At 33.5% G+C, this 72,089-nt stretch overlaps 1 long non-coding RNA gene across 1 annotated transcript; it reads right to left on the bottom strand.

Moving 5' to 3' along the window:
• Nucleotides 1-37,858: 37,858 nt before the first annotated feature.
• On the bottom strand, nucleotides 37,859-66,105 carry LOC116658364. The gene is made up of 2 exons (XR_004313749.1): nucleotides 65,993-66,105; nucleotides 37,859-38,136 (listed from the first exon to the last, which is right to left on the bottom strand). It is a non-coding gene; the product is annotated as an uncharacterized LOC116658364 (long non-coding RNA).
• Nucleotides 66,106-72,089: the final 5,984 nt, after the last annotated feature.

Genomic DNA, 72,089 nt, shown 5'->3' with positions numbered 1-72,089 from the left:
AAGTTAAATATTATAGGTTCAATTACTGATTCCACCACATCCTACCTGTGTAACCTAGGGCAAGTTCCTTAACCTCTCTGTACCCTAATTTCTTTGTTTATAAAATTGGGAAGCTTTATATAAATACTGTAAAAATTTAATCAGTCAATATATGGAAAGTATTGGCAGTGGGATCTTACACATAAGAAGTGCTATAAAATGTTTGCTGTTATAAAATTCCTAGTAAAATATTAAATATCTTAGGAAATTACTCTAACCATTTTGAAGTTTAATAGGTCTCTCTTCTTTCGTAACTTCGCTACAACCCATTGTTTAGCAGACCTTTCAAAACTAAAACTCTAGTAACTACTGATCACTACCTCTATCCTGCCCACCCAGAGCAGAACTGGTTAAAACTTCCTATTTCTTCCCATTACACTTTGAATAAAAAAATTAAATTCCTAACTGTGATGTACAGAATCCCATGTGATCAGAACTCTACCTTCTCAAACTCATCTCTTCTTGGTCTTTAGCTCAACAGTTTCCAACAGTTCTCTTGTATTCGTTAACCACTTAAAGGCCTTTCAAGTTTCTGAGCCCATGCACTGACTATTCCCTCCACTCTTCCCTGGATTTACACTTTGTTTAATCTCTCACAGTCTTAAGGACTTAGATCCAATGCTACATCTTCAGAAAGTCTTCCACTGTCAGCGTATTTAGAGTTTCCCCCGCCCCTCACCCCTATCTTGTGAGGTACCCTCAATGGTTTACAAATGGTTTGCTAATATAAATATGCTTCAGTAAGCACAATATTTGTCGATTCCAACTTACAGCTATATTTATGTATTTACTTACAGATAAATATTCAGACCCAGAAGACACTACCTAAAAATTGCACTCAACATTTTGCGATCCAAATTGAAAAGATCAGCTGATATGCCTGAATGCTACTTCAACAGGCCCAGCAGTGAATGAAGTCTGTATATATATTTTAAAACAGAAATAGTAGTACCTGAAACATACTATCTCACTCACTGCATAACTGCTTTGGCAAGATTTAATATCTCCCTCAACACACTTACAGAGAGCTGACTAATTAAAAAGAAAAATAATGAAACAAAATCTTTCCATCTTAACAGTCTCCTTAAAAGATTTATAAAAAAATATTGACGATATTTTCCATACATTATTTAATACCCTTTATTTAAGGACTTACCAGATTTATTATTGACTTAAACATACAAAACTATTTTTTTTCCTGCAGTTAATTATAAATGGTCATTCTTACTTATAAAAATAAAGAAGGGGGGTTATTTATTTTCTCACCATAACACTATTAGGAAAAATAAAGTCATTTAAGTCTGGAGGATTTGGTAAAGTTATCATCCTATCTCAGACATACAAGAACAAATAGTTTTATTTTCTTTAAATAGATTACATGTGTTTAAATACTATATTTTGTGAATTAAATTATAAATTATGTAGAAACTGAAGCTCAATGGCTATAAATTTTACTCAAAAATATAAGGTCATAAAGAATAAGCTAAGAGCATGAACTGGGGTTATCATGGAGAACTTATTCTGAGGAGACACTTGAAATGATCAAGGAAAGAAAATGCAGGATTATAATGGGTGATGGGAACTAAAAACTTGCCTCATTTCCTAGGAATTGTTTAAGGTAGAAATAATCAAGACATGTTGGTATGGTAATGGTGAGGAGAACAGTGTTTACTACAGAAAATGCTGAGTTAAATTAAGTTGATAGGCAGTGTACAGTTCTATTTCTTACTATGTCTGAAGTTATGATACTCTACAGTCAAGCTAACATTCACAGTGATAACTTGGACATTGTAAAATTCTCAGTCATCAAAGAAAGACTGAATTATATTTACTGATTTACATGTACAAAGTACACCATTAAACTTTGTATAAGTTTTCCACTATAAAGCTTTTATTATGGGCTTTAATTTAAATTTTAAACGTTTTAAACATAATTTTAATAAAATATTTTTTAAATTTATTTGAGGAGACTGTTCAATTAATTCCATTTGGGAGCAATTAACAATTTTTGTTTAACTGCATTTTTATTCAACTGTGACATCAACAGTTAAGGAGTTCAAAATCTAAAATTTTTAAATGCATATGCCTCAGGGTCCATTCAAGTTACCAAAAACTTGCACCTGTATTTTAAAAATAAAAATAAATTTTCACCTTTATAAATTTTTTTGTTTTCTTTTGGATCCTGAGTAAAGGCATTTCCTTGAATTGTATATATCTTCTTAAGAGAGATTAAAGAACAAATGACAAACAGATCTCACAGTCACTGTTATTTAAATATTAATTCCTTAAATGTAATCATGTTAGAGACAATCCAGAATTCTCAGAATAATTTTTTTGTCATCAATAAGCTCAATAAAAAAAAAAGCTGGAAAGTTCAAACAAGTAGAAGGAAGCACAACACCTAAGAATCCAATGCTCAGAAACAGTCACACTTACTCTTTTTTATAGTGTACTTCCTTCTCAACTTTTGGCTCTGTGCATTTTCTGTAATAATTATGAGTATATTGTATATACATAGATGCATAATCAGATTTTTTTCAAAGTAATTTCCAGTTTTTATTTTTACTGAAGTAATACATAACACTGAAAAATACTGAAAATAAAAAGGTGAAAACTATCATGAATATGTTCACTTCTTAGAAAGTTTGGCATTTTTATTATGTTGGTTGTGTATTATTGATGTTTTTATATCCCTATATCTTTCATAATTGAAAATACACACTTTATATTTATTTTGAGAGTATTTTTACACGAAAATATGAAATCCTAGATAAAAGGTTATAAAATACTGTTGTCATGGGTAATTCATTAAACATTTCTAATTTTAAAGTTGGTAAATGATCAAAACATATTTTTGGATGTAGAAACATTTTCTTAATCTCAAAGTCAATGACTTTAGCTTATGTTATCATTTTTCTGACTTTATTGAAAATTTCATTAGCAAATTATCACACATATTCTTGGAAGGCACTTAATTTTTAAATAGATTTACCTACAGAATTGGTTGAAATACTAAAAATAAGTGAAAAAGATGCATGCTCACTCTATCTGTTCCTTTTCTGTTTTTAGTTTTTTTTTTTTTTTTTTGGTTTTGTTTTTGTTGTTTCACTGTAACTGTTTCTGACATAGAAATAGTCATAATAAAATTTCATCAAGATTAAAGTTTTTTAAAATGTAGATAGCTGTGCCTATTTGGCACTGGGAGTATCTTTGGGTCTCTATACATTCACATTCCTTGAAATCTACGGTAGGCACAGTCAGAAAATGTATCTTTTAAACACCTGGAGAACTTCTATGTGAACCTTTACATCAGGGAGACAGGTTGCTTTTAAACTGTTGTTGTCACATATTAGGTCAAACTTGCAAAATTTCCATACATTTTAATTTTACATTTAACAGATTCCAACAGCACAACAAATAAGTAACAGTCACTAGGTCATTTTTCAGCTTGATTTGCAGCATTTGATTTTTCTGTAATTATTTAGTTCAGACAAATATTTATTTTCTTCAAAAATTGTTTTTATTCTTATATCCATAAGAAATTTCACATATTTATATAACATTATGACATGGTGAGATAAGTCATGCTTTAGCTATCTGAACTAAATGTAAATTTTAATAGTAAATTTCATATTTTGCTTAGAATGTTTTTATAACAAGCATATAAATAAAGACTTGTCAAAGAAATAAGGTCCAGATTATACTCTGTATGTACCCTGATGAATTTATATTCCCCAAGGGCCCATCATTTTACTCATACTTGACTATGTAATATGATATGGAATTATCCTAGAATTTCAAATGGGATGCTTGGGAAATTGGCAACCACGTAGCTCAGATTCCATAGTTTCTGAGCTATATTTTAAAGACTATTAATACCCCGTTACTTGGGTTTATGGTATATTAAGTTTTAATTTACTTAAAAGTAAAACAACAAGGAAGTGAAACATTAATTACAAAAGAGCTAAATTGTATTTGTATTCATTTTCTATCACTTTAAGGCCAAAAGAATCTTTTAGGGGGAAAATACTCAAATTACCATAAGCTTACATATTTTGTTTATAGCTATAAATTAAATATCAACTACAAGCAAACTGCATTTTAAACATTAATTAAAAATTGCAGACTTACAGTGGATGGCAGAAAGGGCTTCAAGTTAATTTAGCTGTTTTAATTCAATCTGACTGACTTAATTATACAGCCATACTTGGTTGAAAGAGAAATACTTTTTCTTTCTTTTGATGAATTTAAAATATATGAAACTTCACTATTCTTTCCAGAAATAATGGCACAACTCACAGTAGATTTTAAACATTACTGACATGTATGTAAAGGTGCAGAATGATGACCTAATTTTTTGCTAAATTCCACCATGTATTCATTTCACTTTTATTTATAAGCAATTTTCTGCAGGCTATAAATGAAGAACTATTTGTGGCCCAGAGAAAGTTTGTTGTGCTAAGGCATAATCAGTAAATAGCAATGTTTGTATCCCTATATATTTTTTCAAATTTGTACAAAATTTTGTTCATGTTCATTTCTGTTCTATCTGTTGGCCACGCTGAGAGGCTCTAGGCAAAAACCTATTTAATCTTAGGCTGGACTCTCTCCATAGAATGACCAAGCATTTTAGGTTGCTTATTCCCATCTTTCCTTACTTTTCCAAAAGCCAAGTTTCATTACTCTGCCCACCAATGATACTTTTTTATAACTTGTCTCAGAGACAAAAGTATCCAAGATAGCCTAGGCTGGCCCATGCTTACTTGTTAATTATGTGTTTCACCAAGGGATTATTTTATTATGTTCATTATTATTGATAATTTTTCTGGTTCAGAGCAGAGGTCAGTGGGAAAATACCTGAAATTTGGTAGTGTTAATCTACACTCCAAACTCCACCACAGACAGCTGTTTAGGCTCTCCAATTTAGCCAGCCACACTGGAATCAGATCAATTTTAGCTTTTAATGAATATCACATCTTCATGACACCTGACAAGGCACTCCACACTTGTAATCAAGACTTGCATGCAGTGAACTTTGGTCACCTGGATCACCATCTATTAGAGTAACTAGGTTTATAGAGCCTTAAAGATGGAAGAAAGTTTGAAAATTTCTTCTCATAGGGGAAAACTTAAAGACTCCTAAATTTTACCATAGTGAATGTTCTTAAGTCATGTAGCTTGTTAGTGGCAGACAGGAATAAAAACTTTGCTTAGTTGACACTGAGGCCAAGGAACCAAGGACGTCAGCAATTTTAAAAAATTATACTCATATATAAGGATTTAATAACAGTTAATCACAGAGGTTGATTCCGTCTTTCTTACATGAATGTCTCTAATCAAATGACTTTAACTACATTCTCCTTCCTCAGCTTTGACATATCCGTAAGTTATTCATCAGATAAACCCTGCCATGAATCCAATGAGAAGTGCCATTAAAGCACCATTAACTCATACTACACATCCCTCTCTCTTTCACACCCATTGTCATTATCCTCTTACAACATTTATACTAATTCTAATTGATGGATTCCATCAGCAAATTAAAAAACAGTACTCTCTAGACTTCAGTGATGAAAAACATACAGAGTAAAACAATATGTTCTTTGGAAATGCAGCACTTTGTTATCTTTATGGTGCAGAGTGAAAGACAAATTAAGGGAAGAATGCTGTGCAAGCCTTTTTTATTGCTTTTATGATAATAAGATAGTCTTTATTTGTTTTGATTGGGTGATGCAAATACATTGTTCTACTATAATTTATTGATTTGGTTAAAAATCAGTGGATGCCTGACTGAAAACTTACAGGTGTTTCCTTCTGATAGTTTACATTAGCAATTTAAATTGCATTTATAAGCTTAAATGGTTCATGAACAACTACTTGGTTCACTTCTCTAAAGAATACCCTACATTTCATGGCGTAATTTTTTATTAGCACTAAGTTGTAATTCATACAATAATCTTTTTTTGATAAGGAAGTAGGTGACATTTATTGTGGAGAAAGTTAGAATGAGAAACTGAGTGCAAGGTAATATTTATCAGAGGCAAGGGAGAAATTACAACAATATTTTTATATGCTCTTGAAGTCTGAAATTAAAATCAAATCTTTCCATTGTGACAATTAGAGTGTAACTAAAAGCACTCTCCATTTTTATATGTGGTGCCTCTTTGTCTAAAATTCAGATCTGAGGTGTAAATTCAGCAGAACTACTCAAGAAACCCATGTATAAAAATGATTCATTGCAAAAAGAAAAAGATATCCAAGTGCTCCCAAATATTCAGTGTCAGAAGCCTGAGGTAATATTGGATTGTAAAGCAACTTCCACTCTTCCTGAACCAAACTGCCACAGTGATTTTTTACTGAAACCATCCTTAATCTGTCTCTATAATCCTTCACTAACACTGGAGATAATCCTACCCCATGCTGCAAAGTGTGTCTCATGCTTGTTTCAAATCCTGGTATTGGCTGGAAAGCACCACTGTAAGACTAAAAGACGTATTTTAAAACTTTATGTTGTTATCCTGAGTTCAGTATACATGAGTTATCACTAATAATCTTCTCATTAATTGTGGAGAATAATGATGCATAAACAATGTTGAGAAAATAACCTCATTTAAAGAAATCTGTATCTTTCTTTTGAGTTGATTTAACCAATAATAGTAGAAATTTTCTTCCCAAGACAATTTAAAATAGTCCTCATCCCTTTACTCCCTAGTTATTTTTTTGACAGTATATTTGCCTCATTTGGATTGAGTTTGTTTCTTGATTGAACCCTGCATCCTCTTTCTAGCCATAGATTTTCTGCTTGAAAAAATAAGTTGAGGGTATTAAATAGTAATCCTCAAATTTTTCTCCATTTTTATGTAAGATATATAAGTACATTTTTACTTGAATGGCAAGATTCCGCAGCTACTGATAAAACCTGTAAATATGAATTGGAGTGGGCAAGGAGTAGAAAAGTGTTCTAAATTTTTGCCTATCTTTGCTTATATAGAGAAGTATGAATAATCACTATAGGTGAGTTTATAATTTATTTATGGATGGAAAATGGTAATATTTCTTAGTCTTGATTCTTGTCAAATTTCTCAGTTTTCATCTGCCATATTCATTATGGGGCTTTGAGAACAGAAGCATTCCTCTCTTACTTAATATGTCACCACCAAATCTCACTTCATGATGTATGTTTCTGGGAAACATTTCACAGTAAAAAAAATCAACCTGAACATTACATTCCATTAAAGGTCTAGATTAAAAGAGATTTTTCAGACAGTTTCAGGTTCACATTCAAAGGAATGGCAGAATATGATAATGATATATGAAAATGATATTTTTCTGGATTCTAGATCATCAGAAAACATTCACTGACACTATCTTTCTTGATTATCTTCATTTAGATTATTTACATCTCAATTGAGACTTTATTTCTCTTATCTTTCTTCTTATCCTTCTTGAAGGTCTAGTATATTAAAAATCACTAATTTATTGGCAGTACTTTTACAAAGGAAAAAAGATAGCCTGAGGGGATGAAAACTCCTGGCAACAAAATATGGAGGTCTGTAGTTTTAATTTCTAAGCCTATGACTAATTGTTTATAATTTATACTCACAGGGTACAGATCTGGTGTTTATTTCTCTAAATAAGTTCCCATGAAGTGTCATGTCATAGCAGAACAGAGTGACATAAAACTTCAAACTATTTTGAAGAAAGTTAAAGCAAAAATGCAAACAAGACAAAACAAAGAGCACATGTCTTCATTCCTGATTTAGCCCAGCATTGCAAATAGTAGAGCAGTTCTTGTCTTTTTTGTTTCTAAATGATTTTTTTAGTGGTCACAAATAGCCTAGAATAAAAAGTTAGGTGGGTTACAATCCAATAAACTGGGAAACAGAACTGATGTAGCTTTAACTATCAACTTCCATCAATCAGTGACTTAAACCTCCTCATAAGGAAAAGAGTGCTTTCAGTTTCAACAGTATTATGGACCTGGGACTCTCAAGCTTTATGTAATACATGCTAAACTTACAACTAGGTAGTCTTTGTTCCAAGTTGGTTGCAATATAGAAAACTAATTTTTTTTTTTAAATCAAGGAGATTTAAAAAATAGTCAAAGGCTACCGTTAACAACCTAAGTCTGAACCAGTTTATAATTGAGAGGATTACCAGCAGCCATTCAAGAAATTTTAGAGAAAGCCAATGGATTGCTAATTCAGAGCACAGAAGTGATTTTTTGATAAAATATATCACAAGGTCATAGGGGGCTTTAAAGCTTCCAGTCACCCTGCAAGGAGCCACAGGCAATGAAACTGCAGCTGGAGTGTATCAAAGGGTAAAACAGCAGAACTCAGAGGTCTAGGAGGGAGATAAGTTAGTAGTTTCAGGTTACAAGAGAGATTAAGAACTACAAAAGTTCCATTTAATTTTAGTAATATATTAATATTTTATGAAGGATCTTTGGGACTTTTTTTCCCTTTTTTTAAAGAGCCCAACAAGTAATGGCCTTTCCCTACCTCTTTCATCTTGGAATTTCATGATCATTCGTGATCACCATGACACCAAGCACCTTTTTTTCTTGGAATTATGCAGCAGGTCAGACAAATTTTCAGGCAGAAATCTGTCTCTTCTCAGCTCCCTTTCTGAGATAAGCCCAACAGTAAGATATGAACGTAGCCTTACACCCCATCCCCATCAGTCAACCTAAGGGAAGCATCACTAAGAGACATAACAAAGGCCATGGCACCAGGCTTTTTCAATGCCCTTCCACTGGTCCATTCCCAACGTACATTCAGGGCATCATTTATATTTAAACAAAACCATGTAAGGAATAATAAAAGAAGGATTCCAAAGCATACATTAAGTATTAAATCTTTTGAAACACATTCTTAATATAATTGGAGGTCTTTAGACATTATTTTTTTAAATGATGGGATGTTTAAACTGGATGCTATACATACGAACATAATTTGTGGCTGGCTAATTGTTTCTGTATTTTAGTTAATTATTACTTATATAAACAGAGTGATTCAAAAGTATACCGAATTTCTCTGGATCCTTAGGTAAATGTCTTAATTCTTATAGATTTTTTTGAGAAGTTACTGTGTGCTCGGTGCATTTTTGTGAATATTGAAACACTACAGAGCTCATTCCTTGGCTCCTCTCTCTCTACAATTTCTTCCTGTCTTTTATTATATTTGGCTCTTATTTATCATGCCTTCTTCTATGTCCTTGACATTTGTGCATTTGGAACACGCTGTCACCAGATATTGGCTGACTCCTTCTTGCCATTCAGCTCTTGATTCAACTGTGATCTAATGAATATGAGTCACAGTGATTGGAGCCGATAATAAAATGGTGGATGAAAGATAACCTCTGTTCTCAGGAAGCATATAATCTATATGGTTGACTTCTGAAATAGAGAAGTGTCCAGGCTACTAAATGTATTTCAAATTTTGAACAAAAGACTATTTAAACAATTGAATAAATATTATATCTCACTAAGGAAAATTATTTTTAAGATGTTTTATTTCACAGCTCCATATCACTAGTGAATCAGAGAGAGAGAGAAAGAGAATGGTTTGGTGTTTTTATTTCTACTAAAAATGACCATAAGCTGCACTTCTGTTGTCTCTCTGAAAATTTGAAGATGCTTTGGAACACATGCTGTTCCTGAAAACATACTCTGTTCCTGAAAACATACAAAGATAAGCAGGAGCTATTCAGAGTCAGGAAAAAAAAAAAAAATCCAAGAGGGATGGAGCTGACAGTTAATTAGCTCTTAAATCATCAGTGAAAATTGTCATTCTAATTTAAACACTTTCCAGCTTTAGCAAATAAGAAACTACTACTAGAACACTCATTTCTATCTGGATTGTGTTATTATGTGTATTGTGTGTATGTACTTATAGAGAAAAGTGTTGGTGGGTAGGTGGGTAAGGTAAAGGATATGAACTATACATGTACATATAACATGTATATCTCAAGGCAGTAAGACCACATTTATCTTATATACTACTGATATCCAATTAATTACAAAGCTTCTTGTCCAAATGGATGTTAATAAATAGTTGTTAAATATGTAAATAATAACTGAGAAATTCAAATTTATATATAGCATTTGGTTTACACATATTCCAAAATGAACTGGTTTTACATTAGCTTCATATACAAAGCAAAGGTTTATTAAAGAAGTCACATATAAAATAAATTAGAGTTAGAGGTCTCATTTGTCCTATATAGGTCAGGGGGAAGATATTTAGTACAAATACTAGTGATAAGGTATTGATATGAGCTTAATATAGACATAAGAATGAATAAGTATGGCAGTTTAGAAATAAAAATAGAAAGAAAACTTTGTTTAAAAAAAACACTGCATACAGCATTTATATCAACTTTACTTGCAATAGACAAAACTTGAAATAATCCATGTCTTTCAGTGGATGAATAACTGTCGTAGATCCATACCAAGGAGTAATAGTAATACTAGGAGGAGGAGGAGAAGAAGAAGAAGAAGAAACAACTACTGATACAGTCAGCAACCTGGTTGAATTTCCAGAGAATTATGCCAAGTGAAAAAGTTAAAGCTAACCGTTACATACTATGTGATTAAATTTATACAACATTCTTAAAATGACAAAATTTTAAAAACAGGAATCAGGTTAGTCACTGCCAGAAGTTTTAGGAGGTATGGTGGAGAGAAGGAAGTAGATGTGGTTTAAAATTACAACATGAGGGATCCCTGTTCCAACAGAAATAGTATTTACCTTCAGTGTCAATATAATGGCTGTGATATTACACTGTAGCTTTGCAATATGTAACCACTGGGGGAAACTGGGTAAAGACCAGTTTCTTTGCATAAAATCTCTGGGATTTTTCTGTATTACTTCTTTACTGCAAGTGAATTTACAGTCATCTCAAAATAGAAAGCTTAATCAAAAACAATTTTTTAAATTGTGATAGTTAATTTTATGTGTCAACTTGACTGGGCCTCAGAGTGTTCAGACATTTAACCAAACATTATTCTGGGTGTGTCTTTGAGGCTGTTGCTGGATAAGATTAGTATCTGAATTCATAGGCTGAATAAAGCAGATTTCACAACCTAAATAGATGAGCCTCATCCAAACAACTGAACACCTGAATAGAACAAAAAGACTGAGCAGGAGGAAATTCCTCCTGCTTGAGGGTTGAGCTGGACATTGGTCTTTTCTGGCTTGGACTAGAACTATGTCGCTGGCACTCCTGGTTCTCAGGCCTTTGGATAGACTGGAAATACACATTGACTCTTAGGTCTCCAGTTCACTGACTGCAGGCCTTGGGACTTCTCAGCCCCCATAATTGTGTGAGCTAATCTCTTATTATATATAATAGTGGTTCCATTTCTCTGGATAACCCTGACTAGACTAATATAAAAAATATTAGGGGATTATTTCAAATAATAATTCAGATGTGGAAAGGAATTTTGCATATCACTTTTTTTTTTAACATTGACGTAGAAGAAAGAGAAATTAAAACATTCTCTTCAGTTTATCATCACTGTGCATACATGTGTGTGTGTGTGTGTGTGTGTGTGTGTGTGTGTGTGTGTGTGTGTGTGTTTGTGTAAAGCCCAGTAACAGATGCTGGTGTGTGGAAGAAGAGGCAGATAACAAGAAGTGGATTTCAATTAATAAAACACATACCCAAAGAAACTTAAAATACAAAGAGGACAGTTGATCCTTCTTAAGTGAATGCCTGTGTTAATTACCTATTCGAATCAGCATGTGGTAATTTTTATTTGTCAGTGGAAATCAATCAACTTCCTCCACTTAAAAAAGGTAGATTATTTTGGGTCATCAGTATAATTCAAGTGGTATTCTATTTTAGAAAAGTCATTTCTTTTTAAAGATGTTTTTAATATTCATGATTTGAACATTTTAATTATGGTTGATATTAAATAAAAAGAATGAGAGCACATTTTGACTTGAAAAGTTTGTAGTTCACTAAGAATTCATTAGGTCATACTAAATATTTTGGAAGTCAATCTTCAGTTCCCTTAAATTTAAGAAAAGCCTATTTAACTATACATAAACTTAATTATAGAACTTTTTGAAATTTTTTTAATAAGTCAAAACTGTAGACTACAGCTCTATCAAATCATAAGTTACCAAACTCAGGTTTTCTTGAAATATACTACTTGAAGGTAAAAGGAGTTTCAATGCCAGGGAGATTCTGATTCAAATCATGTACTCCTACCTACTATGGTCACTATAATGACAGCAACATAAAATAACTAGTATTCACTTTGAATGTCTATTGGATGCCAGATAATTGATATATAGTATCTTATTTTATCCTTGTAACAGTTAAGAGATAAAGATATAGCTGGTTGCATTTTATAGATATAGGATCAGGCTCAAACTTGTTGTAAGGCCTTGGACAATTACCTAAATTTTCTTAGTTTTAGTCTTCTCATTAATGAAACCAGGAAAATTATACCTATGTCACTGTGTTATGAATTTTAAGCAAGGTAATACATGTAATACATCAAACTCAAAGCTGTGAATCTAAGAGTCACTAAATAATGTGGTTGCCCTTCAGTTTTAATTAAAATAATGTTCAGGTTCACTTCATATATAGAAATGTCAGGATCACCAGGATAAAAGTCAGAGTATCCAAGATGTGGCTAATCAGGGTAGAGTGTTAGATACAGATTATAGGCTGAGTATCAGATTACTTAAGTCAGTCAACTTCAGATGCACCAATATGTCCTCTTTAAAGAAAAGAAAAGATGTATGAAGAAATAAGCTGTCCATTCAGGACTTTGTTTTTCAAGCACAGAAAGTTTGTTTCTTATGTTACACCATCTGTAAGAAGTGGTTGACAAGAAATGGCATGATGCCTTGCACATTTATCATATTAAAAACAAAGTTAAAGTCTTGGATTCTTATTAAGATAAAACAAAAATGGTAAGCCTCCCAAGATTCAAATCAAAAGACTTTTCATGCTTTAACATTCAGAGCAGCACTAAATGACTCCCCCGGGCTCACTGCTAATTTTAAAGCTATTAGACAAAAGGGCTGGATTTCAAGGGAGGTATAGTACTGAATTCATTCTTTTTCCTTTCCAGAGGGAAACCCATGAGGCTTCAAGATTTGAAGTCAGTCAGCTCCACAGACCATGACAAGACTTGAATCTTCCTGATAAATACAAAAAACACATTAAGAAGCTGTCTGATGGGGCTACGTAGGGAATGGCTTTGAGTGAATCTTTGATCATCTAAGACATCTAATTCCTAAACAAACAAACAAAATCTCTTATTTATCTCAATGTTTTGAAATATTTTAATTTAAAAAGATAGCTTAGGAACATTGTGAAAGATATTTTCAAATTCATTAGCTGGATCGCTAATCACGGATATTCTACATGGCACTATACATTATTGTCTAGTGATAATATGCAATTTTTATACCATTATTTTTCAATAGATTGGACAGTGTGTAACTTTTTTATCTTAACACACAACTTAAAGGACTCTTCTATCTGTAATCTTATATATTATCGCTTACATAATCACACATGATGCATTATAGGTGAAGTGACACTCATTCCACACTTGGCTTTAAATTATTGATACTATAGAAGTCACTGTAATTTGAAATGTAAATTAGTATCAGGGGGATTTTCTATCTGAAAATAATCAATGAGGGTTTTTATTACTTATAATAATTAATTTTGTATGTTTTTCGAAGTACAATTATTTCAACTAAAATAAAATGGCAAAAAAAAGTGGTTTTAATCATATAATGAAATAAAGAACTGAGTCTGTGATTTTAGTAATGTACGCTAATAAAAATCAAAATTATTTTGTGATACCCACTGTGGCTTGCCTCCCTAGAGATTTCAGGTAATAGTGTTTTTCCATTAAATTTGTATTGGAGATTTTCACAGTGGCAAGATATAAGTTAATGTGAATTACTGTCTTTGTCACTGAAGATTCTATTTGCTTCTAAAATATGTAGGCATACCGAATAGATTGATCATGACAAATGTGGCTGAGCAATGGCCAAAAAACAGTAGTAAAAAAAACACCCTTGCACACAGAAACAAAACCAAAATAGAACCGAAGCAAAACTAAAAAAGAAAGAAACATTAGCTTTAGGATAATTACTGGGCACTTCCTCCTGGGTAGCCATTGCCTTTATAAGGCCATCACCGTGTTACTGGCTCCATTATCTTTAACTTCCCATAGCAGTGATTCATTCATACTCCCTGTTTCATTCTGAGATGGGTGGCATGCATCAGAGAGATGCCTTGAAGTGTGATTAGAAAGCCTATGCCCATGAACATAATTACAAGTTCCTTGAGGGACTGAACTCATGTCCTTAGTCTCCCTAATATTAGGCTCCAAAGAACCTTGATAACTGGCCAAATATTACCATCCTACAGAGTTAATTAAGCTATTATTTCCTATAAGATCCTACAAAGACTCTGCAGCTTCATATGCCCTCAAAGCCCTCCGAATTTAACAAATTTTAAGAATATTACATGCACTAAAATTCTCCTTTAATTCTGACAAGTGATAAACTTTATTCTAGACTTTGGCCAGGTAAAAGGCAGTCAGATCACCATCAGAATTTTTTTTAAGACAAAAATACTTCTTATGCTAGGCAAACTTTCCTTAGTGCACTTTATTTACTTTACTTCAAAATAAGAAATTTAGAAGTTATTATTTCCTAATAACTTTGGTAATATTCTCTTTCATTTTCTTTTCTTCTTTGTCCTTCAGCAGATACTTCTGGACCACCCTAACTACTGTAAATGCTAAAAGCTATAAATGTGTTTGTGATCTCCAAGTACTATTTCTTTATTTTATTATTTTTTTATCCTACTTTTTTCCTATTTGTTTCCCTCTTCCTCCTGCTTCTTCCACTTCTTTTAAGGAACAACATGATTTTACCATGGAAAGTAACCTCATGCTTTTTTTCTTATAAAATTTCTACATGTTTATTTCATTACTGCATTTATACCTGTAGTCCAAGCAAGAAATTCAGACTAAGGTTTTATTTTCAACTGTCCTTTTGCTAGACAAGATTTGTCTTTATCATCTCAAAAGATTTTAAATCTTTACTCATCCTCTAACTCTTTCCTTTTATAGCAGAGGTAACATTCATATCTTATATTTATATGGTAGATCTTAACCCTTTAACTGAATTAATTATTGTCTCAGCTTCTTTTAAATCTCAGTCAAATATTTTTATCTCTACTGCTGACATTTTTTTCCACCTGTATTTTTAAGCTACATTAACATCAGGGTCTTGGTCCAACTCTGATTTTCTCAAAGGTAGTTTCTTCTGTCTCAAATGGAAAGTTTCTAACTGCCTTACCTAGTCCCTATATAGTTCTATTGTAGGATTCTAGTTGTAGGCAGGAAGTCTTCAACAAATCCCCCATAAAATATCAAAGTACAAGATTATTTTGGATTAACATGCCCAGCTCATCCATGTGGAAAATCTTAGGTCTTCTCTATACTTTGATCAAGACCCCTGTCATTAGCCAAAATGGGAGGTACTAATAATTTCTGACCTTACCTTGTATTTTAATGGATAGGTGCTTTATCTCTCTGGGGTGGTCGATGGCGACTAAAATTAAAGAAAGATCTTAGGGTATTTTCTACTAATCTATTCTCCTAAATAAAATAAAAATCTTGGTATTACTATAAGAGGATTTTATATTTACATTTGTTCACATTTTTTTCTGATGCATGGACATTTCAAAACAATATCATCATCATCAACATCTATAAATTTTAAATTGCCTCGAGATAAAAAGCTGAATAAACAAGGATGCTGACACTTTTCAAGAAACTATCTGATTAAATTAAGACACAATCAAAACTAGTTTTCAGGTTCATTTTGTCAAACAATAATCAGTATCAAGGCTGCAAAAAACTGGGGGTCTTAGGAACTGCCATTTGGGAGATACAAATTCATGTAAAACTGACGAAGTGTTTTGGGGAAAAGATCAGGGGGTTATAAAAGCAAATTCACAAGGTTCTTAAAGTTGTCTGGCAAGAATTATGATTGCAAGAAAGGAAATATTTGTCCTTAAGGGACTGGCGGTCACAAATTATTTTAGAGTAAGGATATAATAAGTAATTTGAGTTTCTAGAACACTGGGCACGTGTTCTGGGTGCCTGAGGTTAGACAATAAGTGGTCAAAGGGTCAAATTCCATCTAGGCTGATAAATGTTTAAATCCCACTTTCTCCGTGGCCTCTCAGCTCCGTTTCAGAGAGCTCTCTTAGCAATATCAACTTCATTTTTATTTTTCTTCCATAATTTTTAATAAATTGTTTCAGCCTCTGAACTAATGAGAATATCTGTCTTGGGTGACAGATATTCCTAGTCTAAACCATTATGATGAAGCAGCCATAGCAAGGACTGATGAAACAGAGGCTATTAGTCTTTAAGTCTTCCTAAGGAAAAAGTATTTCTTCTTTATTTTTGGATCCTCAACACTTAACACAATCTGTAAGTATATTTAAAGGCAAAACTCAAAGTTTTCCCATTCCTCATGCCTACTTCACAAGTCTTTCTATATTCTGCTTTGTCCCAGATAGAATGTTAAATTGAGAAATTAATCAAAGACCCAATCTAAAATCAACTCAAAACCTTTAATACATTTGCTAATCACACTTTCTTTGGACTATCAAAGATAATGAGGTAATTGAGCTTGTAATAGAACTTACTTATTTCTAAGAGAATGGAAAGTTTCAGAATCACTAGACCAAATCCTTCATTTTCCAAACAATGAAATTGAGACACAGAAAGCTCAGGTTATACTTTTAAATTTGGCGAAGTCAATATTATAGACCATTTTCTTTTACTTCTAGGTTTTTATACTTTTACCTAAATTACAACCCTTCTACAACACAATATATTTTATTGGGAAAACTAAAGACTTTGTAACTTACTTTTTATTCAACTAGGAGCCTGATTATTTCCTGAAATAGAATACTAGTCCACAGTTTTATAACTCTGTTAAAGTTAATAATTAAAATTTCTTAAAAGCAAAATTAAATATTTGCCAAATCAAGTTCTGATTATGTTAATTTAAATTATGAATGCATCTTTTAGTGTGATGATGTATTTTGAAGACCTTTGGATAGTTATAGTATAAGGATTTGGAGAAAAGATAAGCACACTTCAAATGGTAATGCATTTTACATTTTATTGCAATCCTTTAACCCAATACATTAATCTTTATAATCATTATCTTTTAAAAAAAAATAAGCCTGATGTGTTAATAATAAGGTATTTTAACTGTTTATAAAATTGTATGTTTTAAAATTGGACTTTCCCATATTTCAAAAGCATTTCTTTCATGTCTCCTATTATTAAGAAAATGGAAAGCACCTAAATTAATCTACATTCTAAGAACATTAAATTGAATGAATTGTACATCTAGATTATATGTGACCTTTGAAAAAATTCACAGTGAAGCAAAGTGATTAAGAAGAAGGGCTGTCCTTCGGCCTGATGCAATTCTCAAGGTTGTGGAATACTTTTAACATATGAATAATTTACTAAAATGAAAATTGGCGTTCTTTTTTCTATAATTTTGAGTCCTTTAGTTACAATTATACATAGCCTTGGCCTCTCAATCTGCCAGTTAAGAAAAATTCAGTCCTTGCCTGATAGTTCCTGACACTTTATGTGGCAGAATCTAAGTTGGAGAGTTGGGAAGTTACCTGGCAAGCTCAATGAGAGACAAAGAACGAAAGAGAGAGAGGTTGGATAGAGGTGAGGACAAGGATTTACAGAAAAGGAAAAAATATAGTTTCAAAAATGGAAAAATAGGAATAAGGAAAGAGAGAAAAGACTGAGTTCATATTGGACTGACAGCAGCATGTGAAACAGTATTAGTGAAAAATATTTATAGAGTTTATTAGCCTTAGTTCTAAGTACTTTCAATGCTGGAAGTCATTTAATTTTTAGAATAATCCTAAAATACAGGTACATTTATTCCTATTTTTTACATAACAAATTGGATGCATAGAGAAGTTACATAAAGTGCCCAAGTTCACAACTACTTACCTTGGTGGAATACAGAATTCTTGGTGGAGAAATTAGGACTCAAATTTAGAATTCTTTAGATGTAACTGACATATAGCACTATATTAGCTTCAGGTATACAACATAATGATTTGATATTAATATATACTGCAAAATATCACCACAATAAGCAAATCTAGCCATATGACTCCAGAATTCACACTTTTAACCAAGAAACGAAGAAAGAGAAGATTTTAGGGAAAAAAATTGTGTGGTATTAGAAGAATAATTTCTCTTTGCCACTTTGAGAAATTAGAAAAACATTAAAGTTAATTTTAAAAGACTTTTTGATAGGGTGGGGTTTAACACGACAGCATGCCAATACTGTGTTGCATGGTAGTTCATCTTTGTAAGAACTACATATAAGCATACTAGTTCATGCAATTTATTTACTCAATTGTAACAATACACACCTCCATCCATTAGTTGCGCTTGTTATTCTGGTAGGAAAATCTTTATAAGAAGAAATTAGACACTTAATATTAGAGTAGAAATTATTAATTATATCAACCAATCTATCTCACACACACACAAATAATAAAGAGTGACCCAACTGGGACTGATTGTCTTAAAGGCTGCGTGAGAATGGTTTTAACGTTTTCTTTGCTAATGCATAAATTTTATCTATTACATCTACTATATCTGTTTTGTTGTATCATTTCTTAGGGACTAATTTATTGTCTCTAGTCCTATAATTACAAAAGCAACCGTTTATAAAAGAGCACAGTTAATGGGTCAATTGAACACATTAGAACACAATGCTTTTTATTTCTAATTGTGAAAGAAATAAGTTCTACATTACTATTCATAGAAATAAATACAGTAAAAATTATAAAGCATTTTAGTAGGCTTAACTGTAATTGACTTGATTAATTTCACTGACATATAAAATACTCTGGATAAACTACAAACACATTGACTTGTTAAAATAAGAAAAGACACCTTTGTGCGCACCTATATGTATGTGTGTCATATATGAGTACATATATATATAGATAGATAGATACACACACACACAAATGTATTTTATCAGCTTGTGTTATTAATTCAGACTGAATTTTAAAATATGTGAAGGGTGTTTTCACAATGTCCAATATTCAGTTGAAGATCGATATTTGAAGAGTTTAGTTTTCCCATCACAGTATGTTTTGTAACAGGAAAACAAAACAAAATACAGTCCTTGGTGTTTCTTTTTCTGTTAAATTTTTCTATGCATATTTTGCTTTCAGTGTTTTTTCCTTTCATTTTATGTTAATCCCCTTTACTTGACGAAAATTTTATTTGTATCAGATAGTCATGTAAGTCTATGAAGGCTTGTTCTTGATTATCTCTTACAGAGATTATAGTGTTAATTTTAGCATTTGTTTTATTTTGTTTTGTTTTTCATCTTGAGATGGTATACAAGGAATCTTGTAGGGAACAAGACCGTTACATGGGGCTCCCAGCATCCTGACCAATCTTTTCCTCTCTCTGCTTATTTAATTTTATAGCAAGGAAAGAAAGGGTTAGGCTGCCTTCCCAGGCTATGATGAAGTATAAGAAATGTAAACGTGGGTAGACTCAGAGCTTCCCAAAGAGTGAACTGAACTTCACTGTTATTTCAGTAAGTCTATTGACTAAGCATACAGTGGGAAAATGTTTTCTGAAAAGAAAGAAATGATCCTTATTTCCTGTTTTCACACCAATTTCTCAACTATATAAAATCAAAGTGGATGAGTGGGCACATTCATGAAACAATTAGTTAATATCAATCAGAAATTTAAATATTAAGTACTTAAGTATTTCACATTTCTTGGATAAAGAAGTGAGAGAAGTTACTTCACTACTTAATTATTGGAGTTTCTTCCCCTAAATTAAAGAAATTCTCAACTCTCAAACTCAGCTCCTACACTTACACATATACATATATGCACGTACAAATCTTCACCCACATGCACAAATAAAACATATGTCATTAATAGTGAGTAATTTTATTCACTTATCCCATCGAACCCATGAGAACGCAAAAACACTTGCTCTGAAGATATCCCTGAAGCTTAGCAGGAACAGGCTGCTAATTTATCAGTCTACATTTGAAGACATCCAACCACCATCTAACTGCTTCATTTTACAACCACAGTTTAGGTTCATTTCTTAAAGATACTGACATTATAAGAATTTCAACAAGAAATAATGCCTTGTCATAACTCCTGAGTTACCTCTATTTTGCTAGAATTGCTAAATTAATGCCTCAGCTATATTACACTATTATGAAAATGACCCCAAAATGTCCCAGTGCTCTTATTTCAATAGTTTCTCATTTATTCAATTTAGTTTTTTGATTCTATGGACATAATTTAAAAGTATTTTTATCCGTTTGTGTAGTACAGTCTATCATTACATAGATACAGTATTTATGTAAATAAAATGCAGTCTATGAATAACAGGTCAATTCTCCTATTCTGCTTTGAAAAAAAAATCTTTAACCATGCTAATATGAAGAGAGCAATCCATTAGTAGGCCTGAGGTATCAATGGTTTCTGGAAAACTGAAAGTAAGTAGGATTATAATGACAGATAAAGGAAGCAGAAAAAAGGGACACAGGAGAAAACTGCCAAGAAGGTTGGTGCCAAATGTCCAGGAACACAATCAAAATATTGGAACATCAAGAAAACAGTTGGAGAGTTCAAAATGTGTAGCAATTGCCTAAAACATATTCCAGTAGGAACTGGGAGAAATATTGTAAACTGATTAGAGTTCAATTAAAAAAATATGTGTGTGTGTGTGTGTGTGTGTGTGTGTGGAGCACCAGAGAGCTTTCTCGCCCCTTCTGTCATGTGAGGACACAGGGAGAAGGCAGCTGTTTATGAACCAGAAAGTGAGTCCTCACCAGATACTGAATCTGACAGCACCTTTATTTAGCCTTCCCAGCCTCCAGAACTGTAAGAAAAAAATGTTTCTTGTTGGAGCTACTCAGTCTGTGGTAGTTTGTTACAGCAATCTGAACGGATTAAGACAGCTATCAAACCTATCCTTCAGTTATTAGTATTAGATATGGGGTGCTACAGTTATAAAAGTTTAGTATTTTTAGTCTTTAAGATTGGCAAATGTTCAATCACGACTTTTAAAGAATACATTTAGCACAGTCATTGTAGAGTCTGTGTTCTATAATGCCATTATCTGGACTGTCTTTGAAACAGTTTTTATTTTCTCTTAGTTCTTCTATCATGTTGACTTATGACCTGGTATGCCTGATTATTTTACACTGAAAGACAGAAATTAAATATAAAATAATTTAGAAGGAATTTTGAGACATTTGATGATCAGTTTATCTTTCTCCAGACAAAAATTTTTGCACTTGTCAAAGTTCCAGATATGTTAGCAATTCAGGATCACCTTTCACCAAATATATATATTTGAACCTAGGCTTGGCCTCATACTCTAACTCTTAAGGATAACAGCTTTGGAGTTTTAAGACATCTTCCACTCCTAGGAAGGTCCTGAATTCCAATTCCAATTTTCCTGTTTTATTAAGGATGACTAAAGATTTGCTAAGGTTTCCGGCTTCTTGGCTATCTTCTCTAAATACTTTCAGGAAAAGAGTGGAACCAAATATTGAGCTCCTATTCTGTATTTTCTTTCCCTCTTAGATTTTAACCTCATAATTTTTCATTGCTCTGTTTAGTTTTCACATGTCTTCAAGCCTATTTTTAAACAAATATGTTGTCCAAATATTCTAGTGTTCTCAGTGGAAGGGGTTCTTTAATATCCAATTTTCCATTAGGAGGAGCAAAAGTTCTGACTTTTAATTTTCTCTAAAATATTTATTCTTCTGAAGTTATTTATAATGTGTCCATTTATTTTGTTTATTGCTTAATGTCTATATTTCCCATTATGATGAAATATATTCCCACAGCAGACTCTTTATCTTTTTTGTTTACTGATATATCTCTGTTAAAATAATGTCTGACATATAGTCATGGTTGTTGACTAATTATTAGTCCAATAAATAAAATCCAATGCAAAAAAATGGAAAAGTTGCTTTACACAGTAATCTTGTTTTTTCATTTGTTTAGTGTGCTAGAAGTGTTCTGGAAAAAAAATTACAAGAAAGAATAGATAAAATAAAATATCCTTCAACACAGTACCTAACACACAATAGACAATCAATAATGTTGTTGAATAAAGGAAAAGCAGGTTTAGAGTAGAGAAAAATCCTTATTTAGACAATGCATCATTCTACTTAGAAAAATATTGAGTTTTTTGCTTCTTCTCCCCTGGGATTCTCAGACAGACATCACAAAGAACTAATAAGCTCTGTACTGGACACATTGTAAATGCTTGATAAGTACTTGTTGACATTGATATTGGCACTTGACCAATGTGTAAAAACATTTCTACATATATAAATGCCTTACAAAATAGAATACTACTTTATTAAATGTATTCTTAAACAGAAGAAGACATATAAATGCATCCATTATGTAGAATTGATTAATCAATGTAATTACTTACATCATTGAAAAAATAGTTAATTGGGGCTATAAATTAGCTTTCATTTATTCATGCATTCAAAAACTATTTAATGATTTCAAATACTTATCAAGGTATCTAAGTTCTAAATATGGAATGAATGGCAAAATATAAAGCAAAAGACCATGGCCTCAAAGTGCTTACAATCTAAAGAGATTACAAGAAATATCAGGCATCTAAAAGGGAAATATTATATATTTAGGAGATCCAAAAAGTTATATAAACAATGCCATACTACTTTAGATCAATGTATTATTTTTCAAATTTGAGTTGAAATTAAGATCTAAAGAAAGTTTTAAAAGGAAATTAAGCAGCAGTTTATATTTGATTACCAGATGACTACATATCATAGTCTCCTTGCATTTCTTTCTTTCACTGTTACCATGTCTAAAAATGTTCAAAGCACACAAATCAGAGATTTCTTTTCTGACATTAATATAATGGAAAATCTGTCAAAATAAAAAGCCACTCTTTAAAACACATTTCTCTCAATTACTTTTATGTCAACTGAAGAGTAAGGAGAAGGTTAAATGTAAATTCAGAAAAAGTCATGAGCACATAAAACCAAAATATATTACAAAGCTCAATAATACAAAACTGATATCCAATCACTTTTGCCAATAACTCTTGTCATCTAAAAAACAAGACAACTTGACAAAGTCCCTGTAACATAATAACTGAGAACAGTAAGTTCTCTTTCAAAGGAGGAATTACTGTGTATTCAACTATGATTTATTTGTGCCTCTGTAAATGGGATTTTGTCAGGCTGCTCCTATGTAACTACCATTCTACTCATTTACCTTTGAATTGTTCATGTGTTTAAAATTAATTTCCAATCAAAGGAATAAAAATATAGTATTATTTCATAATTATTTTATAATTGAATAATTATTATAAAATACATGACTTCCCAATGCTGACACAGTAGATATGGAGAGAGTAATTTTGCAGCCATTTGATAATCATCCAGTAAGTAATTTTCTTATTTTACCCTGTCATAAACCATCTGTGAAAAATTATTAGAGATAATATGACCTACAACTTCAAACTTAAAAGTATCATTTGTTTATTGTCACAACTTGGTTTTGTTTATGAAAAGACATAAACTAACTTATTCAGTTTAGAAACCTTGGGTGATTTTAAATATATTCTAATAACTCTCCCTTGAGCAAAAGACTTTATAACTTTTTTTTATTGTATTTTCCTTAAAAGGCAATTGCCTTTAGAAACTGAGAATTTAATCAGTTTTACATCTTGTAATACCCCAATTTCCACAAATTCAAGAATACTAAACAACGAAAAACTTTTCAACTAGATTTCTTAAATTCTAATTTGATACAGCCTATAGTTTTCAACTCTGTCAAATTCCAAGAAAATATGGCCAAAGTTTGAGAAAATCTGCATCATAAGCAAAATTAGTTCAGATCTGCCAAAAAGCACTCTAAAACCAAAAGGGGTGCCTGAACATGGAGAAATTAATGTCAAGAATTAACTTTATATAAACAAACAAGTAATGAACTGAATGTGAGCATAAGTCCAATCTAAGGTGCCTTTTCCACATGTAAGAGGAAGAAGAAAAACATACCTATCACTTAATATTCAATAAATATTTTTCATCTGACTACTATAACCAGATACTATTTATGACGCTAGGTACTTATAAGGAACCAACACCAATCAAACAAAGTAAATCCCTAAGTTCCTAAATTTTGCATTCTAGTTTGGGGTGGGAAGTGATGGCAGAAGAGAGATAAAATTTATACATTAGTAAATTATATAGACTAATAAATGGTGATGAGTACCAAGGGGGCGGGGAACACACTGGCATAGAGATAGGATATGGTGATGAAGAGCTGACAATTTTAAAGAGTCTACATTGAAGTCTTTATGAAGAAGTTGCTGCCAAAGGAAAGGAAGTATCTGATGAGGTATGTGAGCAAGATCATGTAGATTTAATTGTTGCAGACAATGAGACCAGATTTGAAGCCACTGAAGGATTTTTGGCAGAGTAGTAACATAATTAAGCTACATCAGTACAGAATCAAGAATGACAAATTGTGTGTGGACAAAAGATGGGTAAGGGAACAAATAGAAAGATACTGCAAAACTTCAGGTGAGAGAGAATTGTGGCTTCAGGGCGGTGTAGGTGGAGATGGTAAGAAGGTTTCTCAGTCTGGGTATTTTTTAAACTTATGGTGAAGAGAATCCGATGTCATGTATAAGAGACAAAGTAGAGTCAAGTAAGAGTCTCAGAACCAAAGCCTAAATAACTAGAAGAATCCAGTGACCAGTAACAGAAATTGGTAAAACTTGTGAGAGGAAGTTTTTATGAAAAATGAGAGCTCAGTTTGGGGTAAAGTTAAGTTTTAATACCTCTATTCACCATCCCAGTGAAGATTTTGAGTCAGCCATTGGGTATATGAGACCAGAAACCAGAGAAGTCTGGAGACAGACATACATTTAGGAGTTATTAGCACATAAAGAACTTACAGGGTGTAAAGCCATGAGATTTGAAGACATCATGCAAGGATTTACTGTAATATAAAGTCACAGGGATACACTGGTTTAGACACTGAAGCAATATAAAGTTAAGAGGTCTGGGATATGAGGAAGAAACAGAACAATGGACTGAGAGGGAGCTATTAACTAAGTGGAAAGGGAAGAGACTGAGGTATCCTAGGAGTGAAGAAAGTATCCAAAGAAAATGGAGATAATCAACCATTTAGTGCTGCTGCTCAGTCACATAAAATAAACAGGGAGAAATAACCACAGGTGACCTTGACAAAAGAAGTTTCCCTGGAGTCATGGCTATGACAGTTTGCCTGGTATGGGTTCCTGTGAAAATGAGAAGACAGAAAATTGAGACAGCAGTACAGCAACACTTTTAAAGGATTCTTCTACAAAGGCAAGGGAAAAAAGTGATGCAATATCTGAAAAGGAAAGCAGGATTGAGAGATTTTAATTCTCCCCCGAGATGAAAGCACACTGGTATATACATGAAGTTCTAACAGTAAACAAACGAACATCACTGAGGCAGAAAAAGAGGAAAGAAAAGAGAGATTTTGACTTGACTTGAATCATATCTCTCTGTAGGTGGAAGAAAAAGGGATATGACAAAAATTGAATGGCAGATATGTCATTCATATCAACAGAAGAAAAGGCGTATTTATATAAAAACTTATGCAGTTAGGTGGGGAGATTTACTGTGGAATCTGTGGAAGTTCTCTTCTAATAACTTTTAATTTTTCAGTAAAACAAGGAACAAGGTCATCAGTGAAAAATAAAAAGGATAGGGGAAGATATGGAGATGTGGGGAGAAAGGAGAAGGCGAGAAATAGTCACGGGGAGAGGAAAATTATTGGCTTGAGGAATAGAATACGATTTCCACGTAGCATTAAGGAGCCAACTAAGACTATTGGTCACAGTTTTAATCTACCAGCATTACTGTATGTTTTTTCTAGTACCATTTAGCTGGAAAATCATATCCATGGAATAGACAGAAATGTGGATTTGCCAATAGCGCTCAGTTAGCTAAGTAACCCAGAACTTTAAAGGTCTCGCCTCTCTTCTATAATTTCTTTTCTCACCTAGTTTGAAAAAAAAAAAAAGTATCTAGTTTAAACAGTAGGGAGCTTGACATTTGACCAAAGATCTTTCAAACTTACTGTTTATGCCCTGAGTTATCTCTAGGCCTAGGCTTAAAGGTAAAAAATTACACTTTTGTTTTTAAAAAAAATTCCTTATTTTAGAAGAGTTTCAGATTTACTAAAAAGTTGTGAACATAGTATAGAGAATTCCTACATACTTCACATACACAAATAAAAAACCAATACTTACATACCAACTAAACACCATAATTTATTCCAGTTTCTTTAGTTTTTACCAAAAGTATTTTTTTTCTAGTCCAGAATTCCATCTAAGAAAGTACACTGTATTTAATCCTCACATTTCCTAAGGCTTCTCTTGGTTGTGACTGCTTTAGATTTTCCTTGTTTTGCTGACCTTTTCTGTTGTAAGGCGTACTGGGCAGGTATTCTGTAGAATGCCCCTCAACTGGAACTTGTCTGATTTGTTTTTTTCCTCATGATTAAGCTAGGGTTATGGGTTTGGGGGGAGAATACAGAGGTAAAATGTCATCCACATCACGTCATATCAAGGGTACACACTATCACAAGGGTTATCGCTGTGGATGCTCAGTCTTGCTCACCTGGGAGAGTAGTATGTTTTAGGTTTCTTCATTGAAAGGTTTCTTTTTCCTCTTTCTCTCCACATTGCAATCTTTGGAAGGAAGTCACTATGCCCAGCTCTCACTTGAGGAGTAGGGAATTATGCTCACTCTCCTTTAGGTCAGAGCTTCTATATAATTTTTTTTTGCATATATTTACCTATTCACTCCATTTACTTACTTATTCAACCATTTATTTATATTAGTATGAACTCAGATATTTACTAGTTTTGGATGTAATAGATTACTGTATCACTCATTTTGTCGCTCAGATCATTCCAGCTTTGGACACTGGGAGCACTCTCAGTTGGTTCCCGTGTCCCTCTGACATACACCCATCACTGTGGGATTTTTTTAAATTTTGTTACATTTTTCCTTTTTTAGCATGTTCTTACTTTCTGGCACTACAAAGTGCTCCAGGCTCTGGGTGAATATCCAGACATTTTAAGTTCAAAAAGATTTTAAAACATCTTCTGTCCTAATACTCTTCTCTAAGCCAGTGAATGGAAATAAAACATATAGATTATAGTATTAAAAAGTATAATCTCAACACTTACAGTAAGGAAAATACTAGGAAAAGCTTCAGTTTATATAGACCCTCATAAGACATTATTTTAAGTGCCTGACAATTATTAACTTATTTAATTCTGACAGCCCTATAGGTAGTGTGATAGGTCCTCTGTTAAATGTGTTAACTCATTTAATGCTTACACCAGAACTCTATAAGGTAGTTAATTATTCTTGTCCCCATTTGGCAGATAAAGAAACTGAATCCAAAGCTCACATGTACAGTAATCCCAATATACAATTCCTAGATTTGAATCCAGGTTTGTCAGATTCTCAAATATAAATTCTTAATTACTACAGAGATTGTCTCCTTGGTTATATTGGTGCTGGGGAAAAATCAAATCCTCTTCATTATTTCTACCTCAAAATATAATTAAATGTTAATACTAAAGGTTCTTCTAAATTGAAAATTGTGTAGTTTAGTGATTTCCTCTATTTCCTTATATGTTAGATGCTTTTGTCTTCGTATTTCTTATGCATCTTGTATATATGTCTAGTAAAGGATTTATCACATAGAACCAAATTATTTCTTTACATTTCTCTCTCTACATGTTTTATTTACCTATACAACCAAGCCCAGTTTCTTCTATTATAGAGAAGGTACAGATTTTATGTTAATGATTAAATATATGAGTGAGACATCAATGGTAGTATTAGAGGTTTTCATAGGCAAGTCATCCACCAGGTCATTTTAAAAGTATTAAAGAGAATTAAATATAATTATTTGTAATGGTTCTCAGATTATGACAAAATCTATATTGTTAGTCTTAAAACTAGACATTTTAACAAGCTAAAATATCATAAAAGAGACAGAAACTTTTAAGAAAGTAAAAGACAACAGGTATTTCCCTAATTTTATTTATCTTATAGATATACAAAAATATATAGATATATAAAAATATATATATATAAATATATATAAATATGTATTTTATATAGATATCTAAAAATCTCTATAAGAGACAATACTAAGGGAGGAAAAGAATGTTACTTTCTAAGCAATAGAAATTTACATAGAGTAACTATTTGAATTTCAATCCAATTTTACTAACATATATTTTCAGTATAATTTATGACTGTTTCATTTTGAAATGCTTAATGTATTTTTAAAGGTAGATTGGTAAAGATCAGTCCAATTCTCTGCTTAACTTATCTAATGCCTTAGCTTTAATTGAGTTTATCCATCAAAGTCACATTTCATTTGGAGAATGGATGTCAGACTAGAGCAGTTAGCAATGATGAGGAAAGAACTTTAAATTAACTAACAATAGTATTTTAGAACAAAAATTAAAGTCTATGGTCAGCTTAGAACTCAAAATAAAAAAAAAAAACAGTTGAATTCTATGTGATGCTCAAATATCAGTTAAAAATAGTATCACTATAAATTCCTAGCATGCCATTTGTAAGACCGTGTCAATAAGCAGATAAAAATTTTAAGTCAGGAGCTTGACAAATGGCTTATGTAAAATTCAATATGTTTTGTTTGCATATTTAACATACTCATTAATATTGTTATACCTCTTAATAATCAGGACATAAAATTCTTTCCTTTGATAGTTTAAAGTAGCTTAGAGAATGGAAGAACAGAAGGAAAGAAAATGTATACATTATCTGTATTTTCTGGGTAATTATTATTGTCCATGGTTGGTGTGTTTTATTTCCTAAAATTTAGGACCCTTAGTTGAAAGAGACAAATTTAACAAACGGAAGAATTCCTACAGTAGTCAGATGACCCATGGTATAAGGACTGTTATGGCAGGAAAGGCCAAGTGAAAGCCTTTATTTATCAAAATAGTAAACTAAAAGTAATGTTGCATCCCTAGATGGTTATCAGAGATCTGTGCCATCAGCTAGGGCTTGACACATGCAAGGGTGTTGATTACCACCATATGGCCATCCACTTGCCTATTTGGCTTGTGCAGAAGACAGAACAATTTGGAGAAGGGCAGTAGATTATCAGAACTTAACAATATGATTGTGTGCTGTTGTTCCGGTTGTGGGCACTGAACATTCTGGGTATATGTATGTATGTATGTGTGTGCGTGTGCATAATCTGGTACACTGCTCTTGATCTGGTCAAGCCATTTTCTTCTATATTTATTTAAAAAAGACCCTCTGAAAATTGTTTTCTTTCAACCAGCATGGCCAACAATATATCTTCACAGTCTTACTTCAAGGCCATCTTTAACTCCCCACCTCCACGCCATAACCTAGGCTGCAAGGAGTTGATCACCTTTCCCTTCCACAAGACATCACACTGCTCTGTTATCTTGATCTTTTTATGCAATTATATCTGGTGAGCAGGAAGAAGCAACTACTTTAGACACTTTGGTGATATGTATGTGAGCCAAATGGTAGAAAACAAATCCCATAAAAATTCAGGTGTCTACCACTTCAGTAAAACTTCTAGAGGTTCAGTGATCTGAGATCTGTCAATATAATCTAAGGTAAAGGAAAAATAGCTGCATCTGGCCCTTCTTAGAACTATGAAAGAAGCATAATGACTAGTAGTCTTTTTTTTTTTTTGGAATTTGGAAACAATATATTCCTCATCTAGATGTACTACTCTTACTCAGTTACTGAGTAATGTAAGGGTACAGTTTTTCATGGAGCCTAAAACAAGAGAAAGGTTTTCAACAAATTCGTAATGCCATAAAAGCTGACCTTCCTTTGAGTTTTATAATCATAATATCTCATGGTGCTCTAAATGTTGATAGAAGATAGGAATGTGTATGGCAGACCCTCATAGGTAAATTAAAGCACAGACCTATACAATTTGGACTGGAACCATGCTAGCCCCAGATAATTATTCTCCTTCTGAAAAATAGCTTTGGGGTTCCTATTAAGCTCTAACACAGACCACGAGCACTGAGCCACCAAATAGCCATAACGGAATTTACAGTTAAGCCATTCATTTGTCCTACACAACTGCACTTCATCTTTAAATGGAATATGAGAGCAGACTCAAGCAGGTCCTGAATATACAAATATGTTTAATGAGTAGGTGGCCCAGAAGCCAATGAATCCTATTTTCTGTTCCATTGCCTTCTCTCTCAGACAACCCATATGGTCTCCTGGGCAATTCTCTATTACCAGTTGTTTGAGAAAAAAAACGTTCATATATGATTTGCAAATGGTTCTGCCAGATATGCTTTCACCACTTGAGTGGATAGGTATAAAGTTATGGCCCCACTCTGTGACAACTGTAGTGGCCTGAAAGACAGTAGTGAAGTGAAATCTTGTCAATGGACAGAACTTCAAGCAATGTAACTGAGTGCCCATTTTCCCTTCAAAATGGAGAGAGCTGGAGCTGTAGACCTGATTCATGAACTGTCATTAATGTTTTGGCAGGATGATCAGGGACTTGGAAGGCACACAGTTGGGATAATTGGATAATTGGAGACAAGTTAGTCTAGGGAATAGGTATGCAAATAGACCTCAACAAATGAGGCCAGAATGTGAAAATATTTGTCTTCCGTATAAATGCTTATTAAAGAGTGACCTTAGCAAATGATGATCTTAAAAAGCAGATGGATTAGATAGATTGTGAGGTGGATTTCAGTCAGCCTCTCTCTCCAGCCACCTCAGTCTTTAGTTAATAAATTCATGGACAAAGTAACCATGACAGAAGGGATAGAGGCTTTGCAAGGGTTAAGCAAAATGGACTGTTATCCACAAGGATGAATTGCTGCTTACTGCCCAAATCGCCAACTGCAAAACCACACTGAACACTCAATATGGCACCACTCCCTTGAGGGATCTGCCGACCACCTGGTAGCATGTTGATTTTCTTGGACCTCTTCCATTATGGAAGGGGTAATACCTTTTCTTATTGGAATAGACAATTTCTGTGGTTATGAATTTGTCTTTCCTGCCTGCAGTGCTTCTGTCAAAAAAACACAGTATGTAAATATCTTACTCATCTCCATGTTATTTCACACAGCATTGCTTTCCACCAAAGATTCATTTTGTGACAAATTAAATGTGCCTATGACCCATGCTCATAGAATTCACCATGTTTCCTGTCACTTTTAAGCAGATGGGTTGATAGAAATATAGAATGGCCTTTTAATAACACAGTTACAATTCCATTTGGGCAGCAATAACTTGTAGTGTTGATTAATGTCTTTCAAAATGTGGTAACTATCTATGTTGGTGACTTATACATGGTGACCTGTTTGTCCCAAAGCCAAGTGTGTGAGTATAGGAATCAGGGATGGAAATAATGACTTGCTTCTCTCACTACTACCATTTGTGATCTACTAGTGAATTTTTGTTTCTAGTTCCTACAATTTGAAATTCTGATCATCTAGAGTTCTTAGTTCCCAAAGAATGAATATTTCCATTAGGCAAAATAAAAGTAGTTCCATTAAACTGGAAGTTGAGACTGCCACTTGGAAACAATGAAATTCTCATGTCAGTGAATCAGCAAGCCAGGAAGAGGGTCTGGCTCCTACTATCAAGGCTGGAGGGAATTGATCCCATTTATCAAGGGAAAACTGGGTGTTGTCAACTCACAACGGATATAAACAGGATGGACTGCAAGAGAACCCCTGGAGAACTTCTTTGTACCCCGTGTTCTATGATAAAGCCAATAGAAAGTATAATAAATGTAATATAGGCAGAACTACAAATAGCCCAGGTGATGGTTGTCAGATTTAGCAAATAGCAAGATTCCTAATTAAAATTTAATTTCAGATAAATAATTTTTTTTAAAGTTTATGTATGTCTCATGCAGTATCTTCTAAATATTTATAATAAAAATCTAATTACTAAACCGAAATTCAAATTTAACTGGGTATCCTGTATTATATCTGAGAATCTTAGCCCAGATCCTTCAGGTCCCTCCACAGGCAAGGAAACACAGACAGCCTGGTGTTTGCTGAGTTCAATGGGAAAATGGAATGGCTAGTAGAAGAAGGAAGTTATGTACTGAAGGGATAGCAACTCTTCATAGTGGATTTGCCATATGACCACCTGCAGAAATGACTTGATAGACTGCAGAAACTAAGATTGTAATCATTATGAATAGTTTGTCCTTGTTTTGATGTGAATATATTTAAGTATATATTAATCAAATGTTTCCATTTTTCCCTTTCCATTAGCAATTTACCTACCAGAAACCTAAGATAGTTAACTTTGAATTTCCATATTAATGCTACAGCATACCAAGTTGAATGTGATTAGGCTAGAAGAGAAATAAACAACCAAAGATGGATTAAGGGATATTGTATGTTCTTTCACTGGAGGTTGGCATGCTTTTGTCTATACATGGGTAATTTCTATCACGTAAGGTGAAACTTGCCATTCTCTTTATTTGAAAGTTAACTATGATTAAAATTTTTAAAAAACAGATGTGTATGTATGAACTATAGTTGTTTTATTCTGTGTCAATTTAGCTAAGCTGCAAGTATTTTTTGAAAAATTACCTTCCTGGTATTGTTCCAAGTTAGAGAAGCTCACAAGAGAAACTTGCATGAGATTGGAAAGGTAGAAATGAAGGAGTAGTCATTTTTATGTCCCGAAGTTGGGTGTAGGGTGGGCACTGCCGCAGCTCACACACTTGTCTCTGGTCTGCTCGCTTACCTGGGTAAGTCGGGTGGTGGCCCAGCCCAGAGTTCCTCTAGTTCCCCACACAACTTGTCTTCAACTTCTCCAAATCCTCCCCTGCCCTCTGCCCATGCTCTCTTTTCTACATAAACATGCTCAAATGTCATCAAGTCAACTATGGGTCATTCACTTAATGTATTTTTATCATTTTCTCTTATCCTATCATTAAACTTTGAATAACAGATGTAATTTGCAGTTAATGTAAACATTTTAAACTCTTATACTTAATATTTGATTGTTACTACTCACCTATCACAGTCTATTTTTATTTTGCCATTCCTAAAATACTGATTTTCAGGAACTTCCTCAAGAAGAACGAATAAATATTACCTGACCTCTGTATATCTGAGAGTGACTTTGAATTAGCTTGCAATGGAAGTTCCATGTGCTCATTCTAGATATCTTGAGCCCCAAGTTCTTCTCTCCATACTCTGTTGCTACTGTTCTGTTGTGCCTTGATATTTAATACTGTAGAAAACTTTTGATTCTTTTGTAAATTAAAACTGTATATTTAAATGTTGTTAGGGTTCTTTATTGTTAAAATTAAGTATATTTCTCAGATTGCATTTTAACATAAGGTAAATTTTTTGTATAATTGTTTTGCTTTTCTTTAAATTTTGCTATTTGGTTGTGTGCATATTAAATTAATATTTCAATTATATGTAATTCATTACATATTATAGATTATAGATACATGCATATACATACATAATTTCTAGTTTAGAAAATTTTTGTCTATATCTTGATTTGCTATTTATGTTCTATTACTGTGATTTTCTGTTAATAGCTATTTCTATTACTTCTACCTTTTGTTTATTCACAACTCTAACCCTTTACTGGATATCTGTTCTTTGACCTTGTCTTTAGTGATCATTCTTCATTTTATTTTCACTCTCTTGTATCCTGAATTATTTTCAAGTTTGTTCTCCAAGGCACTAATTATTTTGAAAGGGTTGACTCTGCTTGATATTATTTCAGAATCAATTTTAATTATGAATTTAAATTTTGGGTTTCCTTTGGTCTCATTTCACCATAGTTACCTAGCTTTTTAAGTTCATCTCAGTATATTATTTCCTTATGTCTTTATTTTCTTTATCTATAGAAGTTATAATATTTTGCCTATTTTTAATATTCAACTTACCTCTTTAAATTTCCTTAACTGCCTTACTAAAGCAGCATATTCAAAATTTGAAGTGAGTACATGTTTTTTCTTAAAACATACTAAATGTGACAGCCGAAGGTAAATCTTATCAACAATTTGGTAGACCACCTGTTCCTCCCGAAAGTATTCCTCTCTGTCACCACCTTCTTCACCGACTATTCCTCAAAGCACACCAAGAAAAATAGAGGGGAGTGGCTATTCATGACATTCAGGTCCGTACTCCCCAATTCCCATGATTACTACAACGTTACATGTCAATCAGCTTTATACTTTCTGCAGATCTGGGTAGCTGTTACTCCAAATTGTTCCTTATCATTCCCTCTTCCATTTTTAAAGCATTTCTTAATATTTCACTGCCAAGTGAAATCAAACATCTTAGAACTAATGTCTTCGATGGCACGATTTTTATTTTCCTTTTTGAATAACAAGAGCATGTTCCATGACACACATTTGGCAAGACATGATGCCTGAAGTGTAACAACCCTTCTCCCTGCCCACATAAATGTCACCTTTATCTTCCCAGATCTACTTCAGTTGAGCAGGTTGATATGTACAACCCATTGTTCACTTATGATGTTTGGTTATCAATCATACTTGATTGACATGCAAGGCTCTTTCAAGTATCTCCTGCTTTAACTATATGGTTAGCCTGCTAACCTAGAAAGATTAATTATAATTTTCAAATAAAATATTGTTGCACACAAAAGATTACCAGTCCCACTGTTCACTGCCTCTCATGCTATTCTGTATTCATCATTCCTTAGTAAATAGCTCATCACTGAATAACCCTGAATGTTCTGGAATTTCAAGGATGTGGCTATAATCTTGCTTTTTTTAGATGATGGTAGCAAGAACTATATTGTTGGGCTTCTATAAAAGGAAGGGTGAATAAATTAATGTGCAAATTTGGTCCTACCTGGTTCAGGAGATAGTATCCTTTTTTAAAATGCAACTTAACAACTGAAGCCAAATTGAGTACAATATTCCTACATTTTTTTGGTGTAATATAAGAATGTTTTAAAATTGTCCTTTTCATCATCTTTTAATTTTCTCAATTAATTCTTGAAGTTTATTTTTAAATGGGATGCATTATGTAGGTTAAAAAGAAAAAAAAAAAAAAAAAGACCTTGAAGCAAAGACGTCTGTGCTGCTTTCTTCTTACAGATGAGCCTGTAGCAGTCCTTTCAGATTTCAATATAGATGCTCCATGGCATCTATAGGAACGTGGTAGTATCATATTTTAAATAAAATATACAAGTGTCTTCTTGGAATTTTATTTCTTATCTTAGTCTTCTCCGTCCCCTACTCATAAAATTTACTCAAGCAACTGGTATTTCTTGGCTAACTGCCCAAAAGAAAGAATTTAGCAATTGCAAAAGCAAATAGCCTGTAAATATCATCCTGGTTTTTGTGTTTAAAATGTCTTGCTCTCAGGAAAATGATTAATTTATTAATTAAGACGTAAGTTCACTGCATGTAATAGAGACTCAACTTAAAAAGAGATCAACTAAAGTAGAAACCTACTTTCTCCCAAGTCCAGGCTCATATAGTATGCTGTTCTGCTTTTCAAAAGCATCAGGGTTCAAAATTCTTCTACCGTCTTGTATGTCTTTATTTATGACTCCTGAGACAGATGACCATCTCAGCTGTCAATGTAAGAAGGAGAAAAGGTAAAGGAGAAGGAATCAGCAATTTACTTTAAGGCAAAACAAGGAGGTTGAACACATTACTTTTTCTCATGTTTCACTGGAACAAAAAATTTAGTATGCTTGACCAAATTTTGTAAGTGCGAAATTGTCAGTAATAAAATATTTTAGGGAGAAAAATTGTCATTTTTCAGGAAAACGTCTTGATAAGGAGCTTCAAGCAGAAAGAAACTGGCTTGTGAGGATGGAGTAGGAGGAGAGAAGACTCCAAAGAAATAACTACATTGATGGGCATTACCACAGAAAAGGGATTTGGGATGAGGAGAACAGGAAAGCTGAGAGGCAGTCAATAAGCCACATTAAAACAAAACAAAACAAAACATGTTTTTAACACAAGAATATCAAATATTCAACATTGAATTGCTTGTGATCCTATTATAACTCATTGCTTCTAACTCCTTTAAAATTTTGAACAATCTCACAAAAGTCTCACATGTTTAAACTTTTGGGGGGAATTCAAAGACAGGAGCTGACACCACATTGAGGCTGACACTGTAGATAAAGCAACAGCTGCCAGATGGATGTGTGGAGACAAGAATGCAGAAACAGCAAGAAGTAACTGAAAAAGCAGGACAGTTTGAGGAATTTGTAGAATTTATAGGAAGGACTTTAGGCTTCTCTATAGAAAAGAGCATGGAATAGGAATTCAAGTCTATCTTAACCTAGATCTTACCAGGTGGATAAGCCCAGCTGATACATGATGTAAGCAATCTTATGAGACTTTCAGGGAGGGGAGGGGCACAGTACATGTGTTGGCAAGCAGCATAAGTGTGGAAGAAAAAGGAGTTATTTCATTCCAGTTTATCAGAAATTAACAGAATACCACAATTTGTATTTACTTCAGTAACCCGTGAAACCAGCAGATTATATAAGAGAAAACAGACTTTCAGAGCTGTTTTGCATTAAGGAGGATTTCACAGCAGAGCTCAGAGCAGGATTCCAGGCCTTGCCTGGCTTCAGTGTCCTTTCCACAGTATTACATCTCTTCAGATCCTAAAGCCCTCTTAGGTGTTTGGATTTCTTAACCAACACTTAGTTGTCTGTCTTTAAATTTTCTTTCCTCAAAATTGCCTATCCTCAAATTTTAATGTCAAGTCGCTAATCAATTATTAATTAATAAATATACTATTGACTTTATTGTTCTTAAAAACAATAAATTATCCACATTTACTAAACATAAATTATATACACATACACACTCAGATAATCATCCCTCATTCATTCACTCATTCTTTAATTCAATGTATTGAGAAATATATACTGGACATCAATTATATGTCTAAGCACCATTCCAGGTGCCACAAAAAACAAGAGTGAACAAAACAAACATACTCTTTATGGATGGTACATTTCTTTTGGGAACATCAAGCCATTAAGCCATTTTTCAGATATTACTATTTATTTGCTGGAATCTTGTCAATACTATTGGCATAGCATCTGACATCTATTTAACACCTACCAGGTGTCACGGATTACCTTTAGCGCTTCAATTCCCTAATTTGCTCTTCACACTAACCTTTTGATACTGGTCTTTTTCTCAGCTTTATAAATGAGGGAATTGGGAGAGAGAGAAGACTGAAATAACTGGCTCAAGGCTGCATGGCAAATAAGTAGCAAAGCCTGGAATAAAATCCAGAGAACCAGGTTCCAGCACATGCTCATAACCTCTGCATGTGACCTCTGTTCACCACCCTTGCAGAGATAAGAATGGAGCAATATCAGTATACTTCCTAATAGAACATTTCTTAAAGCATGCAAAATGAGATCTGAATTTACTCTTAAAAAATACTTTTTATTTCTGTGTATATACATATTTAATACCTGCCATTTATACACATATATGTTTATAAGACAAAATCATTAATAAAACAGAATGTGAGGGAAAGTGATCATTCAGTACTCACAGACATAAGCAGAAGTGATGACAGAAAAAGAAAGGAAAACACTCCTCTTTATTGCCAGTGAGTGCATTACTGCCTGCTTTATTGCAAAACGAATAGCCAGAGAACACTCAACCAGATAAGGCTAAAAGCACACACATTTCCATTCTTTTTAAAATGAAATATTCAGCAGCGAGAGGAAATAAGTGGCCATGAAAAGGGGGTTGTGGACATAAAACCAGAAGGCAGATTCTATCAGAGCATTTCAAAGAACTGAAAAGGGATCTCACCTCCAGGTCTGCCAGTGGCAATGAAGCTGGAAGGGAGAGCTCCAGTAATCAATCTCAGTACAGCTGCAAACAGAAGAGCAACCAGAATTATATTTTTTCATAGGCTGGATTGCAAGGGAAAAAGAAATTAGATGAATGCGTCATTAATGGCCTCCATGTACACCTGGTAATTCATTGTCCAGATGATAAATTTGGCAAGATAGAAAATAAAATTATTACACTTTAAAGCTGATTTTTACCTACATTGGCTATAGATGTCTACAATTTTAAACAATGCACTTAAATTTATTTATAGTCTCCCTATTTGGAATGAATGGATATTAAAAAATATCTTGCACAGGAGTTTCCCAAAAATTCTGAAATAATGGATGAATGGAAATAAGGAAGATACATCTTTTTCATCAGATATACCAGAGAACTACAGGTATAACTTTCAGTATTAAATCCTAAAAATAAAATGAATTTTAATGTATTTAGAGCATATACTTTTTATTGCTATTTGATAAAATTAGAATGAATATGATGTGAATGTCTGTCTGTGTGGATTTCCTATGAAAAAATGCAGCAGATAAGCACAATGTGAACTTAGTCTCATGGGAATCCTGCGCATCAGAAGGTAAGAAATGTTTCCCAAATCCTCAATATCCCTCCAGAGTTTGCCCATTCAAGTTTAAGTCAGAATTAAGTTAGAAACAAACCTCTCAATATAGATCCCCATTTTGTTTCCTTCAATTTCCTGTACAGGAGTCATAGATTAGCTGATTAAAATGTGTGCACCTCACTATAACTCTTCATTCTTGTTCCAAAACCTCAAAGAAGAGGTTTTTGCCTCCTCCTTGCCTACCTTTTTTCACTCTGCTCTTACTTCTCAGGACTTGTGGTCCCTCAAATCCAAGGTAAAAACTGGGGGCAGAGAACACGTACTTCCATTCTCTCAGGCTTCTCTCTCTCAGAAACATTATGTTCACCTTGTCTCCTCCCCCACAGATATTTCAATATGTCTCAAATAAGGGACAGACAAAAGTATACGTAACTGAATAGAATGCACCACTAACAGTATTTATACTTTTCTTTATCAAAAACTTCTCTCTTTTCATTAATGATTTCTGGGTAAGCTCTGCACTAGTGATGATTCTCATCTCCCCCAAAGTCACAAAGGCATGTGTGCCTGGGCTGAGTGGAGAAATACGACCTATCAACCCCAACAATTTTTCTCTAAACCAGCTCATCAAAACCTTTTAGAGTTTTCTTTCCTCCCCTCTCTCTAAAAGATAGAAGCCAATCAGTGTTGGTGGTCATGGATCAGGTAGCAATTGACTGATTACTTAGTTTCAACTGCCCATAATGAATAAAAGTTAAAAGAAAACTATTTATCCTTTCCATGCTCTTTGAGAACACATTGAAGTAAATCAACCCCAGGTTTGAAAATCAAAATGAATCAAGAAAGACAACAAATTTAAGAAGCTGTGAGAAAGAGCTATGGAATGAAATATAAAACCTAACCTCAGGTATCTATATTTTGAGAAAATTCAATTTATAAATTAAACCTTGATTTAGGCTGCTTCTAAGGGTTAAAATGAAAAATTAAATCAATTATCCATATCAATTCTAACTTTGAAGGATTTTAATGTTTCTTTACAGATTTAGTTTAGATATTGATTGCATTAATTGGAAAATTGCTCAACTGTCAGATTTCTTCAACATTTATAACAATCTAAAAGGATATGAATAATTTAGTATAGCTTATAGTTTCACCATAAAAAAAAAAAAGATTATTTAAAGCATCCTTGTTTATCTGCTCCAAAAAAATGATATGAGATTTAAATAAGGCACAAGTCGGGAGAGTATAGCTCAGCAGCAGATCGCATGCTTAGCACGCATGAGGCCCTGGGTTCAATTCCCGGTACCTCCATTAAAAATAATAAATAAATACACTGTTTACCTTCCCACCAAAAAAAAAAAAAGTTTAAAAAAATTAACTAAATAAGGCACAATAAGTCTGTAAACTATATACAAAATATCTGATGATCTAATTTCAAAAAAGGCAATGGAACTTGGGCCCACCCTCCTTCCTCCTTATTCTGGTGGGTAGAAAGCACAGAATACTGGTTCACAGCATGGGGATGTATTTTAAGTTAGCCTGGCTTTGTCACTTCAAAGCTTACAGAGACTCAAAACCTCAGTTTCCTCCTAAGTAAAATAGGTCAAAGCTTATCATGAATTCTTTTTGAGACTTAAATGAGAAGATACCTATAGAGTGGTAAGGATGGCATCCTTGTTAGGTGCTCATCAACTAAATGATTAAATAGCTATAAAACATACAAAAAATAAATACAACAACTGAACAAAAGATCAAGAGTGAATGAAAGGAAATAAAATACCCTCAACTACAAAATACATTTTATCTTTATCATCTGAGCCCAAGAGAATATATGCATGTTGTGTGTGTGTGTGTGTGTGTGTGTGTGTATTCTTCATAACATAAAACTATCAATCCACCAACATGTTTCTATATTTGGATGTAGGCATGCTTTGGTTTGCTTATAGCAAAACATTTTCTATGTAAATTAACTGCTCCTTCTGAAGCTGAATTCTTGTCAAATGTATAATACATACAAAACAGCTAGAATTCAGCCATTAATAGTATATTATCTCACAGGTCCGACCTTCATTAAGAACAATACAGAACAGCATTAAAATGTGTGAAAAGTAATTTAAATTATGACTTTTTCGATGGAATAATAAGACTTTGTCATATGCATAACAAGTACAGACTTAGTAACAACAACAAAGTAACATTCACTTCTAACTCATGCCACAGATAACAGCAAAAGATTTCTTTCAGTAGCATTTAGAGTTTAGGAAGTTGAGGGAAGGGAAGAGTAGGAAGAAAGATTTGGAAAACTTATATACTTTCATTTTAGAATGATAGTTTTTAAGAGATAAAATTGTAGTCTTTATCTTTTCTACTTATGTTGTTCCTAGAGCAAGCCTTTCTAGCTTTCTAATTTGGATCTCTATTTCTGGTGTTAATATTAAAAAGATCACCCACATTTTGATACATTACAACGATGTACTTCTCAATGTACAAAGTCACTTGACACTGACACCAAGTAACATATTTTAGGATTTAAATTGTAGCTTAGATTTATCATTAAGCATCTGCTGCATGAGATGAAACATTGCTTTCTATACCATTTCACCAATATGTCTAGACACTCTCAGGAATGTTTAGAAGTATTGGAGGAAGGAGCTCTAATACTTTTTGAAGAGTTTAGGGATTCAAAAATATGGTATGGAATACAGCATTCAAATAAATCGGAGTTAATTCTTCTTTGCTGGGAGACTGCAGCTCATGTGTTTTCTTAGAGAAAACTGCATTACCTATATACTTTGTTCTTCCAACTGAGGTTTTTGGTCTATATTTCTGCTATTGAACAAACACTTAAAGGACAGAGACACTTACGTGTACAACAGTCCTCTGTGGCTTCTGCGCTGTCTTCCCAGCAGCCCTCCCTGATTCTGCTTTCTTACAGCCCCTCCTGATGCCAGGAGTTAGAATGTGAACAGGTCAAAGTTAGTAGCTGTCCCTCAAAATTGTTCTATTGAAGCAAGCAGAAAATACTATCTGTACTCTCTGGCCCTGTGATCCTGTGGATAGGATACCAATTCATATGCTTCTGTCTATTCAACAAATACTGCTGGAGTACACGCAATGAACCAGGCACCATTCTGGATTCTGAGGACTGAGCAATTAACATTGCAGCCTTCACAGAGCTCCTAACCTCAGCCATGAAAGAAAGATGATAAAATGAAACTCGTTCCAAGAAAGAAATACTTTATTTGATTTTTGTGACCTACACTGTTAAGTCTTCTAAAATTTGTATCCCATCTCCAAACTTGTTTGTCACATATCTCCTTTGAACTAGTTTGCACTGTAGTCTTGTATTTGTAGCCAAAAGTTTCCAAAGGACAAACTGAAAAGTTCATTTCTGTTATAGGTAGCACAATATAAAATTACATGAATACTGACTCTTCCTCACTCTTTTATTCACTTTCTCAATTATGTATCATAGGAAAATACACTACTTATGTTTCTTACTAAAATTAAAACACTGATTTAGTAGCCCATGCTTAATTATTAGGAGAACTTGAGAACTAAGCTAAATAAGCAATATTTGTTGGAAAGGATGACGGGTATAATCAGATTCTGGGTTTAATAAATCTGTAATCCAAAGGAAATTTTCTAAAATTGTAGAGATATATTTTCATAAAAGCAAGATAAGGTTTTGACTACATATTCAATACATTAAAAGGTAGAACAATAAACTCTACACATAGAGAAGACAGGTGAGGACACATTCCATCCTTTCAACTGCTGAAAGCAAAATGAAGAGCAAGAGAAATCCTAAACATACGGAGTAGCCTGATTTGAGGATATGGTAAGAAACAGAATTAGGAAACTTTGTTGTCCGGATTCTGCTACAAAATGGAAGCTAGGTTAAAGTTTTGGTTTTATCTCTAGAAAACAGAAAACCACTGAAGCTTAACTGAAACAGGAGGCATGAAAGAGTAGTAATATTTTAGGATAAATAAGTATCCAAGGGGGATTTTCTAAAACAAAGAAGTCTATAGCAGAGAAACTATCTAAGTAGTTAATTAAATAGAACTATGATGTAATAAAGAGAAAATAGAGAGACCAGAAGTACACAAGAAATAAATAGGATAAACAACCTAGCCTAACAACTATACTTATTATCAGATACCAACAAAAGGACATAAGAAAATTTCAACATTCAAATGGAACAAAATGATAAAAAAATAGAGATACATATTTATAATGATTTTTAAGTTGTATCAACCAAACGTATATACATTTCATGTAGGATTTTGTTTTCATCACAAATTTTGAAATCGAATTTACAGAAATCTTTCTTTTATCAAATAATTTAAAATATTCCAATAAATAACAATTTAAAAAATCTCTTTGAGATCAAGAAGGTAGTACTTCATATAAAATGTGTCCACAATTCAATGACCTATTACATTTTGTTTCATGTCAACATAATTAAAGTATATGCTCTTTATCTTAAAAAGACATCCAATGTTATGTATGAGGTTAGTACTGAGCAGTTCAACATGTTGATTTATTTGCTGTACCTATTCCCTGATATTGCAGCATTCTTTTCAAAAATGATATTTAAAAATCTCAGGGAAGATTAATATAGTCTGAATAATGATGGCACACATGTAAAACATTAACACTGCCCTTTACCCATCTTGTATATTTCACATTTATTTGTTTAAAATATGAGCAGTGCCACGTGGCTTCAAGCATCTGGCATACAGATGGAGAATTGTGGGTACCAAAATATCAGATCTATTTTGGTGGAGCAATGAATACTCCTGCATATGCTGTCTTTGGAAAAATAAGTTTGATAGTTTTTTCATGCAAAGTGCAAGAAAAAAACTAGTATGTTATTGTTTAACTTAGAAAAATGATGTGGATGCACTAATGGATGTCACAAAAGACAAAAATACTTGAATAATATGCAGTCATTTAAAATAAAAATTCAGGATTAAAATAGCACTTGATGCAAAATAAAGTGTTATCTTTACTTGGAAACAGGTGATGATATGTTTAAGAGCACAGGTTGAGGTATCAACTTTGACAAAGTAGACTAATGCTTGTTTCTTCTGGGAAGCTACATGTCCACACAGAGAAAAACGTAAGATACAAGATTATCTAGTAAGATGCTTTCAAGAAGATATGAGTAAATAAATCAAACTTTTAGAACCAAAGTCATCAGGAATTTGATAGATATCAAAATAGAAATGTTGCAAAGAATCACTATATATTTTCTCTTTTCTAGACAAAGCAACCTCAAACCCTTCAAATTTATTTACCACTAAATTTCCTATCTCTTTATTTTTCATATTGCTGTTACCTTTTAGGATTTGAGCCTGTAGCTGATCCCTACTGCCACAGATTTGTTTTTGAATGTACTTGAGGTCCCCTACATTTTGTTGAAAGTAGAATATCAAATACTACACACAAGAACTAGAACTCCAAAATCGGGAGAACTGAAGAGGTGGTCCGAGTGTCATGTAGTGATTGTGTGAACTACACATTTTTTGTAACCACATAGTATAAAGGTAAGCATTAAAAACAGAAAATACACACATGTGAAAACATATTATAATGCTAGAATATGGTTCTAGAGGAGCAAACTGTTTTGTTATCATGCTTTTAACTGAGGTGACTTGTCCATAAAAATGCTGAATCAATAGGAAATTAATTGCTAAGAAAAAAAGGGCTAGTTGCCTTTGATGGATAACCCCATGGTTTTTTAATCAAATTACTTGTTTTGAAAGATTTTCCATTAGAAGCTTTTTTTAGGTACATAATAGTTGAGACATATTTACTCAATCTTACCTACATCTAGACATTTTATCTATAAAAAAGATACTGTAATCCCAAGAATTTTACTGAAAGTCATTTGAGTCAATCAAATGTAGATACTAAATGTTGAGCAATATGTAGCTTTAGATTAATGCTAAATTTTGCATTCTAATTTTAGCATGTCAGTGTTTTACTTTTGCTCCTTTTACTATTCAAGCGTTTTCATCAATTAATTCACTCTTTTTTTGGCAAGAACAGTCAAATAAAATTGTTGTCTACTCAATGGTTCATTCTGAAAATTAAATCATGGTGTCTATTGTTCTTTTCTTGAGATACTGACCTCAGAAATCTCTATCCAACATTATAATACACACACACACACACACACACACACACACACACACACGAATGAAACACTTCTGCCTTCAAGTTACAATCTTAATTTTCCCTTCACTAGATTCAACAGGACATCACTGGGATGAGAATAGGTATTTTTCACCTTTCTAAAAGAGAGAAGTTAAATTCCTTTGGAAGGATTTACTTGCATTTCATTCCCAAAAGCTCCCTAAACTCCAAGCAAAATTTCCAGTCTGTATTTTATTAAAGGAAAAGTGAATCATTTCCAGAGATTTTCAAAAGTGATTAGAAATAAAAAGATCATTGTTTGTTTGATAAAGATGAAAACAATTTGTTGCAAGTGTTTACTCAAAATAAGAAAGACCATATAAAAGGTATTTGTCCAATATACTAGCAAAAAAGAGAACTCAAATAAGTGCAATTTGAGAACAATGTATGCTTCTAAACTATTTATATGACATATAAAGATTGATTAATGATCAATTATTGGCCAATTATAACTACTGCCATCCTCAAAAATCAAACCAGTTTGTATTCCAGACATCCTTTGGTGATTTGTTTTGTTTTTTTTGTTTGTTTGTTTTGTTGAGGGGCAGAAGTTGCTTGGTTATTCAGAATCACTCTATTCCTTTTATTTTTAGAGCTAAAGATTTAAGAAATGAATTATCCATTTAAGTAATTTTGAATACACAGTATTTTATTTCCATGAATATAATAACTCTCTAAAAGCACAACAGGAAAAATAGAAGAATTCATGTGCAAAAATTTTAACTAGAATTTATACATATTAAACAATTCTATATTGCTATAATAAACATTGCATAGTAGTCACAAATTGGGTATAGAAATGACAAAATCCACAAAACCTTGGGTTTGGAAATCATCACTGTATTGAGCAAACTGCTCAGGTGTGATAATTATTTGCCCATCTAATGTTTATATGATATTTACCTGAGTCAAACTAGCATATCTTCCCCTTCTGATAATGATATTCTTTATTTTCTCTTAGGAATTGCATCTATGGGATTCTAGCGGAGTTGTCAGTCATGTGCCCTCAACACCCTTGAATGGTGGCCATGTTAATAGGCCAACCAATCCAAATATACCACATTCCTGTACACAGCAACTGTTCAGGAGAAAATGCTAACCCACAACAGGGGCAATCTGTTTTCTTTCCTGATGTTGTTACCTGTAAAAATGACATGAACATAGAATTGTTAAGCTATCCTGCCACACATGAAGAAAGCCTATCTTCTCTGAGATATAGATATACAGATACATGACAATCTTGTTGAAGCTCTTGGATCCAATAGTCTCTATGCCAGCATCATCACTGAGCTTTCAGCTGTGAGCTGTACACCTGGCACTGTAAACCAAATTGAACTGTATTTCATCACTTACATGCAAGACAGTCCTGATCAATGCATATTTCACAGGGCTCTTATAAAAAGAAGATGTGAGAAGTGTTTACCAGAGTACCTGAATGTAGTGAGCACTCAATAAAGAGTATCAGTATTATAAATATGTGTTTTATTATTTTAGTCATATTAATGACCGTAAGTGTGATCAATAGTACGGTTCTGGGAACCAGAACACAGATTTAAACACAATCACTATAAAATTGATGGGGACTTTGGGCAAGTTACTTAACCACACTAAACTTCACTTTCTTCATTTAAAAAGGGGGAAGAAGTGGATAATGATACTGTCTCTCATAAATTTAGAGAGATAAATAAATGTTCAACTACAAGGAAAAATTAGATAACAGCACTCAAGAAATAGGGTTATTCTTATTTTTCTTATATTTATTATTCAGAAACTGCAAAATTTATAAGGAAACTTAACACATCCTTTAATCCAATCATCCACTGAAATCCCTTGACAAAACCTGACAAGTCATTCTTCTATGTTTAAGTAACTAAAACGAAGTAGTTTTTCCTCTTTTGAAGAGAGGCTTTTCCCAAATTTTAAAATATCCTTCTTACACTGATCCAAAAAGGTGAGTTCTTAAAGCTTCTACTCACTGAACTATTTATATCTCTGGCTCATGCAAATGTGGACTAATGCCTTCTCCACATGACGTCTTTCAAGCAACTGAAAGCAGTTATTAGGTACTTCATAATTAGGGTTGCCATATAATACCTTGCCAAAACTGAGACACTTTTGTGAGCAGAAGAGTAATATTAAAAATTATGTTAGGATAAGAGGTATAAATCTGTACTGTACTAGGAAAACTGGGATGAACATTCACTTTCCATGATGCTTTCTCCCCATTGGGTAAAATATTCACAGTACCTTCAATTCTTCTTTTCATGATACAGGACTGTTTCCATTTTAATGCAGCTTTCCTAATTTACTTGAATTTCCATTTTAGTTTAGAGTCCCCCAGAGCTGAATTCAAGAGTCCAAAGGAAAACATGTACATTCAAAAGCTCTGCAGAAGAGTTTATCAAAGCAGCTCTTTGTAGACAGAACAGTCACATAATCACAGCATTCTGCAGCACATTATTTTTTTCTGTTTCAGTATATTCTGAATACTCAGCTGTATGCTGTATGAATGTAATTGAAACTTTCAAGAGAATATAAGGCTTACATTTTGTCACCAGACTGAGTGAAAGAACTAGGAACTATGAGTATAAAAACACAAAATTGATTAAAGTACAAAGGTTAAACAGGGAAAAATGAATATATGAATGAAATGGCTAAGGAAGCCAGGGCAGTATCTATTTTTAAACCCTCTATTAAGAAGCTAGGGATTTAGGTTGAACATCAACATAACTTTTCAAAGAAACAAACAAAAAAATACATGCATATATACTTGTACTTTATGTTCTTACCACTAGTTCAAATGTATAAAGTGGTGTATTAGTGCTGTTATTATCGGTAAATTCAATTTATGCATTTTTCCTAAGAGAACCTTTGAGGGCCATCACAGCCTTTAGTGTTTGTTAATTGTAACTGATGTTTTAATTTCTTCAGATTAAAAATTGCAAAAATTCTAATTATATAAAATACTCTTAGATTATTGAGCTGCGTTTTGCAAGAGGCAAAATTAGGAATCAAGGTAAACCAAATCGTGTTCTTTCTCTCTCTCATGAAAGAGCGAATTAACTTTACATCTTTTCTATGATACATACATTTTATGCTAATCTGTAAGCATGCCATGTTCCTTGTTGAAATCAGGAAAATAAATTCCACAACTAGTTTGGGTTAATCCCTATCAGGGAATTCATGGAACACAGGAAATCATTAATGATTATAATCTATAGTTTACTATAGGAATTATCCTTAATGAGGTAATTTTTTAAGTATTTCTAATGTAATTGTGTAAATCATAGGAAAACAACATTCTGTCACCTTCTAGGAATAGACTCTATAGAAAAGTGTTAAGAATAAATATTTGAATTCCAAGACACTTTTTAAATATAGTGCTTTGACTCTCCAACTTGCTTTTAATTTTTTTTAATTCAAATTTTTATTGAGGTCATTGTAGATTCACATGTAGTTATAAGAAATAACACAGAGACATTCCATGTACACTTTACCCAGCTTCATCTAGTGGTAAAATTTTGCAGTACTTGTGGAATATCACTAATATTATATTGACATTGATACAATCCACAAATTTATTCAGAGTTCTCCAGTTTTACTTATACTTGTGTATGTATGTTGTTTAGTTCCATACAATTTTTTCACATGTGAAAGTTCTTGCATCTATCACCACAGTCAAGATATTGAACAGTTTCATCACTACAAGAGACCTCGTGTTGCACCCACCTCCCTCCTGCCACTATACAACTCACACTAAACCCCTGGCAACCATTATTCTTTTATTTATACAATTTTACCATTTCAAAAACATGCAAAAGGAATGATATGGTATACTGTTGGGGTCAACTCTGTTCACTTAGAATAACTGCCTGAATATGCTACAAGTTGCTGCATGTATCAAAAGCTCATTCTTTTTTACTGCTGTGCAGTGTTCCACAGCATGTATATCCCACAGGTTGTTTAAACATTCACCTGTTAAAAAACATCTGGCTTGATTTCCATTTCTGGTTTTCACAAAATAAAACAAATATTACAAATAATGCTGTTAATATTCATGTACAGGTTTCTGAGTGAACTTAAGCTTTCATTTTCTCGGACAAATGATCAAAAGTGCAATTGCTGTGCCATATGCTCATTGCCTGTTTACTTTTATACAAAAATGTCAAATTATTTTCTAGAGTGGCTGTCCCATTTTACATTCTCACCAGCAATGCATGAGTGATTCAGCTTCTCCAAATCCTTGCCAGCATTTAATACTGTCATTATTAATTATTTTAGCTATTCACTAGGTATGTAGTGTTATTTCATTGTGGTCTTCATTTGCATTTTCCTGCTGCCTAATGATACTAAACATATTTTCATGAACTTATTTGACATCTGTAGATCCTCATCAGTGAAATGTTCATGGCTCTTTTGCCCATTTTCTAATTGGATTTTGTTTTTGTTGACTTTTGACAATTCTTTATATATCCTAAGTACTAGCTTTTTGTTTTTTTTTTTTTTTTTTTTTTGGTTAGATCTGAGGTTTACAAATATTTTTTTTCTCATCAGTAGCTTACATTTTCATAATTTTCATTTCCTTCACATGGGCTTTTGCAGACTATAATTTTTAAAATTTTGATAAGATCTAATAAATCATTTTTTCCTTTTATACATTGTGCTTTTGGTGTCAAGTCTAAGCTAACTATGCCTAACCCTGGTTCCAGAAGATTTTCTGTTTTGTTTTTTTTTTTCCCCAAGAATCTTATAGTCTACATTTTAAATTTAAGTCTGTAATCCATCTTGAGTTAATTTTTGTACAAGATGTAGATTTAGGTCAAGGTTCTTTTTTTTTTTTTTTCCAATCTCCAGTTGTTTCAGCATCATTTGTTGAAAATACTATTCTTCCTCCACTGAACTGTTTTTGCACCTCTGTCAAAAATTAGTTGAGCACATTTGTGTAAGTCTGTATGTCTACTTCTAGGTTCTTTGTTTTATTCCATTGATCTACATATCTAACCCTTAGCCAATAACACATTTATACCATACTGCCTTGATTACTGTAGCTAAATAGTGAGACTTAAAGTTTGGTAGAGTAATTCCTCCCAATTAATCCTCCTTTGTCAAGATTATGTTAGCTATTCAAAAATGTGTACCTTCCCATACAAATTTAGAGTGTGCTTATCTATGTCTACAAATATACTTGCTGGAATTTTGATAGGAATGGCATTAAACCTATGGATCAATTTGGGGAGAATTCACATTTTTACTATGTCAAATCTTCCAATCCATAAGCATGGCATATTTCTCCATTTTTTGGTCTTGTTTTCTTCTCTTTTTTAAATTTGCAACTTTCAGCATACAGATGGTGTACATCTTATGGTAAGTGTATACCTGAGTATTTCATTTGCTTTGAAGCCACTTTAAAAGGTATTGTGCTTCTGGTTTTTCTATATTCATTTTTAGTATATAGCAACAATTTTGATTTGTGTGTTGATTACTTATCCTGTGATGTTCCTGAGCTCACTTATTATATAGGAATATTTCTATAGATTTCTTGGGATTTTCTATGTAGATAATCATGCCATCTGAAAATTGTGGGTTTTATTACTTCCTTTTCCATCTGCATGTCCCTTACTTCTTTTTCTTGACTATTGCAGTGGCTGGAACTTCAAGTATTATGTCAAATAAGAGTAGTGAGAGCTTGCCTTGTTCATGATCAGAGGTGGTGAAAATTCAGTTTTAACCATTAAGTATAAAGTTAGCTTTAAGGTTTCTGTAGTTGATCTGTATCATGCTTAGTTGTTTATCTTTCTTTTAACTTGCTAGAGGCTTTTGTTAAAAATAAGTATTGAAAATTTTCAAGTGTTTTTTCTGTGTCAACTGGTACGATCATGTATTTTTTTTCTTTAGCTTGTTGATATTACTGATTATACTGATTGATTTTTTTCAAATTTTTTTCAACATTTTTCAAATGTTGAACCAGACTTAAATATCTAGAATAAGTTTTATTGTTTGATTTGGTTTGCTAATATCTTGTTGAGCATTTACATATCTAAGTTAATAGACATATTGGTCTGTTGGTTTTAGAAATAAAGTAGTACTGCTTTCATAAAACAATATAGGGAGACTTTCTTATTCATATTTTCTTAAATGTTTGATAGAATTCTTGAGTGCACTGATTCTATCCTCAATCATTTATTCTCCATTACTGAGCCCATTCAGCACGTTTTTCTTCTGTTGTTTGTTTTTTTAAATTCTATACTTTCCATTTGATTCTTCTTTATTACTTCTACTTATTTGCTGAGATTTTCTCTTTTTTATTTATTCCAAGTGAATTTATAATTTACTGTTTAAGTACTTCTATAATGGTTAATAAAATTCTTCCCAAATACTTTCATATATTTCATCTTTGTATTATCATCTTTTCTTATTCAAGCTGTGACTTTCTCGGTTCTTGATAGGATAGGTAATTAATTTTTAATTGTAGACACTTTGTCTATCATTTTAGAAGTCTCTAGTTTCTATTAAACTATTTTTTTAGTAGGTGTCTTAGTCTGTTCAGTCTGCTATAACAGAATACCATGGACTTGGTGATCTATAAACAGCAGAAATTATCTCACACTTCTGGACGCTGAGACCACCAAGATTAAAGGGCTAGAAGATTTGCTGTTGGGTGATGGCCCACTTCATGGTTCATAAACGGATATATTGTCACTGTGTCCTAACATGGCATAAAGGCAAGGGAGCATTCTGGGGTCCCTCTCATATGGGCACTAATCCCATTCATGGGGGCTCCACTCTCTTAACCTAATCACCTCCCAAAGTCCCCACTGTCATATAACATCACATTAAATGACAGGACTTAACATAAACATTTTGGAAGGACACATATATACAGTCTATACCAGTAGGTGATCATCCCATTTGGGTTTAGCACACAGATACTCACCTACTTGTACAGGCTGTGTGAGCTGTGGGTCCAATGTCCACTAAATTTTCAGAGCCTTTGAGGTATTATTTGGATCTTCTGGGCTTATCTGGTGCAACTAGGGTCTCACTGGTCTCTGCTGGTGCTTCCTATGGTGATGAAAGATGTTTCCCCTGGGCTTCTGAGTATCTTGATGTGGAAACATATCATCAAGTTGTCTTCATGAGCATGTACTGAAATCCCCCTACTAATGCTCCCTAGCTGCTCCAGTGTCTCTGGAAAGAGGATTTCAGGCCCATGGGATGAGAAACTTCCTGAACCAGACTGTTTCCTGTTAGTAAAACCCTTTGCTGGTTCTTCCTTCCTGCTTCAATGTCTCTGGGTGGGTGAGGGGAGTCTTGGGCTGAGGGTTCAAAAAGGCTTCCTGGGCTAGGCCACTTGCTGTGAGGAGGTACCATTTATTGGTTCTGCCCCTCTACTCCGTTTGATTTCCTTTTTAGGGTTCCAATATTCATATAGCGATAGCAACTATAACACAAGACTTTAAAGTATTAATGAGTTCATTTATTTAACAAATATATTTTTAATATCTTCTGAGTGCTAAGATCTATGTTGAGAACATCACATTGTCAAAAGATTTCATGACACAGAAATTTTGTTATTTTGCAAAGAAGTATTTCTTGAAACACATTTATAATTTTTCTATTTTTGTTATATTGTACACTGCATATGACATAAATCCTTCATATTAACTATAACAGATGAGACAGAAACTGTGCACTTCTAATCACATTAATGGAGCTGTCCAAGGATGTAATAGTGTAAGTATTATAAAGTAAAGGTACAGAAAATTCAAGCAATATGAAATAACAATATACCTTACTTCAGTCATATAACTCTCTTTTATGATGTAAAAATCACTATTTTATTTTTAACTCACTAAGTACCCACAGATTCAATCATCACTCCCTCCATAAAAAAAGAAACTAATAAGCAGTCTTTTAAAACTTTAAAACATTTCTTGTATATGCTGCCAAAGTTTAAAAAAGTCATAGAGATTCAGAAGGTGGGGTTGTAAGTTGTATTTTTATTCATAGGTCCTGTGTGAAGTGTGTGTGTATGTGTGTGTGTGTTTAATTAAGACACATAAATTAGTGTGCATCTGCATATTACTGTAGCCAGATGAATGTTTCAGCAGTACACTTGGCCATCTTCATACTTTGCTGTGAGATTCTGCCTAGGAATACAAGAGTCACTATGGCAAATAGTAAATGAGCAGTGGTGAGTGTGAGTGATTCTAGGGGGGTCACTTAGCAAAATCTTGAAAAAAGAACAAAAAGGCACCAGAGGAAAGGGAGATACACTCAATAGATATTGGCTAAATAAATGAAGGAGTCTCAAACAGACAGCAGTTACGGAGCTAAATCTTCTTAAGTTTATTTCTTCTATCCTTCACCCCCAAACCTACAAAATAAATATTTTTATACCCATTTGATGGATGATGAAACTACCATTTGAAAGGAAAGACCACACCATCACATAGCTAACAAGGGGAAGAACCAGGAATTAACCCAAAACTCCACTTCTCAAACTCATGAAATCTCTATTCTACAATGATATAAAAATTCACAATAAAAAAAGTCGTAGGAGCCAAACAGATTCTGAGGGTTTTTTTACTTATGCTCTTGATTTGTGATGCCAGCACATTTTTCATACATTTGTGGTCTTATAAGGTACCAGACTGCCCACAACTCTGTAATACACATTTCATTGCTATAAAGCAATGTTTGTATTGTGTCTGTGTTCTAATTTCCTGGTTCTTTATCTCTGACAAAAATTTTAATATGTGCTAATAATTTCCACGAGGGGTTTTGAACAATACTCCTCTCTCAGATAAGCATCCACTAATTTACATGCCATGAAACCCCCTGCTTTTCTCTCAAGCCTTTCTCCTAATTTCAGGAGGACAATCACAATCCCATTCAACTAGCATGCTGGTGCTGAGCAGGGGAGCAGTATTTGTTTATAACATTACTTATCTCGTAGAATTTGGGGAAAACTCGTCTCAGAGAACTAGTTAATGCTTATCTCACAGAAAGCACTCTCATAACAGATGTCAGAAGAAGTGGATGGTGGTGGTGGTATCAAAAACAGGAGGAGCAATATTACTGGGGCAGTAGCAACCTCTGCTGCCGCAATTACCTAAAATCTGAGGAAGGCTGATGATTAGTCAGGGTAAGTTAGGTTATGCTACAGAAACACAAAATGTAAGAACACCAACGGCTAAATCAAGCAAAGATTTATTCTTCATTCATATGATATTTTTAATAGAGGTGCATGGGGTAGAAAGACAGAGATCCTTATCATAGTAATCAGAGACTAAGGACCACAAAGCCTTCCTCTAAGTGAGTATTTTTTTTGACGGCAGGAGATGGGGGAAAATATATGAAGAGTTAACTTGTCAGCTTTTAAAACTTCCACCAGGACATGAGACATAGCATATCTGTTCACATTTCATTGTTCATAATAGGGTACCTGGCAATGCCTAACTTCACAATGAATGGGAAGTGAAACACTACTTTGTGGACAGAAGGAGAAGAAGTATACGTGTGCACAGCCCTGATCGTGGAATAGTTGGCAGTGTCCACAACTGTTTCATTGGTCCCATCTTCAAAACTTCTTTCACTCGCAGAACCATCAGTTTATAACCTTGCAAATTTGTATGAATTTGCTACAACATCTTAGAAACAATTAACAAGATATTCACCCCCTCTGCCATATGCCAAAGTAAGAGAATAATTACATATTAGCACTAGAGCAAATAATAGGTTACATTCCACTGCAGGTTTCAATGACATATTATCATTGCAAACTTTTGGACCTTCAATTTTTCATGTTACCATATATTTCTCATGTGAATATGTCTTAGAATTTTATAAAGAAAGATGACACAAACCCTATGCTGAAGAAGTTATAATCTATTAAGGAAAAAAGACTAGGACAGAAATAATATAATAAAAGGTTGAATATTGGAATCAAGGGAAAACTAAAGTTGGATGACACCTGGAACACAAGGAAGAATGATCAAGTTGGTGATATTGGAAAGCACTGTTCATAAGGGGCTTGATGGATAAGTAGGATCTAGATGGATAATAACTGCTAAACTGTCGGTATGCTTATTGTGTGCTAGGAGCTGCTTTGTGTGATTTAGTTATATTATCTTACTTATTCCTCACTATAACTTTCATATTATAATTTATGGACGAAGATACTGAGACTCAGACAGATTCTGACACCCCACACAGTTAAGTAACAGAGCTAGGATTCAAACTCAGGGAATCTCACTCTAGGACCACTATATTCCATTCCTCCCACCCTGTTGAAATGATACCTGAAAAAATTAGAGAGAAAAGAAGTACAAACGGGAAATGTGTAGCTATGTTCTGGGAGCAACACTAGGGCCAGTTTGATGGTATATAAGGCATTTTGTAAGGGGAGGTGAGCAAATGGACTTAAAATAAAAATTTGGGTCATACTGATAAAATAATACCTTATCAAAGTCATTGGAACAGGAGAAAAGAATAACAAGTAATGTTTTTGAGGAATTTGAATTTTTTTTAATTGGTAAAAGGAGTCTCATATGACTTGTTTATGAAATTTATAATATTTATAATCTGATTCCTAAGTTAAGTATCTCTTCATACTCTATCCTGATCACTCTAAATTCTGCCTGAAATCACAAAAAATATTGAAATATAGTATATTTACATGAGAAAAAAAGTTTTAGGTGACTGTTCAAATTTCTAAAATGGTATACATTACAGACATCATGGTAAACTTCCACAGAGATATATATGTCAACATTTCACTTTAAATAGAGTATCTCGTATTTTTGCATAAAGCGTTCTAATGATGTTGTTTCCAGGGATAATTAGAACTTTTGTTTAGCTTAATGTTTTTTCAATTTGAGAGAAAAACATTTAACCTTGCTCTATTTTCCATCTCAGTAATATCCGACAGACGGTGTAGAGATCATGAATGTGGCACTTTTCATATGTATGAAAAGGGTTTGGCTTTATCCCATGTCTTTTTGTGCCAACCAAACATTTCAGGAATCAAACTCCCAAATAAACCATTAAGGCCATATGCCTAATTAAATACAACTGGTCTCCTACTATCTTATCCTTATTTTAAAAGAATGTTGGCTTGGGTGTATGTATCAGTAGAACTAACTTGCCTATTAGGGTTTTAACATTAATTTGAGCTAGGACTTCAAAAGACTTTACTTGTCCTTAACTTTATGTCTATGGTACTAATGATATAAAACATACCTATAAAATAGAGGCTAATTATTCAAGGAATAAATTTATGTCTACCTTACCTTAGTTAAGTAACTACTATACTGCCTATTTGCTTTGAATTTCAAGGAAAATTATTTTTCTTAATGGAGTAGCCAGTATGTTTAATTTATACATATGCAAATTTACTATGTATATCACTATTCATTCCATAAAAGAAAGGACATTTTAACAAAAAAGTGTTAAATAACCAGTCGCACAATTAGTAGCAAGAAATTTATACTGAATAAATTTTGTTGTGCAATGTTGTTCTTTTTTTTTTTTTTTTTCGTTCTTTCTTTTGCTACTGATTTCTAAAGTGTAGTTTTAGTGCCAGTCCTGAGATAAGGATTTGGAACCTTTCGTCCTATGTGTTCTATGGTTGAAATGAATTACCAAAAAAACTTTATGTACAAATTTCCAGATAATTGATATGATTAATGTTGAACAAAAGGGCTTATAATGAATTAACTCAAATAACCTAAGGATGATTATAAAACAAACAAATGATTTCATATAAAGGAAGAAACATCTTCATTTTCGATTTGTTCACTACTGAACACTCAGTTTCTACTAAAATACTTGACATAAAGGTGTTCTAGAATGAAAAGCTGAAGTAAGTAAACAAAGTAAGTTCTGACAGAATGATGGATACTCTTCTCTATTAAAATGTTCTTAATGCTACCATGATATAGTAAAAGACTGGTGCTCTTAAATATTCTAACCTCTTCTTAAGAAGAAACAAATAACTAGACATAAACCTATAACTGACTAAACATTTCATAGGTTTATAAATGTTAAAATTATTAAAAATGATTAAAGAAAACAATTTAGGTATACAAGCTTCATTTAACACTTTATGAAGTGGACACTCTCCATTCAGAGAACTGCAAAATGCAGCAGAAGATAGACAGCTTTTATAGGATTAAGAATAAAGGACAAGGAAAAGAAAAATAGAAGATATCTGATTGGCTGGGGCTACACAGTCAACTCTGGGGTGAGAAGGCGCAGAGCTGGCTTGGTGTTTATGACTGGCTGACTGGATACACCTTCTGGTCAAACATGACATTTACAGGGACATGAAAGTTACCTCAGTTTCGGATGGCTGACATGGCACTTGGGCAGAAGCAGCTTCATTTTGAGCCTAGAAAGCTATTTCAACAATTATTTGTTAAAATATCAACTACTTAAAATATTTATTACTTGACTGATTTAACTGATACTTATTTGGGGATAGTTACATCATTGTACATAAGGGTTGATGGAATTTAAGGGAAAAGGCTCTAAATCATTGATGACCAATATAAAACACACAAAAAAGAAAAAAATTAAGTAATTCTAAACTATTGTGTGTATGTTTCTGTATCAGCTGTAAGGTGAGAGACCTTTAAAAACAAAACTAAAATATATACCATAGCCTAAATGGAATTGTCACAGTTCTCAACTAACTTCTATAAAGCCGAACATTAGCATTTCAAAATGAGAACGTTACTTGATTGAGTGAAAGGTTGAGAAAATCAGATGAAATGGAAGATTCCCGAGTAGAATACCAAAATACAGATCTAGATTTGAAGAAGGGAAACAGGTATGCATTACTGGTGAATAAAAGGAAATGAGAACAAGGCATTATACACAAAACCCCACAAAAGAATTTTGAGAATAAGCAAAATACAAATCATTTAAATAGTTTAATGCTGTTTTCTCTCTCTTTTGGAGGAATACTGAAGTATTATCAATGAATTTAGATTCCAAAAGAGATGTGAATTCAAAGTTTTTATTTTTTAGTTGAACTTCATATAACCTCTGAAACATGATTACCTTTATCACTCATTGGAGAAGTCTTTAGAGCAGGATAAAACTTCGCATTACAATGGCACTGAATTGGCTGTGCTCAGTGACAAAGCCAGAAACTCTGTGTGGGCACAGAGTGCCCTGCTGAGAAAGAGAATGTGCAGGCTTAGGAATATGGGAAACAATACAGTTGCATTTTTGCTTGTCTTTCTATAGCTAGTAAATTTTTGAACCAAATATAGAAATAAATGATAAATTCATATCCCTGAATGTTTATTTTTAATTGCCCTATCCCTTCACTCAGTACCTTTTATGTGTAGATGCTAATTAAATGATTGGATTTTACATATAACAATGAGGAGGAGGAGGAGGACAATGACAATATGAGCAATTAAATAAATGGTTTACATGCATTAAGCAAAATCTGAGAAATGGATACCTGATTGAAATATGGAGGCATTTATTTGGGTTTTTTTAGGATTGCAGCCCAGGAGACAGAGAGTCAAGAAGCACTTGAATTGTGTTCCACCAGACTACAACATGAAGGAGGTCTATAAAGGCAAAAACCACGAAGGTTGCAGTTAGTTACCTGAGTTGTTTATCAAGAATTATAACTGGAGCTAGTGAGAAGTAAGGGTGCTTGTTAAGCAAGGATTGGTTGGAGTCTGAAATGGTTGCACAGTTACAAGGAGAGACTGAGATCGTAATGCTGCAGCTGGCAGGTGATGTTCCAAATATGGCTGGGGGTGTCCTTAGGCCTGATGCAGTTCAAAGAAAGTTCAGGTTCTCAGTGGAGTAGAGACCTATCTGAAACCAGATCCTCAATGGCCGCCTGACTCCATCTTTGTATGCCCAAATTGTGATTACTTCATTATATTTTCAATTTGTTATCATATGTATTACCTGATTTAATTCTCAAAACAAATCTTAGGTATATTTGTTATTAGCGTTTTACAATTGATGAAACTGAGATCCAAGAATACACAAGCTAAAACCAAAATGATTCAAGTTAAGAACACAGGTTTGTCTGACTCTTAAGCATGTGCTTTCAAGCTCCACGCTAGATTATTTTACTATAATCCAGAATGTTTTCTTAAAAGAGGATCAGCTGTTCTTGCAGTGTTATCAAACATGTGCAGTTGAATCTTAAATGGATTTCTGATTCAGCGGTTCCTGTACCTTTTACACAGAATTGTTTTTTATTGTATGTGCAATATGGGGTCACTCATCTCATCTGAAGTCCTGTAGTTAATATAAATTTATTAACTTTATTCAGGTATACTTGATATAATAAAGTAATGGCCTATCTCTGTTTAATAATTACCTCTTAGTAATAGTAGGTTAACACTGGGTATGTGTTGACTAAGAATGAAGAACTCTTCTAGGTAACCTACATGTATTAACTTATGAATGAAGTCCTTCTGTTAGGCAGTTAGATAGAAATGAGCACTGGGCAGGGGGAGAGAAAGGGGAAAGGAGCAACCCAGAAAATAATGCTATGCCTGCACTCAGGATAAGGGGCTCTAAAAGCTTTCTCTAAATGAGGGCCAGCAGAGAAGCTGGCTAGGATCCAACGCTGCATCTGTGCAATAGAGAGAAGGATTGGCTTAACTTAACCCAATGCTCATTATAATGTAGTTAACGTTACAGTTTTAGCCCCCTCCCGTAGGTTTCTCTGTGTGCTTCATGGGTTAGAATCTGCCCCAAAAGGGATGAGCATAACTGAGCACAAGGTATCAGTCAGCCTGAGAATTCAAAAGAACCTGAGCCACAAATCAATCAATCAGTCATGAAAAACGCCCTTAAGCCAGGATATAAAAACAGGAAAAACAAAGGAGTGGCGCCATTTTTCCCCTCTTGGATTAGCCTGCTCCCAATTCTTGGGAGTGTACTATATTTTACTACCTTTTTACTTTACTAATAAAATCTTGTTTATATCACACTTTCTGTCTCTCGTTAAAAAAAATTTTTTTTCAGGTGACTAAGAACTAAGCTAATTCTTACTTCCCTCCTCCTGGTAACACTTCCAATAACCCTTCAAGGACAACAGGGCAAGCTTCAGGGATGTGAGACCTGTGCATTTGTAAAAAGCTTCATGCTCAGAAGGGCCTGTTTAATGATCTGCAGTCATCATTTTGATAGTCTAAATAACTATATCAATGAATACATGTTTTTAAATTAAGTCTGATGGGACAATGAAGCATGCACAAAAGCTGAGGAGCTACATGAAATATACAATCCCCATTCCTCACTACCTTATTTGCATACACCATTCACAATGCCCCAAGTGTATAAAATTTCAGGGGACCCACAATGGCATGGGAGGTCAGGGAGACTCAAAGCAAGACAAGTTTAAACATGTTATATCAGTCACTGAGTTGAACAAAGGTGCTGATAGCTCCTAGATGCCATTCATTCTCTTCAGATCAGAACTTACTATGAGCACGGAAAGAAAGCAACAGCATTCCAAGAAACATGAACAACCAAAGAACCCTCTCATGTCCTTCCTTTCATGTCATTTCCCTGTATTCAACCATTTATGCTAAAAGAATAACATAGAAAGGAAGAGAAAAATAGGGTAAACCAATTTCCAAAGTTTGTCCTTCCTTACTCATCAGCAAGCTATAGCTAGAGACTACTGGTAGAATGTGTACATTTCAATAAGTGAAATAAAAATAGGTGAGTTTATTTCGTGAAGTATTCCCATTCCACAGGTAAAAGCAAAATAGATATGCATATATGAGCTATGAAATAAGAACTGTGAAATATCAGCGATTTCATATACAGGCTAAATGTCCTCATGTTCTTATTTTAAACTGACATTGCATTATATAAAGATGAATGGTATAATTTGTGCTAATAATTTAAATTTTTAATATTTCTTCTTTAAATGATAAAATGAGAAACAAAAAAATCATCATGAGACTATAAAAGGGAAAAGCATTATATTTTAGTGCCTTTAATAGATATTTTTTTTTCCTGCTTCTTGAAGACAGGCCTCTTTTTGCAATGGATCATGCAAATTACAGAGTTAGCCTTGTAGGGATATTTTATTATTGTTAAGTTTTATGTTACAAATAAGGAAACTAAGACTCACAGGTATTAATTAATTCGCACCATGTCAACAGCTGGTAAATGAAGGAAGAATCTTAAGCCAAGCAGTAAGGTGCCAGAATCAATGATCTAAATCACTACATCAAATAGCATAGTATAGCATAAATAATACAGGATTTAAAATCATGACTGGAAATAAGTCCTTGTCCCTTCATTTAGTCTATGAGAAAGTCCCTTAAAGTTACTCTGACACAAAGTTTTATCACAAAAAGGGCTATTAATATCTATATCATAAGTTTGTTGAGAAGTGCAAATAAATAATGTATGTGAAAGCAATCTGAAACCACAGAAGCACTATGCAGACATTAGTTACAATAGTTCGGCTATTTTGAATGTTTATATGCAGCCAACTTACATGAAAATAAAATGCACCTTTTAGGAAATAATTAATGATAAGGTGATAATTGCCAAAAACCCAGTACAACTGAGGCATTTTGAAATCTATGCAAATTGAATAGAAAAGTGAAATGAATTATCCACGTCATTTAGATTGGATAATTAGAGGATTGGCTGAGATGATGGAATAAAAAGTTCCTGAGTTCACCTCCTCTCATAAACACACCAAAATCACAACTATCTGCAAAACAATCATTGATGAAAAAGATCAGAACCAACCAGAGAAGATCCACAACTAAAAACACAAAGAAGAAACCACGAGACAGGTAAGAGGGGCAGACTCACAATATAATCAAGTCCCATATTCTAGGCTGGGCAACCCACAAACTGGGAGAATAATTATATTGCAGAGGTTCTCCCTCAGGAGTGAGTTCTGAGGCTCACATTGGGTTCCCCAGCTCATGGGTCTTGCACTGGGAAGATGAGCCCCAAGCACATTTGGGTTTGAAGGCCAGCAGGGCATGATTTTGGGAGCCCCACAGGACTAGGGGAAATAGCAACTGCACTCTTAAAGGGCTCACAAAATCTCCCATGCACCAGAACCCAGAGAAAAAGCAATAATTTGATAGGAACCTGGGCCAGACTTACCTGCCAGTCTTGGAGGGTCTTCTGGAGAGGCAGGGGTGGCTCTGGCTCACCCTGGAGACACAGACACTGGCAGCAACCATATTTGGGATCTCGTTCTACCACGTGAATACTGGTGCAGTCAGGCAACGTCCAGGGACCCTTCCTCTAGCTCATTAGTGTCAAGACCTGGTGCTACCCAATAGCCTGTAAGCGACAGTGCTGGGACACCTCAAGTCAAACAACTAACTAGGCAGGAACACAGCCCCATTTATCAGCAAACAGACTACCTAAAGTCTTCCTGAGCCCACAGCTGCCTCTAGATATGCCACTAGACACAGTCCCTCCCACCAGATGGCCAAGACCCAGCTCCACGCAGCAGTGGGCAGGCAACAGCTCTGGAGTCTTCTGGACCCTGAATTCACCCACTGGTGAGTCAGCACTAGCCCTGGGGTCCCCTGGGGTTCTGCAGCCAGCTGCCGAGGGGCCAGGCACCACTAACCAGCAGCCAGCAGCAACTGCACAAGGCAAGACCTGGCAACCAACTGGGCTGGGGGGCCACAAAATCAGCCCTCCATGACAGAAAGACCCACCACAAACCTCTTAGGGGGAAACTCTAGAGTATATAGCTTGGGTGATGAGAGGGGAATATGCTGGGATACATAAGATGTCTCCTACAGAAGACCACTTCTCCAAGGTCAAGAAACGTAACCAACCTATTTCATACTTAAAAATACAAATAGCAACTTAGACAAAACGAGGAGACAAAGGAACATTTTCCAGACAAAAGAATAAGATAAAACCCCAGTTTGATAATTAATACATGCATCATCTGTGAGAATAACTCTGGTAAATACTTACTTCTCCCTTTCAACAAACACTTTTATACTACATGAAAAAATGTTCTGATAAAAGCAAAATTCTAGCTTGTATCTTAATAGCTAAACAAAATGCCTCAATAAATTATTACCTTTCTTTAATGAAATAAATTCTTCACTAGGTTCTATACGTTCACTCATCTATTTAAATTCAATGTTTTGTGGGTCAAAATGCCAATGCTTCCACATTTATTTGATATTTAAATTGATATCATCAAAGCAAGTTCACTCATCATCAATTCAGTAAATGACATTATTCAAGAATTTTTCTTGCTTTAATTTATTCATTTATATAGTAGTTTCTTACCTGAAATTTGGAGGTTATATCTGAACTAATGATAAATTCAAAACACAAATCAAATATTTCAAAAAATATTAACATTTCAACCATTTAAAATGAATAGAGGAGAGTTTATGAATGCTGGACTCAATTCAACTCCCTTCTTAGTTTAGTCCAATTTGTAGGACAAAAATTAAAAATAAGATCTCAATTTATAATTGTGCAAATGAAAAATGACTTTAAAGGTCTTTGTTGGAAACATCTTAAAGACTTCTCTTTAAAAGAGAAAACATTATTTTCATTTTAGGGGAAAACATAAACCACCATGTTTGACCTCTCAGAACAAAGGATGTTAGTGTTTTTCCACTGTCAAGAAGTAAAAGATCAATTTCCTAAATGTTCTACTACTCCAGGTCACAGGTGTGAGAACAGTAATTTTACTGGTAAGTTCTTACAAAGCTGACTTTCTTTTTTGTTCTGAGGGACTCTATTTCCTTCAAATAAAGAGAATAAAATGAAAATGACTTTAATCTTGGCCTTTCAGTGCTTTAACACACATTATAAGATTGTGTATCCCCGAAATTCAGTAAGGATAATTTGCGCTTTCTGAAATAGCATCTATAAAGTGAAATGCTGATGATTTTCTGTGATTTCAAGAATGTATCCCTTGAGTTAAAATTGACTTTGTGTTCCTCTTTATGTATATATCTAACTTTCTAATTTTTGATGTCTTCATCTTTTATTTTTCTTCTTTCTGATCTTTTCTCTAAATAAGGCTTTAGTTATTATTTTTCCATTTGTGTTCATCAATGACATAATTTTATAGTGCATCTTTAAAATATTCTCTGTCCTGGGCATCTTCAGATCATTATACCACTTAATTCTCACAATAACCCACTAAAACAGTTGATACCAAGCCTATTATGTGAAAAATAATGCTCAGATGAATATATCATGAAACACAATACATTTAGAAGAGATGCACGTGTGCTTTCAAGGCTAATATTTTATGTCTCTGTTTTCCCAAGGATATCTATCTCTTATAATGTCTGCAGCTCTTTACTTCTGCCCCAGCCTTAGTGGTTCTCTTGCTCTCACTTTCTATGTGTGTATGTTGGTTGCACTTTCTCTGATTTTCTGTTACTTTCTTATTTTCCTTTTTTCCTCCCTTCTTAAACTTGTTGAATCTCTATCTGAGCTAGCTTTATTACAAATTTGGTAGGATTTTCATAGTTACAGAATTGAGTTTTATGCATCCTGTTACCATTTTTAAAGCATACAAGGAGCCTATTTCCCCTTGCTTTGGTTTCTACCAAATATATGTACTCTTTGTAGATATATATAAATGAATGAGGTGTGTTTTCCTTATAAAACTTCATAGTATCTCTTCCCTTCCTGTCTTTCTTTTCCCCTTCTTTTCACCTTTTTTTGTTAAGTCCTGTTTTAAGATTTTACTTCCATCTCCCCGGCATGTAAATCCATCAGAAAAGAGAATTCATATCTGGATTAGTATAATTACAGACACATTTATTTAAAGAATAAAAAGATTCCTATCTCAGAAAACAAAACAAAAAAATCAATATCTCCCCTTTTAAATTCTACTTTTGAAATGGTTTCTACTCATAAACACTTACAAGCCTAAATATTTTAAGAGCTCTTATTTTCAGTCTCTTCTAAAAATAAATGGTGATTCAAAAAATGGAAAGTATCAATATGGTACAGCATCCTTTATTCCTCATCACTTTTTTCTCCCACTCCAATATTTTATTTTATTGTCTTAGCATATTCGTGTTTATTTATAAATAAAAGAATAATTACTGGTCACAAAAGAATACAACAAAAAAATGTGTGCACTTACAAAGAATGGAATGATTACCCAATTAAGCTATAACTGCAGGAAAGTAAAAAATAATTTGTGAAATATGCCTGTGAAATGCACCTATACATTTTCCAAGCTTCTTCTCTCTTTTTATTTGCATCTCTACGTGAAAGATATTGTGCTGCAGGAACAAATAGCCACATTAGACATGCCGGCACAGCTGCTGGGCAAGTTAAGTTTATTAAAACCTTAGGGTAGATATTTAAAATACATGCTGGACTTTTCTAATGTCACGGAAACTAATGAAGTGAAGTGTATATTTTCATTATATCTTTTCTAATTCACACCTCACACAAACTTATATATTCTCATACAATAGATGCAATGAATTCTGCAGTTGTCAAAGCAGAGTTGGTATATCTGTATGTGCATAAATACAGGTAGCAATTAAAATTGCCAGTGAAGTGTGGACAAAAATCAAGCATAAAGATTCTTATATCAAAGGATCTCTACATTATGGTACTCTGTAAAGATACTTTTGGGGGAGGGGGCAAATTCTCAAATTAGAAACATACAGACCCCAGGAGAAAAACGGAAGATCGTGAAATGTTATTTTAACTACTCATACTGGAAATGTTTTACCTAGCTTTTGGCAAGTTTTGAAAATTGATAACTTAAAGGCAATGGGTCTTTCCACTTCTATAACTAATGAGCAGTGGTTGAGAATACAGCCACAGAATCTGAGTTGGGTCTGTAATCTATCATGGGAGATGAAACATATAAAGAAGTGTATAGTCTTGCACAGAGTAACACAGTAACTATTACCTACTACGACTTCAGTATTATCATCTTTATTTTTATTATTATTTTATTGTTAGACGTCATCCCCATATATGTTGCTTAGTGAAAATATATATAAGGCTAATAATTAGGTGGATACTCATCAAAACAATAGGCACATTGTGTTTCTGTTGATTTGCCTGTGTGTGTCTATTATTAAAAGTATTTTTGGATCTTACCTGTTCCCTGTGGTCAGGATATGGAATCTGGAGCCAAACTGTTTCCCAAACATGACACCTATCAGTTGTATGATCTTGGGCATGTCATTTTCTCTCTGTCTCAGAGTTCCTCTGCAAAGTGGAGATAAAAACAGTACATTTCACATGGGATATTTGTGAGGATTCAATGGGTTAATACACATAACTATGTTAGTGCAGTGCTCTTTGCTACTTTCAGCCTATGTGGCTATTATTTGTTTTCTAAACTCTTCTTTTATCAAGAAAGGTGGTAAAGGCAATATCTATAAAATGAAAAAATTAAATTATGTATATAATACATTACAGTCCACATCTGTCATGCATTGCTTTCCTAGTAACCTTGGATAAACAAGCATACCCTACATTGAATTATACTGATGCATGTGCACTGCATTTTTAAGTTTTCCTACTGCACAAAGACATGTAAGAGGATTAATAGAGGGAAAATAATTATTTTATGCACAAAGTCCCTGTGGAAAATATTTTTAGTTCTTTGAAGTGTTTTTCCCCCTCTCAACTAATTATCAAGTAGCTGCCTGATTGCTGATGATTGATGACTGATGTAGAGGAGGTTCAGCAGGTGCTAACAGTTTGGTTAGCGTAAGTGGTTCTGAGGAAGGAGCTGCACATTTCTGAGGCAGACAGAGCTATAGAAGATTCTCTCAAGGGTGGTGATTTGGAGGGTAGGTGTAGAATTTGTGTTACAAATTTAAAAGAGTGGGATCTGAAGATTGTTTTAAATATAATTGCCAATGATAATAATAGTTCTGCTTCTGACGATGATGCATAAAAGGTTCTTTGTATTTTAAACTTTAAGGAGACAAAAGAAAGTCAAGAAAAACTTGAGTCAAACCTAACTTCCCTAAATCTACTATTTAAATAAAAAAGCCTACAGTTATATTTTTTTAAACTGATGCATATTGCATGGTAAGTAAATTACAATGTTAGAATAAAAAATAAATGAATTATAACTATATAATTGATTATTACATAATTAAATAATTTATTGTTATTAAAACACAATGAAACTTGCATACTTTTATTAAATAAATATGTTGAGATTTAAAATTTTATTACTTTTCCACTAAAGTTAGAAATTAACACATTTTGTCTTACTATATAGATACAAATAAGAATATATTTGACAGTTTTTAATAAATAATAAGCTGTAATTTCTTTATTTAAAACTAGTATATTATCTGAATGGAAGTCTGTTCAATTAAAATTTCAACACACACATAAATGTTCTTGGAAAACTTCTCCCTTTAACAGTAATTTGCTGATTTAGTTAAGGCACTCTGAAAGAGGGAAAAAAATGAAATTCGACAACATCAGCTACAATGGGGAAACACATGTCACACTGAGATGTGATTGAGAGCCTATGGATGGTAGGTAAGACCTTGCCTGCATCTCATCATCTCCATAGAGTTTCTGAGTGTCCTCAACACACAGGGAAGAATGTTAGGATAGGAGTCAAATTCCCACAACCAGTATCAATGCTGGGTTGAAATATATGACCCCAAGCTAGCTACACGGCATTCACCTCCTCTTGAACCCAAATCTACATCACATGATTTCAACACACTGTCTAGGTGCCTATAGGAGAAAAGCAAACAAAACAGAACTTAAGATGAAAGTAGGGAGTGCACTGCAGACAGAATGACCTTATCTCGCTGGCCATGCAACAAGCTGTATGCAAAAGGGATGTAGAAAGAGAGAAAAGATTAAGATAGCTATTCTACCCTAAAGATTTAGCCCTTGTGTTGGTCTTCCTACCACCTGGAAGGAGGAAATACAAGGAAAACCCCACAAGCGTTCCTCTTTTAATCCACATCGCCTACTAGTAACTGTTCCATTAGACTCTGAGAAGACTATACCAGCAACTCCTCTCCCTGTACATGTACCTGAGAAAACCTAGGCAAAGCCAGCTGTAATAGCCCTTCTCTAGTGGTTGAGCATGATTTTTTTCTGCTATGCCATGAATTCCTTTCCTCATGCTACTAAAAGACATTGGTAGGGCCAAGATTATAATTAGTGGAAAGAACATCAGCTAAACTTAATTGAGTACTTATGATTCCAGGCATTCTTCTCAGCAAATAAAATAAACTACCAATTTGATTGTCACAATAGCGTCCTGCAGTAAGTGCTATTATTGCCCTTTTTTACAGATAATGAAACTCTGGTAGAAAGAGATTAAGAAACTTGATCAAATTTTTATTCCAAGTAAGTGGTAGAATCAGAATTCAATTTAAATCTAAAGTCACCCCTTTAAAAAGTATACTCGACTGTGTCCACAATTACACAGACTTAGTCAAATCCCAGATTCTGTTATCCTAGAAAAGTTACTTACAAATGGGAATTCTATTGCCTGACAGTTATTGTGAAAATTACATTAAATCACTTACAAGCTCCATCTCTCTCTGATTATTTTTTCCCTCTGTGGCACTCGTAACTCCCAAGTGCTCTCTGCTTGCTTGCCTTTCACCCAGCAGTCCTTTGTTCGTCTTACTCTAGAATATGTTCACTGATGCATGGAAAACTTCTTCCTTGATAAAGAAGTATCTCTATTCTATTTACCTCTTCACAAACAAATTAATTTTATCTCCTAACTTTTAACTAAAATTTGACTTTTTGTATATGTATTTTTTTATTGAAGTATAGTCAGTTTACAATATTGTGTCAATTTCTGGTGTACAGTACAATGCTTCAGTCATACATAAACGTACGTATATTCATTCTCATATTCTTTTTCACCATAAGTTACCACACGATATCAAATACAGTTCCCTGCACTATACAGCACAAACTTGTTGTTTATCATATATATTTATGTATCTGTTAGTATCAGCATTGGGAGTTAGGAAATTGACTGTTCACTCCTAGCATTTTCCAGCTGAATTTCCTCTTTACTCCTAAACTCCTCCACTATGCAGTTTCAAAGCAGGGACTATAGACAAAATATACAGAATGTGTGTGTGTATATATAAAAATATTATATATTTAATGTGTGCATTTTAATGTGAGTATAGTGCACTGTGTATATATATGTATACACATACACATACACAGGAAGAAACTATATAGAATATATTCTATATTCTATTCCATCATATTAAATACATTAATCTACATTTTAATTTTCACTCTTCCCCAAATGTCAAGAGTCCATGAGTGCTCACCAGGGTATCACTAGAGAGCAGACTGGTGTTTGGCACTTAGTGAGCTTCAAATTATATTTGTTAAATGAATGAATGAAAACTGAATTCTCAGGATATTTATAGATATATATAAATCCTGAGAAGGAAAAATCAAGGAGAATATGAACCACTTCCTAGCATTTACCTCCATAAATATGTAGAAATCCCAACAGCATATAAAAGCTCAATTTGTTTCATCTAGCAAAGCAAAAGAACACTGGCATCTTTGATATTGCCATGCTTCAGATCTTTAATTTTATGAAAAGCACACCTAGGTCTAATTGCATCCAATTAAGATAAAATGAGAATACATTGTTGATGTTATTGACTTCATAAATTTAATGCTCAATTACAAAATGACTCCAAACCACTGCCAAGATCTAGACAACTGTTGCCTCTCCTACGATTTCTTTTGCAAAAACAGCCTACATTATAAATCACTTTGTATGCAATGAAGGTCAGCTGTCCATAGTTAATGGAATGTTTTCTTGCAGAATAATTTATGTATATTGCATTCTTTTATCAGAATATACTTCTGACTACATATGGCCTGATACTGAAGTGCCTCTATATTTCTCAAGACAAATGTTTTAGTGAATGAAGGCCTGACTTAAAAAAAAAGTGGATTGGATTTATTTTATACAATTAAAACTTAGATTTTAAAATCATTAGTAGTAATATGAATAATGGGCAAGTTTTTAATTTCAAAATCAGAAAATGTAAGAAGACTTTTTTGTATTTCATTAAACTGAACAAAGGAATATTCAAGTTATGGACTGGGAGAACTCTTGGTTTTTGAAATAGGAAAAAAAGATGAAGTCTAGCAGACAATAACATATCTATGAGAAAATGTACATTTATATGTCAAAACTTCTCTTCATGAAGAGATGCCATGTCTGAAACCTCCTGTACCAAAATGTGTAGCTAACCTGATTGTAACAACATGGAGAAAGGCCCAGTGACCTCTCCAACCAAGGATCTGTTTCTGAAGGCAGTAAGGTGAGATGACCTGGGTTTAAATCCCAAGTCAATCATGTACTCTTTGTTAGGTCTTGGTCAAGTTTTCTTAACCTCATTTGCAAAATGCAGGTATTCATCTTTTTGGGTTTTCATGAAGATTAAATAAATAAAGTGATTAAATGAATTAAAACCTATGACATATTTAAAATAATACCTGGCTCATAGTAATTACTCTTTGTTATCTCTTATTTTATTTTTATTGTTGAAGAACTTGTTCTGGCAAATATTTTTCCATGGCATAACAGGTCGGCAATCTGTCCACAAACATCAAAGTCCCTATGGGTCTGCCTCAAGTCATCTTGACTTCTAGTCAAAAACAGCAAGGGCTTTAGAGAAATAAAGGTAACTATGCCATTACTTATTTTACTGTTTACTAATTATACTTGGGGGGCAATCTACTTACCATGCCCAAGACTTTTTTTTTTTAACCATCTATCTGTCTCCCACTATTGTCTGAGATTGTAATTTTGTAATTGTCCCTTATCTTTTTAGATTAACTCCAGGCAATATTATGAAGAAAATAAACCAATGATTAGCCTAGACTAATGTTTCAGGGGGATTTTTTGATTATTACTTCTTAAGACAACTTGGAATGTTTGCACTACAGCAATATATGCCCACAAAAAGCCCTGATTTGTAGCATTTGCCAGTTTCTGTGGTATGAATTGCGAATACCTCTACCAAGTGAAATTTCAAGCTGCCACTAGTGACGTCAATGAATGTGGCATTGCGAAAAAAGATGCATACACTTGACCCTCTTGAGCCAATATGATCTGGTTTCAGTACATCACTGCTTTTACCCAGTGCAGGATTCTTATCAGGTTGTGCTCAGTGTACAAAGTAACTTTCCCCAGGGGTAAGGGAAAAACATCCTCCGTCACAACATCCACAGAGAAACTCATGATCCCATGATGAGTCAGCAAATTCCAGGGTAACCAGTTACACAAATGGCTCAGATTCAGTCCTATTATCTAAAAAGCATTTTGCAGAGTATAATGGAGTGGGGAGACAGTATTCTGTAGGATTTAAACGCTGAAAATCTATGTTTTAAAATATTCTACTTAGAAAAAAATCACGGAAAAGACGTGTAGTAAATAATAAGAAACTGAAAGCAACAATTGGGCATCAAAGCACACACCAGAGAGTGTAGAACAAGATAAATATAAACTGGAGGGGAAAAAAACCAGTCTGCGTTGTATCAGCATTTCTCAGACTTTGAAGAGCATACAAATTACCTGGGTCTCTTGTTAAATGCAAATTCTGATTCACTAGGAGTGGGAAGGGGTCTACGATTTTGCATTTCTAATAGATGATACTGATTGCTCTAGTCTTAAAACTACACTTTGAAGAGCAAGGTGCTAGATTATTTTAGCTACCTTCAGTTCTTCAGTGATAAGAAAATGACAACTTATTCTAGAAAAAAATATGCAAAGTAAGTAAACAGCACTGAATTGTTTTTAGAAATTGAAAACCCAGTCATTCTCATGGGGTGGAAGATAGGGAGGAGGTTTTTTGAATGTTTATTAGTTTGATGACTTATCTAGGAAGAAACAACAAATAGTTTGGAAAGCTGGAACAACTTTGTTGAGGCTTGAGAAGGAGGGAATCCATTTTGTTCTCTGGAATTTTTTGTAAGAAGCCATTTGCTGAGCAGTGAGGGGAGATTCACCTCATGTATCTTTTGGACATTCCAGATTTTCTTATCCTTGCAGCCCCTGAGATAAGTTATAGCATGAGCTAAGAGTATTATTAATCTTGATTACTGAAATTTTAGGTATCTCCTTAAATTTTGTGCCCAAGGTAAGCAACTCAGTTTACTCCCTTCCACCTTTTCTACCACAGGATTGCAAACTGGACTTCTT

The sequence above is a fragment of the Camelus ferus genome, chromosome 2, assembly GCF_009834535.1.
Source record: "Camelus ferus isolate YT-003-E chromosome 2, BCGSAC_Cfer_1.0, whole genome shotgun sequence".
Classification (NCBI taxonomy): domain Eukaryota; kingdom Metazoa; phylum Chordata; class Mammalia; order Artiodactyla; family Camelidae; genus Camelus; species Camelus ferus.
The sequence above is the reverse complement of the archived record's forward strand: the minus strand, read 5'-3'. Positions and strand labels throughout refer to the sequence as shown.